Below are 72,089 nucleotides of genomic sequence, written 5' to 3' on the forward strand. Positions count from 1 at the left end.
GCTCACTATTCTGCTGGTGCAGTCACTGTGTACATACATTACATTACTTATCCTGTATTATACTCCAGAGCTGCGCTCACTATTCTGCTGGTACAGTCACTGTGTACATACATTACATTACTTATCCTGTATTATACTCCAGAGCTGCGCTCACTATTCTGCTGTGCAGTCACTGTGTACATACATTACATTACTTATCCTGTATTATACTCCAGAGCTGCGCTCACTATTCTGCTGGTGCAGTCACTGTGTACATACATTACATTACTTATCCTGTATTATACCGTATTTTACGGACTATAAGGAGCAATGGACTATAAGCCGCATTGCCCATGAGCGCCTTATAGTCCGTCTCGGTTCATATATAAGGCGCACCGGACTATAAGCCGCAGTCCGGTGCGCATTATATCTTATTGAAAGCGGCGGCAGGCAGACTTTGCCAGCGGCCGCTTAACCCCCCGCGTGCCAGCCGCTTCTATTGGAAGCGCTCGGCAGGCGAGGAGGGGCTCTATCAGCAAAATCATGCTGATAGAGCCCAACCGTAAACGTTAGATTAAACTACCCCCCCCCCCGTTTTAAAATAAAAGCCTGAAACAGAATGTGAAACTTACCGAGCGGTGCAGGGTGGGCGGGCATTCAGGCCTACCCTGCCTCCGATGTTCCGTCCTCCTCCGGCGCTCGCAAGCTGATAATGGCCTGGGCCATTATCAGCGAGCGCCGGAGGTGAAGGACGGAACATCGGAGGCAGAGGAGGCCTGAATGCCCGCCCACCCTGCACCGCTCGGTAAGTTTCACGTTCTGTTTCAGTGTGACAGCAGGGCTGCCGGACACTTCCTATTCATTTCTATGGGAGCAGGCATGCGAGCGCTCCCCATAGAAATGAATGGACTGCTTTTTTCCATTCATTTCTATAGGGAGCGCTCGCATGCCGGCTCCCATAGAAATGAATAGGAAGTGTCCGGCAGCCCTGCTGTAACGCCGGCGTGTACGGCTGTGATACACGCCGGCGTTCGGTAGTGTGAATGCACCCTTACGGTGCCTTTTATGTATGTATGGAAGCGGCACGCAGTCTTTGCCGCCGCTTCCATCCATATATAAGCCGCACCGGACTATAAGCCGCACTTACGATTTCTGAGGAAATCGTAGGTTTTTATGTGCGGCTTATAGTCCGGAAAATACGGTACTCCAGAACTGCGCTCACTATTCTGCTGGTGCGGTCACTGTGTACATACATTACATTACTTATCCTGTATTATACTCCAGAGCTGCGCTCACTATTCTGCTGGCGCAGTCACTGTGTACATACATTACATTACTTATCCTGTATTATACTCCAGAGCTGCGCTCACTATTCTGCTGGTACAGTCACTGTGTACATACATTACATTACTTATCCTGTATTATACTCCAGAGCTGCGCTCACTATTCTGCTGGTACAGTCACTGTGTACATACATTACATTACTTATCCTGTATTATACTCCAGAGCTGCGCTCACTATTCTGCTGGTACAGTCACTGTGTACATACATTACATTACTTATCCTGTATTATACTCCAGAGCTGCGCTCACTATTCTGCTGGTACAGTCACTGTGCACATACATTACATTACTTATCCTGTATTATACTCCAGAGCTGCGCTCCCTATTCTGCTGGTACAGTCACTGTGTACATACATTACATTACTTATCCTGTATTATACTCCAGAGCTGCGCTCACTATTCTGCTGGTGCAGTCACTGTGTACATACATTACATTACTTATCCTGTGTTATACTCCAGAGTTGCGCTCACTATTCTGCTGGTGCAGTCACTGTGTACATACATTACATTACTTATCCTGTATTATACTCCAGAGCTGCTCTCACTATTCTGCTGGTACAGTCACTGTGTATATACATTACATTACTTATCCTGTATTATACTCCAGAGCTGCGCTCACTATTCTGCTGGTACAGTCACTGTATACATACATTACATTACTTATCCTGTATTATACTCCAGAGCTGCGCTCACTATTCTGCTGGTACAGTCACTGTGTACATACATTACATTACTTATCCTGTATTATACTCCAGAGCTGCGCTCACTATTCTGCTGGTACAGTCACTGTGTACATACATTACTTATCCTGTATTATACTCCAGAGCTGCGCTCACTATTCTGCTGGTACAGTCACTGTGTACATACATTACATTACTTATCCTGTATTATACCCCAGAGCTGCACTCACTATTCTGCTGGTACAGTCACTGTGTACATACATTACATTACTTATCCTGTATTATACTCCAGAGCTGCACTCACTATTCTGCTGGTGCAGTCACTGTGTACATACATTACATTACTTATCCTGTACTGATTCTGAGTTACATCCTGTATTATACTCCAGAGCTGCGCTCACTATTCTGCTGGCGCAAACCCTCTGTGGGAATCCACTGGGGGGCAATAAGGATTACAGAAATGGCTATAGTGGTGACCTCTTCAACAGCTTGATCATGCGGCGCCTCCAGCGGAATCTTCACTGTGTACATACATTACATTACTTATCCTGTATTATACCCCAGAGCTGCACTCACTATTCCTCTGGTACAGTCACTGTGTACATACATTACATTACTTATCCTGTATTATACTCCAGAGCTGCGCTCACTATTCTGCTGGTACAGTCACTGTGTACATACATTACATTACTTATCCTGTATTATACTCCAGAGCTGCGCTCACTATTCTGCTGGTACAGTCACTGTGTACATACATTACATTACTTATCCTGTATTATACTCCAGAGCTGCGCTCCCTATTCTGCTGGTACAGTCACTGTGTACATACATTACATTACTTATCCTGTATTATACTCCAGAGCTGCACTCACTATTCTGCTGGTACAGTCACTGTGTACATACATTACATTACTTATCCTGTATTATACTCCAGAGCTGCGCTCCCTATTCTGCTGGTACAGTCACTGTGTACATACATTACATTACTTATCCTGTATTATACTCCAGAGCTGCGCTCACTATTCTGCTGGTACAGTCACTGTGCACATACATTACATTACTTATCCTGTATTATACTCCAGAGCTGCGCTCCCTATTCTGCTGGTACAGTCACTGTGTACATACATCACATTACTTATCCTGTGTTATACTCCAGAGTTGCGCTCACTATTCTGCTGGTACAGTCACTGTGTATATACATTACATTACTTATCCTGTATTATACTCCAGAGCTGCGCTCACTATTCTGCTGGTACAGTCACTGTATACATACATTACATTACTTATCCTGTATTATACTCCAGAGCTGCGCTCACTATTCTGCTGGTACAGTCACTGTATACATACATTACATTACTTATCCTGTATTATACTCCAGAGCTGCGCTCACTATTCTGCTGGTACAGTCACTGTGTACATACATTACATTACTTATCCTGTATTGTACTCCAGAGCTGCGCTCACTATTCTGCTGGTACAGTCACTGTGTACATACATTACATTACTTATCCTGTATTATACTCCAGAGCTGCGCTCACTATTCTGCTGGTACAGTCACTGTGTACATACATTACATTACTTATCCTGTATTATACTCCAGAGCTGCGCTCACTATTCTGCTGGTACAGTCACTGTGTACATACATTACATTACTTATCCTGTATTATACTCCAGAGCTGCGCTCACTATTCTGCTGGTACAGTCACTGTGTACATACATTACATTACTTATCCTGTATTATACTCCAGAGCTGCACTCACTATTCTGCTGGTACAGTCGCTGTGTACATACATTACATTACTTATCCTGTATTATACCCCAGAGCTGCGCTCACTATTCTGCTGGTGCAGTCACTATGTACATACATTACATCACGTATCCTGTATTATACTCCAGAGCTGCGCTCACTATTCTGCTGGTACAGTCACTGTGCACATACATTACATTACTTATCCTGTATTATACTCCAGAGCTGCACTCACTATTCTGCTGGTACAGTCACTGTGTACATACATTACATTACTTATCCTGTATTATACTCCAGAGCTGCGCTCACTATTCTGCTGGTACAGTCACTGTGTACATACATTACATTACTTATCCTGTATTATACTCCAGAGCTGCGCTCACTATTCTGCTGGTACAGTCACTGTGTACATACATTACATTACTTATCCTGTATTATACTCCAGAACTGCGCTCACTATTCTGCTGGTGCAGTCACTGTGTACATACATTACATTACTTATCCTGTACTGATTCTGAGTTACATCCTGTATTATACTCCAGAGCTGCGCTCACTATTCTGCTGGCGCAAACCCTCTGTGGGAATCCACTGGGGGGCAATAAGGATTACAGAAATGGTTATAGTGGTGACCTCTTCAACAGCTTGATCATGCGGCGCCTCCAGCGGAATCTTCACTGTGTACATACATTACATTACTTATCCTGTATTATACTCCAGAGCTGCGCTCACTATTTTGCTGGTACAGTCACTGTGTACATACATTACATTACTTATCCTGTATTATACCCCAGAGCTGCACTCACTATTCTGCTGGTACAGTCACTGTGTACATACATTACATTACTTATCCTGTATTATACTCCAGAGCTGCACTCACTATTCTGCTGGTACAGTCACTGTGTACATACATTACATTACTTATCCTGTATTATACTCCAGAGCTGCGCTCACTATTCTGCTGGTACAGTCACTGTGTACATACATTACATTACTTATCCTGTATTATACTCCAGAGCTGCGCTCCCTATTCTGCTGGTACAGTCACTGTGTACATACATTACATTACTTATCCTGTATTATACTCCAGAGCTGCACTCACTATTCTGCTGGTACAGTCACTGTGTACATACATTACATTACTTATCCTGTATTATACTCCAGAGCTGTGCTCCCTATTCTGCTGGTACAGTCACTGTGTACATACATTACATTACTTATCCTGTATTATACTCCAGAGCTGCGCTCACTATTCTGCTGGTACAGTCACTGTGCACATACATTACATTACTTATCCTGTATTATACTCCAGAGCTGCGCTCCCTATTCTGCTGGTACAGTCACTGTGTACATACATCACATTACTTATCCTGTGTTATACTCCAGAGTTGCGCTCACTATTCTGCTGGTACAGTCACTGTGTATATACATTACATTACTTATCCTGTATTATACTCCAGAGCTGCGCTCACTATTCTGCTGGTACAGTCACTGTATACATACATTACATTACTTATCCTGTATTATACTCCAGAGCTGCGCTCACTATTCTGCTGGTACAGTCACTGTATACATACATTACATTACTTATCCTGTATTATACTCCAGAGCTGCGCTCACTATTCTGCTGGTACAGTCACTGTGTACATACATTACATTACTTATCCTGTATTGTACTCCAGAGCTGCGCTCACTATTCTGCTGGTACAGTCACTGTGTACATACATTACATTACTTATCCTGTATTATACTCCAGAGCTGCGCTCACTATTCTGCTGGTACAGTCACTGTGTACATACATTACATTACTTATCCTGTATTATACTCCAGAGCTGCGCTCACTATTCTGCTGGTACAGTCACTGTGTACATACATTACATTACTTATCCTGTATTATACTCCAGAGCTGCGCTCACTATTCTGCTGGTACAGTCACTGTGTACATACATTACATTACTTATCCTGTATTATACTCCAGAGCTGCACTCACTATTCTGCTGGTACAGTCGCTGTGTACATACATTACATTACTTATCCTGTATTATACCCCAGAGCTGCGCTCACTATTCTGCTGGTGCAGTCACTATGTACATACATTACATCACGTATCCTGTATTATACTCCAGAGCTGCGCTCACTATTCTGCTGGTACAGTCACTGTGCACATACATTACATTACTTATCCTGTATTATACTCCAGAGCTGCACTCACTATTCTGCTGGTACAGTCACTGTGTACATACATTACATTACTTATCCTGTATTATACTCCAGAGCTGCGCTCACTATTCTGCTGGTACAGTCACTGTGTACATACATTACATTACTTATCCTGTATTATACTCCAGAGCTGCGCTCACTATTCTGCTGGTACAGTCACTGTGTACATACATTACATTACTTATCCTGTATTATACTCCAGAACTGCGCTCACTATTCTGCTGGTGCAGTCACTGTGTACATACATTACATTACTTATCCTGTACTGATTCTGAGTTACATCCTGTATTATACTCCAGAGCTGCGCTCACTATTCTGCTGGCGCAAACCCTCTGTGGGAATCCACTGGGGGGCAATAAGGATTACAGAAATGGTTATAGTGGTGACCTCTTCAACAGCTTGATCATGCGGCGCCTCCAGCGGAATCTTCACTGTGTACATATATTACATTACTTATCCTGTATTATACTCCAGAGCTGCGCTCACTATTCTGCTGGTACAGTCACTGTGTACATACATTACATTACTTATCCTGTATTATACCCCAGAGCTGCGCTCACTATTCTGCTGGTACAGTCACTGTGTACATACATTACATTACTTATCCTGTATTATACTCCAGAGCTGCGCTCACTATTCTGCTGGTACAGTCACTGTGTACATACATTACATTACTTATCCTGTATTATACTCCAGAGCTGCGCTCACTATTCTGCTGGTACAGTCACTGTGTACATACATTACATTACTTATCCTGTATTATACTCCAGAGCTGCGCTCACTATTCTGCTGGTACAGTCACTGTGTACATACATTACATTACTTATCCTGTATTATACTCCAGAGCTGCGCTCACTATTCTGCTGGTACAGTCACTGTGTACATACATTACATTACTTATCCTGTATTATACTCCAGAGCTGCGCTCACTATTCTGCTGGTACAGTCACTGTGTACATACATTACATTACTTATCCTGTATTATACTCCAGAGCTGCGCTCACTATTCTGCTGGTACAGTCACTGTGTACATACATTACATTACTTATCCTGTATTATACTCCAGAGCTGCGCTCACTATTCTGCTGGTACAGTCACTGTGTACATACATTACATTACTTATCCTGTATTATACTCCAGAGCTGCGCTCACTATTCTGCTGGTACAGTCACTGTGTACATACATTACATTACTTATCCTGTATTATACTCCAGAGCTGCGCTCACTATTCTGCTGGTACAGTCACTGTGTACATACATTACATTACTTATCCTGTACTGATCTTATGTTACATTCTGTATTATACTTCAGAGCTGCACTCACTATAAACTTACCAGTTGTTGTAGAGATGTGTCTGCTGCTAGACCTCTGTGTGGCATTGACCTGCTCTCTAATCTGAGCTGCTGATAACCTGCGATTTCTGAGGCTGGTGACTCGAATGAACTTATCCTCCGCAGCAGAGGTGACTCTTGGTCTTCCTTTCCTGGGGCGGTCCTCATGTGAGACAGTTTCTTTATAATGCTTGATGGTTTTTGCAACTGCATTTGGGGACACTTTCGGACTGACTGACCTTCATTTCTTAAAGTAATGATGGCCACTTGCTTTTCTTTCTTGCCATAATACAAATTCTAAGAGTCTATTCAGTAGGACTATCAGCTGTGTATCCACCTGACCTCTGCACAACACAACTGATGGTCCCAACCCTATTTATAAGGCAAGAAATCCCACTTATTAAACCTGACAGCATGGCACACCTGTGAAGTGAGAACCATTCCCGGTGACTACCTCATGAAGCTCATCAAGAGAATGCCAAGAGTGTGCAAAGCAGGAATCAAAGCAAAAGGAACCAAGAATATAAGACAGATTGTCAGTTGTGGTCACACTTTTTTGGTAAGTTTTTAATTCCACATGTGTTACTTCTGAGTTTTGATGCCTTCAGTGTGAATCTACAATTGTCATAGTCATGGAAATACAGAAAACTCTCTGAATGAGAAGGTGTGTACAAACTTTCGGTCTGTACTGTATATTACATTACTTATCCTGAGTTTTTATTTCACCTGCAGGAATACTATGTTTAAATTTTGTATTTTGCTATTAACAGGTACAGTTGTGCTCATAGTTACACCATTATCCGTGGTGCCGACCACATGTCCTACGTTCCAGCCACTGATACTCCCAGAGTGTAAGGGTTGGTGTCCTTTGCAGCCTATGGACTTTTACTGGTGCTGCCGTCCTTATGAGCAACTCTGGCTGTATTTACATTTCAGGTGATAGAATTGCACTTTAAATCCACCTATCACTGCCCTCTGCATGTCATATTTAACACATAGTGCCGAAAAACTGTCAATCAGTCACTTAGCACAAGCACAAAGGTCTACATCTCCTAACTCACTGCTGGAGGAACACACAGAGTGTAAGTACATAGGATTCATTGTATTCTTGTACACAGAGGGCAGTATTATAGTAGTTATATTCTTGTACATAGGAGAAGTATTATAGTAGTTATATTCTTGTACATAGGAGGTAGTATTATAGTAGTTATATTCTTGTACATAGGAGGTAGTATTATAGTAGTTATATTCTTGTACATAGGAGCAGTATTATAGTAATTATATTCTTGTAGATAGGAGTAGTATTATAGTAGTTATATTCTTGTACATAGGAGGTAGTATTATAGTAGTTATATTCTTGTACATAGGAGTAGTATTATAGTAATTATATTCTTGTAGATAGGAGTAGTATTATAGTAGTTATATTCTTGTACATAGGAGGTAGTATTATAGTAGTTATATTCTTGTACATAGGAGCAGTATTATAGTAATTATATTCTTGTAGATAGGAGTAGTATTATAGTAGTTATATTCTTGTACATAGGGGGCAGTATTATAGTAGTTATATTCTTGTACATAGGGGGCAGTATTATAGTAGTTATATTCTTGTACATAGGAGCAGTATTATAGTAGTTATATTCTTTAACATAGGGGGCAGTATTATAGTAGTTATATTCTTGTACATAGGGGGCAGTATTATAGTAGTTATATTCTTGTACATAGAAGCAGTATTATAGTAGTTATATTCTTGTACATAGAAGCAGTATTATAGTAGTTATATTCTTGTACATAGGAGGCAGTATTATAGTAGTTATATTCTTGTACATAGAAGCAGTATTATAGTAGTTATATTCTTGTACATAGGAGCAGTATTATAGTAATTATATTCTTGTAGATAGGAGTAGTATTATAGTAGTTATATTCTTGTACATAGGGGGCAGTATTATAGTAGTTATATTCTTGTACATAGGGGGCAGTATTATAGTAGTTATATTCTTGTACATAGGAGCAGTATTATAGTAGTTATATTCTTTAACATAGGGGGCAGTATTATAGTAGTTATATTCTTGTACATAGGGGGCAGTATTATAGTAGTTATATTCTTGTACATAGAAGCAGTATTATAGTAGTTATATTCTTGTACATAGAAGCAGTATTATAGTAGTTATATTCTTGTACATAGGAGGCAGTATTATAGTAGTTATATTCTTGTACATAGGAGTAGTATTATAGTAGTTATATTCTTGTACATAGGAGCAGTATTATAGTAGTTATATTCTTGTACATAGGAGCAGTATTATAGTAGTTATATTCTTGTACATAGGAGCAGTATTATAGTAATTATATTCTTGTAGATAGGAGTAGTATTATAGTAGTTATATTCTTGTACATAGGGGCAGTATTATAGTAGTTATATTCTTGTAGATAGGAGCAGTATTATAGTAGTTATATTCTTGTACATAGGGGCAGTATTATAGTAGTTATATTCTTGTACATAGGGGGCAATATTATAGTAGTTATATTCTTGTACATAGAAGCAGTATTATAGTAGTTATATTCTTGTACATAGGAGCAGTATTATAGTAGTTATATTCTTGTACATAGGAGCAGTATTATAGTAGTTATATTCTTGTACATAGGAGTAGTATTATAGTAGTTATATTCTTGTACATAGGAGCAGTATTATAGTAGTTATATTCTTGTACATATTAGCAGTATTATAGTAATTATATTCTTGTAGATAGGAGTAGTATTATAGTAATTATATTCTTGTACATAGGAGCAGTATTATAGTAGTTATATTCTTGTACATAGGGGGCAGTATTATAGTAGTTATATTCTTGTACATAGGGGGCAGTATTATAGTAGTTATATTCTTGTACATAGGAGCAGTATTATAGTAGTTATATTCTTTAACATAGGGGGCAGTATTATAGTAGTTATATTCTTTAACATAGGGGGCAGTATTATAGTAGTTATATTCTTGTACATAGGAGGCAGTATTATAGTAGTTATATTCTTGTACATAGGAGCAGTATTATAGTAGTTATATTCTTTAACATAGGGGGCAGTATTATAGTAGTTATATTCTTTAACATAGGGGGCAGTATTATAGTAGTTATATTCTTGTACATAGGAGGCAGTATTATAGTAGTTATATTCTTGTACATAGGAGCAGTATTATAGTAGTTATATTCTTTAACATAGGGGGCAGTATTATAGTAGTTATATTCTTTAACATAGGGGGCAGTATTATAGTAGTTATATTCTTGTACATAGGAGGCAGTATTATAGTAGTTATATTCTTGTACATAGGAGTAGTATTATAGTAGTTATATTCTTGTACATAGGAGGTAGTATTATAGTAGTTATATTCTTGTACATAGGAGCAGTATTATAGTAGTTATATTCTTGTACATAGGAGCAGTATTATAGTAGTTATATTCTTGTACATAGGAGCAGTATTATAGTAGTTATATTCTTGTACATAGGAGCAGTATTATAGTAGTTATATTCTTGTACATAGGAGCAGTATTATAGTAGTTATATTCTTGTACATAGGAGCAGTATTATAGTAGTTATATTCTTGTACATAGGAGCAGTATTATAGTAGTTATATTCTTGTACATAGGAGCAGTATTATAGTAGTTATATTCTTGTACATAGGAGCAGTATTATAGTAGTTATATTCTTGTACATAGGAGCAGTATTATAGTAGTTATATTCTTGTACATAGGAGCAGTATTATAGTAGTTATATTCTTGTACATAGGAGTAGTATTATAGTAGTTATATTCTTGTACATAGGAGCAGTATTATAGTAGTTATATTCTTGTACATAGGAGTAGTATTATAGTAGTTATATTCTTGTACATAGGAGGCAGTATTATAGTAGTTATATTCTTGTACATAGGAGTAGTATTATAGTAGTTATATTCTTGTACATAGGAGGTAGTATTATAGTAGTTATATTCTTGTACATAGGAGCAGTATTATAGTAGTTATATTCTTGTACATAGGGGGCAGTATTATAGTAGTTATATTCTTGTACATAGGAGTAGTATTATAGTAGTTATATTCTTGTACATAGGAGGTAGTATTATAGTAGTTATATTCTTGTACATAGGAGTAGTATTATAGTAGTTATATTCTTGTACATAGGAGTAGTATTATAGTAGTTATATTCTTGTACATAGGAGGTAGTATTATAGTAGTTATATTCTTGTACATAGGAGTAGTATTATAGTAGTTATATTCTTGTACATAGGAGCAGTATTATAGTAGTTATATTCTTGTACATAGGAGCAGTATTATAGTAGTTATATTCTTGTACATAGGAGCAGTATTATAGTAGTTATATTCTTGTACATAGGAGCAGTATTATAGTAGTTATATTCTTGTACATAGGAGCAGTATTATAGTAGTTATATTCTTGTACATAGGAGCAGTATTATAGTAGTTATATTCTTGTACATAGGAGCAGTATTATAGTAGTTATATTCTTGTACATAGGAGCAGTATTATAGTAGTTATATTCTTGTACATAGGAGTAGTATTATAGTAGTTATATTCTTGTACATAGGAGCAGTATTATAGTAGTTATATTCTTGTACATAGGAGCAGTATTATAGTAATTATATTCTTGTAGATAGGAGTAGTATTATAGTAGTTATATTCTTGTACATAGGGGCAGTATTATAGTAGTTATATTCTTGTAGATAGGAGCAGTATTATAGTAGTTATATTCTTGTACATAGGGGCAGTATTATAGTAGTTATATTCTTGTACATATTCTTGTACATAGGAGCAGTATTATAGTAGTTATATTCTTTAACATAGGGGGCAGTATTATAGTAGTTATATTCTTGTACATAGGGGGCAATATTATAGTAGTTATATTCTTGTACATAGAAGCAGTATTATAGTAGTTATATTCTTGTACATAGGAGCAGTATTATAGTAGTTATATTCTTGTACATAGGAGTAGTATTATAGTAGTTATATTCTTGTACATAGGAGCAGTATTATAGTAGTTATATTCTTGTACATAGGAGCAGTATTATAGTAATTATATTCTTGTAGATAGGAGTAGTATTATAGTAATTATATTCTTGTAGATAGGAGCAGTATTATAGTAGTTATATTCTTGTACATAGGGGGCAGTATTATAGTAGTTATATTCTTGTACATAGGGGGCAGTATTATAGTAGTTATATTCTTGTACATAGGAGCAGTATTATAGTAGTTATATTCTTTAACATAGGGGGCAGTATTATAGTAGTTATATTCTTTAACATAGGGGGCAGTATTATAGTAGTTATATTCTTGTACATAGGAGGCAGTATTATAGTAGTTATATTCTTGTACATAGGAGTAGTATTATAGTAGTTATATTCTTGTACATAGGAGGTAGTATTATAGTAGTTATATTCTTGTACATAGGAGCAGTATTATAGTAGTTATATTCTTGTACATAGGAGCAGTATTATAGTAGTTATATTCTTGTACATAGGAGCAGTATTATAGTAGTTATATTCTTGTACATAGGAGCAGTATTATAGTAGTTATATTCTTGTACATAGGAGCAGTATTATAGTAGTTATATTCTTGTACATAGGAGCAGTATTATAGTAGTTATATTCTTGTACATAGGAGCAGTATTATAGTAGTTATATTCTTGTACATAGGAGCAGTATTATAGTAGTTATATTCTTGTACATAGGAGCAGTATTATAGTAGTTATATTCTTGTACATAGGAGTAGTATTATAGTAGTTATATTCTTGTACATAGGAGCAGTATTATAGTAGTTATATTCTTGTACATAGGAGTAGTATTATAGTAGTTATATTCTTGTACATAGGAGGCAGTATTATAGTAGTTATATTCTTGTACATAGGAGTAGTATTATAGTAGTTATATTCTTGTACATAGGAGCAGTATTATAGTAGTTATATTCTTGTACATAGGGGGCAGTATTATAGTAGTTATATTCTTGTACATAGGAGTAGTATTATAGTAGTTATATTCTTGTACATAGGAGGTAGTATTATAGTAGTTATATTCTTGTACATAGGAGTAGTATTATAGTAGTTATATTCTTGTACATAGGAGGTAGTATTATAGTAGTTATATTCTTGTACATAGGAGTAGTATTATAGTAGTTATATTCTTGTACATAGGAGTAGTATTATAGTAGTTATATTCTTGTACATAGGAGTAGTATTATAGTAGTTATATTCTTGTACATAGGAGTAGTATTATAGTAGTTATATTCTTGTACATAGGAGCAGTATTATAGTAGTTATATTCTTGTATATAGGAGCAGTATTATAGTAGTTATATTCTTGTATTTAGGAGGGAGTATTATAGCAGTTATATTTTTGTACATAGAGAGCAGTATTATGACCAATAATTGAGTTAAACTATGTTTTTGCTCTTCAGCAGTATTATAAGCCACTATGGCATCCCGCCGGCTACGTGTGGCAGTGATTGGAGCTGGATCTGCTGGACTTTGCAGTGCACGTCATATCCTTTCAAGACCTTTAACCTTTGAACCTCCAGTGGTGTATGAGATGACTGGTCAAGTTGGGGGAACTTGGGTTTACGTAGAGGAACCGGGAAACACAGAGAATACACATTCCAGTATGTACAGAGATTTGAAGTAAGTCACAGTAATATGCCGCCTCACTATGACCTATTGTAATGACCCAATCATGTGGCATCAGCTTTGGTTGACTTGTGAGAAGTTCCACATATTCTGGTATATGTTCTTAGTTGAGGCCATGTGTAATGGGTCTGAAGAGATCTCAGATTATGTTGTTCCAGTCCAATCTTGCCTGAAGGCCACAGGGTGTAGATTTATTGTTATTAATTAATATGTCTTGGATTCATCATTGTTTTAGGACAAACCTTCCTAAAGAAACCATGGAATTTCCAGATTTTCCCTTCGATCCCTCAATGCCGTCCTTCATGCATCATTCAGATGTGCTAAAATACTTGGAGGAATACACAGATACATTTTCTATCCGACCACACATAAAGGTGAGACAATAAGTGGACTGTAAGACAACCAACGTCATGGATCTGGACTTCAACGTTTGGGGTCTTCTGCAAGTCATTAGTACAGAAGTGTAGACATATTAGGTCTTACCAGCTTGGATACATGTTATAGCCATCATTTGGTTGAAAGAGAGAGAAATCAGATACAAATTTGTGGCACCAACATTGGTTTTGTTTAGGCCATGTCTATTGGGTCTAAAGAAGATCCATGTATGGGCACCAATTGGTTGAAATATGTATCTACAGTATATGGTCTATAGCGCTCCATGATGAGAAATGTTAAAATATCTCTATCCCCGTACACTATAATGGAAAGTGACCTCCCCTTTGTGGCTATGGGCAATGTAACCAACCACTTGGATGGGTCACCACTAGGGTACCACTGGATAAAGTAATTCCCGAAATTCCTTTAGGGTACAGTCCATGTTGATGTAAATTTCACGTTATCCTCTAAACATTGCAGTTTAACACTCAAGTGGTGTCCGTCTATCCAGTGCACGGAGATGAAGAGCGGGTCTCTTGGACGGTGGTGTCAAGCGCTCGAGGGGAAGAAGTCTTGGAAAAATTTGATGCTGTCATGGTGTGCGTGGGGTGAGTGTCCCCAACTGATATTTTATATGGACCAGATCTATCTCTGGTCTTAAAAATACTCCACTACTTCTAAGACGCCCTTGTTGGAGTAGTGGAGGATAAACGTTGGGCTATGTCTGGTACAATACGACCTGGTTCAAGTTGTGGGAGGTACTGATACTTGATACCTTGTACATCAGTCCAATGAGATAAGTTTTTGCTTTCTTGTACTTGACATAGTCCACCTAATGGAGTTGATGTCCAGGGTGGACATTTGAGTTCCTCCTCTTTCCCCATTGACCTCTCTCCAGTCTCTTTCTTCTCATTGCCTTCAATATATTCCTTCCGTCTGAAATCTTCTTGTCCATCTGACTTGGCGCCTGAGTGATGTTGTGCCTCATTCTCCGCAGACATTACTCTCATCCCTACATCCCTGACATCCCGGGTATGAAGGATTTTCAAGGTGAGAGAAGAGTTTTTATTGGATTGGTTATTTTTCTACCCCCAAAAAGATACGTTTAGGAACAAGTGGGTTGAAAGACTGGCAACAAACATCGTATAAGGCCAGAGGTATCGAAAAAGTTGGAAAAAAATTAATGAAGTAATCAAGGACCTCAATAAGGATAGCCATTGAGATTTGATCATGGGGGTCCAACAGCCAGGTGTACAGTAGGTGGCTCCTCCATTTAGCTGGGCTTCAGACGTTGGTTATAATAGTTGTCATTCCTTTTGTAGGACAAGTGTTACACAGCCATTTTTACCGCTATCCGGAGGCCTTCTCGTCACGTTCCGTAGTTGTTTTGGGCTCAGGACCTTCAGGTATAGATATAGCCATGGAACTTTCTGCACACGCCAAACGTGTCATTTTGAGCCACCGTGGTCTTCCCCAAACGTGGATCCAAGCAGAAAAAGTCTCAGTGGCACCTCCGGTGGTTGGTGCTACTCATGATGCTCTCATATTTGAGGATGGAACAAAGATTGAAGCAGATACTTTGATTTTCTGTACTGGATACAAATACCACTACCCGTTCCTGTTGCCTGGGGCCCGAAGAGCAATTGGTGATGGTACCATTAATGGTGAAGGGGTGGAACATGAGGATTTATTGGACTGGGGACTTTTAGAAGCTAGATATCTGGAAAGTCCTGACCTAGGGCAAGGTCACCTGCCACCACTCTATAAACACATTATCCATGCCCGATACCCTACCCTGGGCTTTATTGGGGCCTGTAAAATTGTATTGCCTTTCCCATTTGCTGATTGCCAGGCCCAATTTTTCTTGCAAGTGCTGGAGGGCAAATGCCCATTACCAGCTCCGGAGGAAATGCTTTCTGAGTCCCGAAAAGAGCTGTTGGAGCACCGAAATTCAGGTTTACCACTAAAGCACCTTCATCTCATAGGAGACCACCAATGGGAGTATAACCAGTGGTTGGCAGACACAGCAGGGATCGAACCACTGGCCCCTGTCATTGCCAAGGTATTTGAAGCGTGTCGGGAGTTCAGAAACTTAAACCCTTTAACATATAGAAATTGTAACTACAGGATCCTGAACAGAGAGGAGTTCGAAATGCAGATGTGACAGAGGAGGCCGATGTGTTGCCGGCGTACTCTAGTAAGAATGTCACCAGATTATAGACACGCGATAAAGTTAATGGGTTTATGCATCCAACATAGGGGCAGTCAATATATTAGTTATGGGACCCTCAGGGAGTTGTCCTCGCTCAGATTCGTGTCATGACCCATCTCAGGGATCAACTTTCCCTTTCTGCAGGAAGCACAATAATAGTAATTAGGGCAGATCTGTATTTGGGGCACACCATGTTGTATAATGATAATGGGCACAGTATGGTCACTATTATGTAATTTTATCTTTATAGATTCTATATTGATTCTTTTTTACAATAAATCTTTCTAATCTTTGTCAATTTCTTTCTTTATTTATTTCTATTTTCTATTATTTATTGCTAAACCATTATTAATCCGCAGTAAACTTTGTGCGTCTTACGGCAGCTGCAATGATTGGGAGTCAACTGTTGCCATAAGTCAGCTTTCAGCAATCCAACAGAGCTGAAGACGCCCACTCTCTAAGAATAGCGAGATGACTCTGTATATATGTGCCCATCTACACGGCAAAGCTCTCAAGATGTATATACTTTTCACATAGAGTGACAAAAAAGTTCAAAAGCAGCGGCACCATTCTGTGGGTGTGAACATACACCAATTAACTGGATCTCAGACTAGATGATCTGGCATTTCGGTGGTGCTCACTGTTGATAAATAGTCCAATATAATACAAGAAAATAGAAAAATCAGGGCACTCACCAGCCAGCAGTAAAATTCACCAAGCTTTAATAGTAATCCATAAAAATGGAATGTAGATGGAATGTAGAAAACTTTCATTTAAGGTCATTGATCGAATGTAACCGAAAACACTTTACTCTAAGAATTGATTATTAAAGATCCTACTAATATTATAAAGGTGAAAGTATGTGTTTTTGGATGTTTGTGTGTTTGGATGTTTGTTCCTCAATCACACCTACACGGGCGAATGGTTTTGTCTGAAAATGCGCACATACATACCTTGGGTCTCGGATTGAACGATAGGCTACATGGAATTCCCGTACACCACCGCAATTCACTCCCATGCTCGGTGCTTCTCACGGTTCAATTCGCTGCAGGACCTGGCACGCTGTAGGACCTGGGATGATGTCATCCCAGCCCCTTCAGCAGCTCACCTGATTGGGTGCCGCTTCTCTATATGGGCGGAGTTATCGTTCGGCCGCCGTCCACACCAACATGGCGTCTCTGAGAGGTCCAGACCGTCCTGCACAAGGGCCTCTACTCTGGGCCAGCGACAAGTCCATACGCTTCCCCACCTGTGTGGCCTCACCACGGGACCGCAGTACTTTGCCATGGCCGGACAGGGGGTCACCTGCACCACGCTCTGGAACGCTGGTTCGGTCAGCTGTCCCGCAGCATCTGCCGTCTCTGGACACTACAAGTCGGAACATCAGTACACGGGAAGCCCAGGCTGTGGTGAGACCGGGGCCACAGATTGGTAGGGGGAAAGGGGACACATGGTCGGCAGGGTCTGGTGGGGGGAAAAGGGGGCACGGGGTAGGTAAGACGGGGGAAGGAGGCATGGGGTGTGAGGAAGGAGTAACCACATGGGGAAGCGGGTAGGGACAAAGGGGTTTGACGGGCGCCAGGAGGGAGAGGAGGTAAAGAGTTCCAGCGGCCCGCAGGGTGGGGGGGCACGGGGTAGGTAAGACGGGGGAAGGGGGCATGGGGTAGGGGGAAAAAGGGGGCATGGAGTAGGTAACACGGGAGTAGGGGGCATGGGGTTAGAGGGGGAAGGGGGCACGGGGTAGGAGGAAGCAGTGACCACATGGGGAAGCAGGTAGGGAGAAAGGGGGGTGGCGGGTGCCAGGAGGGAGAGGAGGTAAACAGTTCCAGCGGGCCGCAGGGTGGGCCTCGAGGGTCCATGGACCCACAGGTGTAGGAAGGGCCCACTGCGGACACATGGTAAAGGAACAAGCCTGCGCACCGCTTCAGGTGGGTCCCGCAGGGGGTCGGGGTTCTGCGGCTGAAGTAAAAGCTAGTTATTAACCCCTTCCCACCGATGGCATTTTTTGATTTTCGTTTTTCGTTTTTGACTCCCCTCCTTCAAAACCCCATAACTTTTTTATTTCTCCGCTCCCAGAGCCATATGAGGTCTTCATTTTTGCGGGACAATTTTTTCTTCATGATGCCACCATTAATTATTCTATATAATGTACTGGGAAGCAGGAAAAAAATTCAGAATGGGGTGGATTTGAAGAAAAAATGCATTTCTGCGACTTTCTTACGGGCTTTGGTTTTACGACGTTCACTGTGCAGCCAAAATGACATGTCCCCTATATTCTGTGTTTCGGTACGGTTCCAGGGATACCAAATTTATATGGTTTTATTTACATTTTGACCCGTAAACTGTGTTAAAAAATTTTTTTTTCTAAAAGTCGCCATATTCTGACGGCCGTAACTTTTTTATACATAAGTGTACGGGGATGCATAGGGCGTCTTTTTTTTGCGGGGCTGGGTGTACTTTTTAGTTCTACCATTTTCGGGAAATGTTATTGATTTCATCACTTTTTATTCAAATTTTTATCAGAATCAAAACAGTGAAAAAAACGGTGGTTTGGCACTTTCGACTATTTTTCCCGCTACGGCGTTTACCGAACAGGAAAAATATTTTTATAGATTTGTAGAGCGGGCGATTTCGGATGCGGGGATACCTAACATGTATATGTTTCACAGTTTTTAACTACTTTTATATGTGTTCTAGGGAAAGGGGGGTGATTTGAACTTTTAATTCTTTTTATATTTTTTTATATTTTTTTAAACTTTTTTTTAAATTTTTTTTTGCATTTATTAGACCCCCTAGGGGTGTTGAACCCCAGGGGGTCTGATCACTAATGCAATGCATTACAATGCTAATGCATTGCAATGCATTGCAAAAAATCATCCTTTCTTTTGCAGGCTGCATAGACCAGCCTGCAAAAGAGAGGATTTGCAGACAAGTCTGGGAGTCTGTACAAGGCTCCCGGCTGTCATGGCAACGGGACGTCAGCCCTGGAGCATGCTCCAGGAGCCGGCGATCCCGGCCAAAATGGCGGTGCCCATGCGCCGCCGGGAAAATGGCGCCTCCGGCGCCTTTGATCGCAGCACCGGAGGGGGTTAATGTCTCCGATCAGTCCGGGGACCGATCGGAGGCATTAAAGCCGGTTGTCTACTGCTTAAAGCAGTAGACACCCAGCGGCTATCCTCGCTACTAATAGAAATGGAAAAAAAAAATTCCGCCGACTCCGATAGACAATAAATAATATTTTTTTTTTATTGTAACATAAAACAGATATTATACGTCAGGATAGAAAACATATCAAATTTTTTTACTTGTAATAAAAATTTGAGACCTTCAATAAAAAACGTAAAAAAACCCAAATGCTATAAACATGTTAAGGACAAGATGACACTACGTTATATTACTTTGTGGCGCTGTAAAGTGCTGACCAGGTTGGATCGGTGATGATTCTTTTGTTCGTTGCTTTTGCTTCTCTGGTTCGGGCCCCTCTTTAGTTGGTGGTGGAGATATTATTGCAGACTTGGGGGCCTCATATGATCTGCCCACACTTATGGCGGTTGCTCCTTGGAGGCTTTCCTCAGGTGTCTGGCCCTTCTGTTCTGAAACCACACCTGCGATGTAAGAATAATTCACATGTTACTATGCGGAGAATTTATTACAGGTTGTTCAATTTATTTAGGATTAACATTAATCAACTATCAGACAAGGTGTCTACCAGCGCCACTCCTGTCCATGGGTTGTGTCTGGTATTGCAGCTCAACTCCAATAAAGTGAATAGGACCGAACTGCAATACCACTAACAACCTGTACAGAGTTGTGGCGCTCTAGAAAAAAAGCAATTGAAAGATGTAGAAATCAAAAAATTCTTACCTGAATCCTGGGCTCTGGGATGGCGGTGTCCTCAGTGAAGCAATATCTACTCTTATAATCGGGGTAAGAATTAAGAACAAAGTCTTTTTGCAGGAATAGAGCCTGGTCCTTGCTATAGAAGGTCCTCCTTCTTGACTTCTGGTATTAGGTTGATGGAACCACCTGGTGTACAAAACATTGTCTTTCAATTTATTAGATGTTGAGAGAATTAAGTTGCGAGGAAGGTCGATGTCTGGGGTGATCAAGGAAGGAGCCTGGCGATATTACATAGACGCTCCTCCACCCATACACGTCCTCAAGATTCTGCCGGCCATTATAATGAATGGTCTGGATAATAATGGCCCATCCTCAATATATAAGTGGGTGATATTAAAGGGATGGGGCAGTCTGGGCAGAAATGTCTACTGTGACCATGTCTATGACATCAAAGGGAATCCAGTTGACGCATGGTGGCTTCACACCAACACCTCAGATCCCATCGTTTCAGCAGGTTCTTGACCTGGAAGTCACTTGTTTGTGCTATGGCTTGTTTCGCTCATCTATCTCAGTCTTTCAAGTCGGCCTTACCCACGGGACACAAACCCCACAAAGGTTGGAATCACAGTAGACCATTCCCAGCCTAGAGAGGTCCAAGAACATCTCACAGTACAACGTGAGTGTTATGCCAAAGAAGTAGACCACCTCAACAAAAGCCAAGCCAATCCTAAAGACAGGGCTTTGAAGAAGCTCCATCCAATCATTGACCATGTTGGGCTGCTGAGAAGAGGAGGCCGTCTTCAGGAAGCCAAAGTGGAATTCATGGAAAAAAATCCTCTAATGATTCCTGGACATCATCATGTCACGACTGTTCTTGTGCAACACCACCACATTCAAGTGAAGCACCAGAGAGGAATCCACGAGCTGCTGGAATTTGGATAGTTGGAGCGATGTGATGTGTGATCAAACTCGTCTTCATCTATGTTACCTGTCTCAAATTCCATTGCCAGTTTCAAAACCCGAAGATGGCCAATCTCCCATCTGACAGATTCCCTTCACCAACGTAGGTCTGGATGTATTCGGGCCTTGGTCTGCACGGCATACTAGAGGAACCCATGCCAGTGCAATACGTTGGGCGGTCATATGTACTTGTATGTCTAGCAGAGCTCTCCATATAGAAGTGATATCCATGGACACGTCACGTTTCATAAACGCACTTTGACGTTTTAGGGCCTGTGTTACATTACCAGTATATACGGCTGGAATCTGGTGGTCACATGGAGTAAGCCAGGAGCAGATAGGTATTGAGGAGTAGTAGTAGTCCAGGGTGCAGCTTGGAGTGAAGATCGCAATGGTAATACAGCAAAGAATCTGGGAAAGACAGTTCTGAGGAGCAGGAGACTGCAACGTTAGGACTGGGCCACAGCCTGTTCCACTGTTTCGGCTCAGTCCAGCATGTATGAGGTTAATCCCCTTGCAGCCGATAGGCGTGGTCGATCTGCTGATGGATACTGGTGTCAGCCTATCGGCATCTGGCTTGAGCACCTGGGCTGGCTGATCGGTCCTGCCTTCCCTCTATTTAAGGAGGCTGGTGTGGACCCCAGGTGCTCTAGCCTGAAATCTCAGATACCAGATGCGGCACGTCAGTGCGTACATTAGTTTGGCAGAGTACTGCCTTAGCTAGGTAGGGCTTAGTTAGAATTGTCCTTAGAATTGCCCAGGGAATCCCCCCTAGCTAGCCTCTAACCTCCATGGTTTCATGTGCTGCGGCGGTGTGTTTGGCCCAGCACTGCTATATGTTCACCGTCTGTCAGTTGCCTTAGGCAGGCTGTGACCTGTGGTTCTCCACAGCCGGTGGCATGGTGTGGGTGCGGCCCAGTAAGCTGCTGAGAGCACTCGCTCATTGTTAGTTGTTGTCTAACTAACAAGACTTAGTATTCATTTAGCGGCTGCTTTGTCCTGCCCTGTGACATAACAGTGAGCACCTAGTTTGCGGTGTAGCCTGACAGAGAGCTTAACTGTCGGCCTTGTTCACACCAGTGCGCCCTGCAGTTCTGAGCCCAGTGGGCTCCGCAGGATTATTATTATTTAGTTTTTTTTAATATATCCTGCTGACCGTAACACAACAAGTCACAATACAGAAGCAAAGGCTGTACTGCCTCATGGGTATAAATAGGCCCAAATAGAAAACAAGATGGCTTCACATTGGTACACATCGGTCATCTATGTTAAAGGGGTATTCCCATAACTCTTGTTCTTGTGTGCTCTCTTCACTTCCTGGTTTTCTCGGCACATTGGTGGGTGGGGTTTCACTTGCTCTGCTATGTTTGCAGTCAGTAATGAGTGATTGGTTGTCAATGAATCACCACAGTATGAAGCTGATGTAGCAGAGCTGGATTTGAGTCAGTTTGTAATACATACAAAGGTAACGGACTCCCTATCTCAGTCCTGATCAGCCAAATTCAATTAAACCGACTGATATGATGAAGAGCAGGAGATAAGAGCTCAGAAATCCCGGAGCTCTCACCTCCCCCCTCCCCTATCTGAGGAGCTCCGTTGCTTGTCTGTGGCAGAGACATGCACAGCTCAGAGCTGCTCCCAGCACTCAGCCCCTCCCTCCCCCCTGAGAGCAGGCAGCTACGTCACTTGGGGACTGAGCAGATAAGCCCATGGTCCGGGCCCATGGTCATAGAATCGCATGTAAACAATGAAGTGAATAAATTAAGATAGTGTTAGGACTGTGCGGCAACTGCGGCCGAGGGGTCGGGTCGCAGCCCGTCTCTCTGCGGTAGCGTATTGCCGCCTGTCACTTCACCCTTGTGCCGGCAGTCAGGTTTATCAAGGGTTAAACCCTCTTGCAGCTGGAGGGTGTGGTCAGGCTGTGACTGACAGTTGTATCAACCAATCACCTCCGCCTTGGGCAGCTGGCTTGGCCGAAAGTGGACCGCCCTTTCCCTTTATAAGGAGGGAGGTTCCTCAGCCCGCTGCCCTAATGTCAATTCACAAATGCACTGCGTGTGCTCAGGATAGCTAGTTAGAAACTTTGTTAGGCAGTATTGCAGTTCAGGTAGAACGCTATTTCCTAAAAAAAGGGAAAAATACTTTAGTTGTTAGCTGCTTGGTGTGCATCAGGAAGCCACTGTGTGCACACTAGCTAATTGTGGACAGTCCAGCACCAAAGTGCTGTCTAGACTGAGTCCTTGTGCGGCTGCTCGGACCTGCACAGGCCGCTGTGATTGTACAGAGCGAACTAGGGTATGTAGAGGGCTGGCAGTGACGTCTAACTGTCAGACCCAGTTCACACCAGGGCGCTTCTGTGGTCCAGAGCCCAGCGGGCTCCTTTGGGTTTCTTTTGTTAGTTTTTTTTAATAAACCCAGCAAACCATAACAGTACATTAGGGCCAGAGCCCCGCCGCATAATGGATTCCCATGCTCATTTGGCTAATCTGGTGAGCAGCCTGAATACTCGCCTGGCCACAGTCGAGCGTCTGCTGCAGCAGCCTCCACTGACATTTCCACACTGTCACAAACTTTAGTTCAGGCTATGGCTCAACTGGTGTGTAATCTGCCGACTCCTGCGGCGTTACCGTGTCCTCTCTTACCGCCGGAACGATATGCAGGTGATCCGAGCGGTTGTAGGGGATTTATTCACCAGTGCACCACATATATTGAGGCATGTCCCAGCCTCTTCCCTGAAGAGAAAGCTAAGGTGGCCTTTGTAGTGTCGCTGCTTACCGGAAGAGCTTTGGCCTGGGTCACCCCCTTGAAGGAACGGGGCGCGGCAGAGTTAGCTACACTAACCTCTCTGCTTGAAGCACTTCGTTTGGTGTTTCATGGCCCTGTGCCCCAGTCCACCTATGCATCTCAGCTCTTGCGGTTGCGACAAGGCCAAAACTCGGTCGCTAATTTTGCCATCGAGTTTCGAACCGTGTCCCACCATCAGGGGCACGGGAATTGCAGTTTTAACTGCAGAGACATCGTTTCCCATATCAATATCCTCCTGATGAGCTAGTTACCCTAGCGAAACGCTGCGTAGAGGGGAAACCAGGGACCTCTAAAGCAAATGGGGAGGACCTGGTAACTTAGTATAGCAGAGTAATTGGAGACTAAATACCTCTGGGGCTGTGTTGCATCTGGGCTCCTATGAGGCTGTAAGGTAGACAGTTTGACTAACACTACACAGGGAGAGATGAAACTACGGCTTGTGGCTAGGCTGCAGTGCTAGGAAGTGCTCCAGACCTTATTATTGGTATACTGTGGATGCAATGCTAAATACAGGCTCCACAATATAGAAATACCTAGCAGCATATGTGAACATCACTGCAAAACGTTGTGATGAATGGAGCTATTTAAGGTCTGGCTGGGACCTGTTGTGCCACAGCCAGCCTTGCATATGTAGTATATAGACCACAGAGCTTTCATTCACCTGGTGGGAGATGTTGATTGCTACCTGATCAACTTGGTCTCTGGTCTCTGCATTTGTTAGTACCCAGATATCAAGGGGTAAACTGTGTGGTTCTCAACAAACTATCTGAGAGCTACATATGGGAAAAAGTTATTTTGTAGATGACTGTATAGGGAAGGCAATAAAAATACTAATTGTTGCCTGATAATAGTGAAGTCATACTGCAATTGTGTTATCATTTTATTTAGGCCAATTTTAAACAAATATTAGTAAAAGTTATGTTTTAGTATTTACTCCTGCAGTGATCTAGAACCTTAGCTTCTGAACTGGATTGGCCAGACAAAGTTTTATTGGCTATTTTTCGGGAAGGTTTGTCCTCACACATAAAGGACGAATTAGCAGGCAGGGAACCGTCTGCCTCTCTCGCCTCCCTTATCAACACGGCAACACGTGTTGATATACAATTATCTGATAGAAGAGTGGAACGGGAGGTTGAATATAACCTAGTGCCACAAGGGGGGGGGGTCTCTAAGCCCTTTGTTGCCCTGCCAGTTGAGGGGTCCACGGAACCCATGGACACCTCTCAAGTTTCCCCTTCTGGTGGCAGCAGAAGAAGGAAAGCTAAGGGGGTGGTCTGTTTCCGTTGTAACCAACCAGGGCACACTGCTCCTCAATGCTCTAAACCACCGGGAAACGAGTCTGTCCAGTACCCATCAAGGGGGGGGGGGTTACTGGGCACGCTAAAACCCCTTACTCGTATCCGGTTCCCAGTAGCCCTTAGACTTGAGAATGGGTGGGTCAATACTAGGGCATTTGTTGATTCTGGGGCCATGGGGAACTTTATTTCAGAAAAATTCGCCCAGGAACATGCCATTCCTATGAGGGTGCTTGAGACCCCCATTGACATAACGGTGGTCGACGGGTCACAAATCCACTCACGGATCCGTTTTGAGACTCCGCCTATTTTTCTACAAAGCGGAGCACTACATACCGAGCAGCTCTCCTTTCACGTTATAGAGGGTTTAGCTGATGCGGTATTATTAGGTCTCCCCTGGCTTCGCTGGCATTCCCCAGTTATAGACTGGAGGCAGGGGGAGATCATTAGTTGGAGTCCGGAGTGCCAGGAGAGATGTATGATACCAGTACAGCCAGCCGTCTCTCCAGTGTTGCCTCCGGAACTGGAAGGCTTGCCCCCCCAATATGCAGGGTTTGCAGACGTTTTTTCTAAAAAAGCAGCTGAAACTCTGCCAGAACACAGATCTTACGACTGTGCCATAGATCTGTTGCCAGGGGCTACGCCACCTCGGGGCAGGGTTTATCCTCTCTCCCTTCCTGAGACTCAGGCGATGTCTGATTATATTAAGGAGAATCTTGAAAGGGGATTCATACGAAAATCCTCATCTCCCGCAGGCGCGGGCTTCTTCTTTGTAGAGAAGAAAGATGGCTCCCTTCGCCCGTGCATAGATTACCGTGGTCTAAATGCCATCACAGTAAAGAATAGGTACCCCCTGCCTCTCATTGCTGAACTATTTGATCAGTTCAAGGGGGCCACCATTTTTACCAAATTAGACCTACGGGGGGCGTATAATCTGATACGTATACGCAAGGGAGATGAATGGAAGACTGCGTTCAACACCAGGGACGGTCATTACGAATACCTAGTCATGCCTTTCGGCCTGGCCAATGCCCCAGCAGTTTTCCAGTCATTTGTAAATGGCATCTTCCGTGACCTCCTGCAGACCTCAGTGGTGGTATACTTGGATGATATTTTTATTTTTTCATCTAATATGACTGACCACCGGCGAACAGTGCGCATGGTCCTCTCGCGCCTGCGTGACAATCGGCTTTATGCAAAATTAGAAAAATGTTTGTTTGAGCAGGAGAGACTGCCATTTCTGGGGTACATTGTGTCAGGCGAAGGCCTCCAAATGGATTCTCAGAAGCATGAGGCAATCCTCAAATGGCCGAAGCCTCAAACTCTAAAGGCAGTTCAGAGGTTCTTGGGCTTCGCCAACTATTACAGACAGTTCATTCCACACTTCTCCACACTAGTAGCCCCTCTTTCGGCTCTCACCAAAAAGGGAGCTAACCCTAATAATTGGACTCCCGCAGTAGAACAGGCGTTCTCCATGCTAAAGCAGCGATTTGTAGAAGCGCCCGTTTTACACCGACCAGACGTGTCTAGACCTTTCTGTCTGGAGGTGGATGCGTCTTCCGTGGGAGCGGGGGCTATGCTGTTCCAGAGGAACAGCGTTGGGAAAAAGGTCACATGTGCCTTCTTTTCCAGACTCTTTTCCTCAGCAGAGAGGAATTATTCAATTGGTGACCGTGAACTCCTAGCAATAAAATTGGCGTTAGAGGAGTGGCGCCATCTTCTGGAGGGGGCTGCACATCCTCTGCACATTTTCACGGATCACAAAAACCTTACCTATATTCAGTCTGTACAGAGACTGAATGCTCGCCAAGCGCGATGGGCACTTTTCTTTTCTCGCTTTAATTTTGTGTTACATTATGTACCTGGGGAGAAAAATTTGCGGGCAGATGCTCTGTCCCGCTCCTTTGTCAAACCTGATGAGGAGGATCAAGGGTTAAACCCTCTTGCAGCCGGAGGGTGTGGTCAGGCTGTGACTGACAGTTGTATCAACCAATCACCTCCGCCTTGGGCAGCTGGCTTGGCCAAAAGTGGACCGCCCTTTCCCTTTATAAGGAGGGAGGTTCCTCAGCCCGCTGCCCTAATGTCAATTCACAAATGCACTGCGTGTGCTCAGGATAGCTAGCTAGCCAGAAACTTTGTTAGGCAGTATTGTAGTTCAGGTAGAATGCTATTTCCTAAAAAAAGGGAAAAATACTTTTGTTGTTAGCTGCTTGGTGTGCATCAGGAAGCCACTGTGTGCACACTAGCTAATTGTGGACAGTCTAGCACCAAAGTGCTGTCTAGACTGAGTCCTTGTGCGGCTGCTCGGACCTGCACAGGCCGCTGTGATTGTACAGAGCGAACTAGGGTATGTAGAGGGCTGGCAGTGACGTCGAACTGTCAGACCCAGTTCACACCAGGGCGCTTCTGTGGTCCAGAGCCCAGTGGGCTCCTTTGGGTCTCTTTTGTTAGTTTTTTTTAATAAACCCAGCAAACCATAACAGATAGCGACCAAACAAAGCAGTTTTGATAACGCAATGTATTTACAAAAAGTCTTATAGCCACATAAACTAGCAGTATAGATAGGATCCTTGTGATGGGACAACCCCTTTAAAAGCAATTCCTAAGATGAACACAGCAGCCTCCAGTGGTGAGGAGTGGAAGTGCAACATGACCGTTCAGAGAGAGAAACAGCGGCCACTGGTGGTAGAATAGCAAACTACACCAGCCTGTAAAGCATATTCATTCTGACAGAGGTAGGCAGCATATTAATAAACAGAGGTTTCGAACATGAATATATCTATTTAACTCTTCAATATCCTTTAGAAACTAAAACTACTAGTGCGAACTACAGGTAAAAAGATTTACATTGAATTGCAAGCCGAGCCAAAGAGAAAAACGGAAATTACGTAAGAAGTAAAAGGCTTAACAACAGCTCGCTATGAGGAAGGAACAGAATCGTGCCGAAACGCGTCAGCCACATTCTTCTTACATGGGACGTCCCAGGGAGAGAAGGATAGGGATAGCACACAGGATCTTAGGCTATCTTCTTGCAAGTGGGGAGTACAAGACTCACTTCTGAGAGTTTGACCACATTCTTGGCAGAAGTTTCAGCCATCGTGAATGCCAGACCATTGACTACGCTATCCAGCGACTCTGAGACTATTCTCACTCCGGCCATGTTGTTGACCCGGAAGACCAGCGATTTCACAAGAGGAGCCTAATAGTGGCATCCGATGATACCAGACATGGAGTGTTCTGCCCAATGGATCAGAATCTGATGCCGAGAGTGCGGTCATCTCATTGCTTGTGTTACTGATGTATTCTAATAAGAGAGGTTATAGCGCCATGTAGTGCTCTTTATTTACATTACTGGTTGAATTCCCCATATGACGCTATTGCATTAATCACATTATGGGAGCCACAATGCACCCTGGGTTATGCAAAGCATTCTGGGATTCAGAACCCTTCCCACCAGTCATTGTGCCGCCATCTCTTGTACTACTCGCACTGAAGCTTCATTATCCCTGTGCAAGCAGATCTTATAGGAATAATGTATGTACTGTCCAGAACTATCAGTGAGCGAGGTGCAGCTTATTCATCAGAATGTTACTGTTAGTAAGTTATGTGTTATATGTATAGGCGGCCATCTTACCATGTGCTCTTCACTGTCATGGCTGTGTGACTTACACTCACTTATACCTGCACTATCTGTATTCACTTATCGCTTCTCGGCCTTTTGGCAAAGATCAAGTGACCTTGTCTTGTTGTAGCCTGGTTACTTGGGATTTGCTGGAGTATAGGACCTCCGGGTACCCTTCCCCTCGGCCTGGTGGGATCGTCCGGGTTTATTGCCCGGACTTCACCCACCTGCTGCTATAGGGGGGGAGGCTTAGTCCCGGAGGAACGAGAAGGGATCCCCCCAGAAGAGTTCTCAATATACCCATAGTGGTTATTAGAGAGACAGCTTTGGCTACCGTTGCCACAATTGCAACCCGTTGTTGCAAATATGGTTGCGCCTTTTGAGCAAGTACCACCTTATGTGCGCATACCCAACTCCTTGAGGATCCACCTCAATGGAGGAACTGCGGGTCTTACCCCCGTTAGATTCATGGTTGAGAAGGTACTGGAGGGCGTCCTCCAGGTCCAGAAAAGGGACATCCTGGCCATGCAGGACTACCAAAAACGTGGGGACTACGATATTACCTTTCGAAAGCCCGGTAACTGGAGAGCCGCTCTAGACGCAGCCAGGGTGAAGCGGCGAGAACTGGGCCAGTTGGGCGTAACAATACTGCTACATCATGAGGAAAAAACTTTATTGACCATCAAGATGTACTCACCTTTGGTTTCTGATGAGTTAGTGATACGTTTTGTTAAATTCTTTTTTTCAGATGTCGAGTTCAAAGGCCGTATCGAGAATGAGTGTGGTATCTGGAGTGTTAAATGGACTTTTATGGTGACCTTAAGGATAGGCGAGGATGGAAGACCTCTTCTGCCGCCTGCCCGTTTCCGGCTCGGTACCGTGAATGGTGACCTCTTTTATCGAGGGATGCAGGACTTCTGCAAAGGCTGTGGCAAGTACGGACACACTAAAGATAAATGTGATGTAACTTGCAGGAACTGTGGAAGCACAGAACACTACATGCGGGAGTGTAAAGGCGACAGGCGCTGTAACTTCTGTCAACAGCTGGGACACATATACAGAGAGTGCCCGCACAACAGAAGGGAAGGTGATGACATGCCCGCTAATGAGCCTGCCAATGAGCCTGCCAATGAATCTGCCAGTGAGCCAAAGGAGAAGGCGACCACGGGAGGAAAGAAGAAGGAGGAAGCCCCAATGGAAACTGCTGACCCTCCAGCAGAGGCCCCACCGACCCGCCAGGAGGGGGATCAGATGGATGCATCTGGGAAAAACACCGGAGGTAAGAGGGCCCCAAGGGAGAGGACCGCAGAGTCCGGGGATGTTGGCGGGGCTCCAGGCCAGGCACCCAAAAAGCTTAAAAAGCAGTATGCGCAAGCCGGGACGGGTGCTGGGAAGACCCAGAAAGGCAAAGGGGCGAGCGCAAGGTCCGGGAGCCAGCCGGTGCCCCTATCTAAGCCCAAAATAGCTTCCGGGTCCGAGACGGGGGAAACACGGGTTTTTTCAATGGAGCCTAACCTAAATTTTGTGCCTAGGAATGAAGGGACGGCGCTGCCCGGTGGAGAAGACGCGGCGGGGAAACCCGCGGTGGTCGGCTCGGGTGGTAGTTCGGTCTCTGACCTAATGTGTTTCGGGGATACCCCCCCATGTGCACAGCCCCCTCCCCCTATAGACCAGCCCACCGGGGGCTTGAGGGGGGAGGTGGGATCCCCTGGTAGGCCTCCTGACGACGCAGTAAGTGGCGAGGATATAAATGCCCAGCCCCCTGAGACCCAGGTGGAAGGTTGGGCAACCCCGGATGACGCGGGAACCTTTTGCGAGGCTCTCTGCGGTGTGGATACAGATGTTAGTTTCCCCTCCTTCTCCCCCATGTCGGACTTGGGCGGAGAGGAATTCCCGATCTTTAGGCGGGTTGGTGGGCCAGAAGACTGACATGTTGTATTTAAAGTCCAGAAGAAAGACCTTCTTGGATTACGTGGTACTTTGAAATCTTGTGTTCTTTTTCCCAAAAACATTACTCATGGCAGAGCTTAAAGGAGTTACCCTGAATATCCGCAGTGCAAGCAGCAGAAGACGATGAGTGGTTTTAATGAACTATTTATCGCTTTTATCTGCTTCAGTTTTTTTTCTTCAGGAGTGCTGCATCCCTCATCGTTCCAGCTACGAATGTTACCAAAAGGACTGGACATACGGTACATCTGCGTGGTCCGGGTCTAACGAGCCCGGATCCGCCGGGGTCGCCATTCTTTTTAGGGGAAACATTTTAATTGATTTTATTCAAGAGATTTTACCGGGAAGGATTTTACTGGTTAAGGCTTTTATTAACGGCACTAGATGGCAGTTTTTAAATTTTTATGCTTCCCCAAATAAGGAACAGAGGGCCGAGATGATGGAGGTTTTAAATTTATATATAAGCTCCGCTGAACCCCTCATCTTGGCTGGGGATTTTAATACCGTCCTCAAAGGTGAGCGCCGGCTGACAAGTAGCGTAAGTCGTAATTATGACAAAACCTCCGGCATGCTTAAAAACATGATTTTAGACCACAAATTAACCGACGTATACAAATGTTGTAACCGGGGCATGCCGGAGGAAGCCGGCGCCACCTGGAGCAACGCGACTTGTAGTTCACGAATTGATTATGTTTTATGCTCTGAGGACGTACTGCCATCTAGATGCGAAGTTTTAACTAATGCCTTCTCGGACCACAAGATTTTAAACTTTACTGTTGTTCTTAGAAATACTTATTTTAATGGTTTAAAGTCTTGGAGATTAAATGTTTCCCTACTAGACGATCCACGGGTGGCAGAAAGTTTTAAAAGGTTTTATTCTTTTCACAGACAGCAGAAAGACCCCCAACTCCCTATAGTGACCTGGTGGGAGGAGATGAAAGGAAAGTTTCGTAAGTTTTTTAATAAATGGGGGATAAGGCTGGCCAGAGAAAAGAGGGCTTTTTATGACGATCTTAACACTCGTTTACAGACCTTTTATTATTTTAAAAATCATGGCATGGAGGTGGATCAGGAGATTTTAGCTTTAAAAAATGAAATTAAAAGGTGCCTGGAAAAGAAAGGTAATGAGCTTATTTTTAATTCCAAGGCAAAACATGTTGAGCAGGACGAAAAGTGCTCAAGATATTTTTTTAAAAAAATTAATGCAAAAAAAGAGCACATAGCTGAAATTGATAGTGAAACTGATATTCGAAATATTTTAAACAAAGTCCATGGTTTTTATTCAAATCTTTTTAGTGCCAAACCCGTGGATCAGTCTTTTTTAGCTGACTCGCTGAAAGAGATTACAACTGTTTTAAATCCCGCCTCACAGAGTCTTTTATCTCGTGAACCCAATGAGAGGGAGATTTTAGACACTATTAAAAGTTTTAAGGCAGGGAAAGTGCCCGGACTGGATGGTTTGCCCATTGAGTTTTATGCGAAATTTTATGAGATTTTAAAGAATGACCTTTTTAATTTGTTTTTAGAAGTTTTTAGGTCCAAAAAAATCCCTAATTCTTGGAAAAAAGGAGTAGTGACCTTGATCTATAAAAAGGGAGATAAGAGTGATCTCAAGAACTGGAGGCCGATTACGCTCCTGAATGCAGACTACAAGATAATGGCAAAGCTATGCGCTACCCGTTTAAAAAACGTCGCAGGAGAAATTATTCACAGCAACCAAGTCTGCGCCATACCAGGTAGAAGCATTTGGGACAGTTTAAATTTGGTAAGGGATATTATTGAGGACATTAAAAGCCGAAAAGACAAATTAGCAATTCTCTCTATTGACTTTGAAAAGGCATTCGACAGAGTTTCGCATTTTTATCTTTTTAAGGTTTTAAGGAAAATGGGCATACCTGAAGGTTTTTTATCCTCATTACGGGCTTTTTATGATGGTTGTACAAGCCAAGTTTTAATTAATGGTTTTAAGACAGAGGAGTTTTTATTGGAATCAGGGGTCAAACAGGGGTGTCCCTTGTCCCCACTGCTTTTTATCTGTGCACTAGAGCCTCTTTTAATTGTTTTAAGACGCGATAAGCAGATTCGTGGTATCCCCCTCCCCGGGGGGGCGGGCGTCGAGGCTAAAGCAGTGGGGTACATGGATGATGTCACCGTATTCTGCAGGGACACCCCCTCGCTTTTAAAAACTCTTAGACAAATCGAGTTTTATTGTTGCGCCTCTGGTTTTAAAGTTAATTTTAATAAAAGTTCCGTTTTAAAAGTCGGGAAGGAGATGGATTTTAGAGACGTGCCTGTCCCGGTTTTAGAGTCTGTAACCATTTTAGGTGTCTCTTTCAGCGAGTCAAATGATGGAGTGGCAAGTTGGAACATGGTGGCAGACAAGGTAAATGCTAAACTATGTATGTGGAACTTGAGGAAGCTTTCCATGGAAGGTAAAATCCTGATTTTAAAAATGGTGGTTTTACCGATTTTACTTTATTTAAGCATGGTTTTCCCTCCCCCTACAAATATGCTAAGAAAAATTACTAAAAGATGTTACACATTCTTCTGGAGTTCTCCAATGGAGAAATTAAGAAGAGAGGAAGTCGTAAAACACAAGAAAAATGGGGGGAGGGACTTCCCGGATTTTAATAGGTTCCTTTTAATCAAGTATTTTAGCTTCACTTTTAATGCTCTTTTTAAAAACCATCATTGGTCATATTTTACAAGGTATCATTTGGGGTTTTATATGAGAAAATTAAAATGGTTTGAAATATCTTTTATATCACCATACTCTTTTAACCTCAATTCACATTACAGTATAATTGATAAAATAGTGACCTTATATAAATTAAAAGAAAAGAGCACGGAAATTCTGAGAAATAGTAAAAAGTTAATAGTGGAGCTTAGGAGTACGGAGGCAATGTGTAGAATTTTAAATTTAAATGAACAAAATAGCAAGACCGCATGGACCCTAATTAACGCACCGTATCTTTTTAATTCTCAAAGGGATCTCGCCTGGAGCTGCGCCCACAGATGTCTTCCATGCCGGGCATTCCAACACCGGAGGGGCTACGTGAGGTCCGCCATCTGCCCAAGGACTGGATGCAATCACGATGAAACCATTCAACATTTATTTTGGGACTGCAAGTTCGCTCAAGACGTCTGGACTTTGCTTTTACCACTTTTAAAAAAGATGGCGGGCCTCCAGGTTTTAACTCCCGAAGCTATCTTTTATGGACTTTTTAAGTGCCCCTCCCAGAGACATCAGATGACGGCATGGAAGACCATAAATTCAGCAAAGGGCGCGCTCTGGGCGGCGAGAAATATTTTAATTTTTAAACGGGATGTTTTAACTGCACATGATGTCTTATACCTCTGTTTTAGCGAAATGTATTTATACTATGTTTTAGATAAAAGAAAGGCTCCCTCCCTAATAAAGTACTGGTTTTACGAGGAGTGGAGAACCTTGTCTAGTGCCGCCATGTTTCCAACTTGAGTACCGAGCCGGATTCTTTTATGTTTTATGAATGTAAATATGTATGAGTGTGTTTCTTTGTGTAATTTTCTAATTTTTATCCTTGTATGTAAACCTAAACTTGATGGTTAATAAAATTAGCCCTTGTGGCTTTGAACTCAAAAAAAAAAATCTGTATTCACTTATCGCTTCTCGGCCTTTTGGCTAGATCTTGTGTCGGCTTGAGTCTTCACTTGAGTCTTCCCTGGTCTTGTCTGTTAGGTGCTGGGGTACCCCCCTCTCGGCCTCCCCGTGGGTCCAGAGTCCAAATTTCTTCTGGATATCTGGCCCCGGGGTGCTGCTATTGGGAGGGGGCTTAGCCCCCAGCAACGAGCTGCGATCCCCCCCGGCCCTGCTGTGGAGCAATCTGCAGTGGGGTGCAGTCTCGCTGAGCGAATAAGCGGTTGCGACAATGGCTTCTGAAGCCAATACGATTCCGGAATATGCCCGGATTAAGAACTCCGTCCGGGTCCTCCTGGATGGAGTGTTTGAGCGGAGGGTCCCCTACGTGGTGACCCAAATCATTGAGCTGGCGATGGAGACCCCCAGAACGGACGTGCTTGCCATGCAGGACTTTCCCAAGAAAGGTATTTACGACATCACGTTCCGGAGCAGCGCCATCTTGGAGAAGGCTTGGTCCCACTATAAAACCAAGAAGACGGCTCTTCTAAATCAGGGGGTGAGAGTGGTGCGTCATAACGCTGAAGAGCGTAAGATGATCATTGTCAGAGCATACTCTCCCTTCATGGATGAAAAGGTCTTGATGAGTTTCATGTGTCATTTCTTCGACAAAGTGGAGGCGAAAGGGTATGTAAACAACGAATGTAAAGTTTGGACATGCAAATTTAAATTTCTTGCAGACATTCGGATGGACGCAAACGGGAAAATGAAGCTCCCCCCTGCTCGGTTTCGTTTAGGAACAGTGAATGGCGACCTCTATTTTAACGGGATGCCGCACTTCTGTAGAGCGTGTGGACAATATGGGCACCCCAACGGCTCTTGTAGCGCGCAATGCCGTAACTGTGGCAGTGAGGAGCACACCATGAGGGAATGCATGAAGCCAAGGAAGTGCAATTTCTGCCAGCAGGTAGGACACGTCTACCGACAATGCCCCTTTGCCCGGACCACCGCGGATGAGGAGGAAAGACAGGAAGGTCCCTTTCCGGAGGAGGAGATGCCCGCCCCGGGAGAGGAGCCCGAAACCCACAGGGAGGAAGAGGAGGATATTTCTGACCCGCAAGAAGGCGGTAGCAAACCGGAGAAGGCGACAGCGGAGCAGCCAGCTTCTAAGCCAACCGGAGCAGGTAATGTAAAGCTTGATGTTTTGTCAGGTCCAGGAGTGTCGGGGACCCCGGGGTCGAGTACATATGCGGATGCGGCAAAAAAACGGAAGGCCAAGGACCAAATTGGCACGCCCCTGTCGGGCCTGCCACAGAAGGTGGGCAGGGGTACAAAGGCCAAACCAGCTCCAAGGTCTGGGACTCAGGAGGCAGCAAGCTGTATGAGTGCGGACAAGGTTGTCATGGCAGAGAAGGAGGAGTCGGGCTTGAAGGAGGCGGGGGAAGGGGAAAAAATGGACACGTCGGTGAAAGCCGACGTGGCCACCCCGAAAACCCTGGACCCACCCCCAGTGGTGGAGATGGGAAGCACCCCCCCTCTGGAGAGCTCCGGCTCCATCCCTTGTGCCCAGTTACCCCGCCCCGAGGACAAGCCCCCGGACGAGAGCGAACGGAGCGGGCCAAGGCAGTTGTTGCGGCCAGCAAATTTCTCTCCAAATAGCTCCTCCTCCGATGAAGACCTATACGGTCAGAGGATGGAGTCCCAGATGGGAACAGATGGCCTTCCTGTGTACGTTGCAGGCTCCCTCGGGGTCGCCGGCAGGGACCTGAGTGGCGAAAGCTCCTCCGGTGAATCTATGGAGACGGTGAAGTCGGACGCTAGCATCGTCGGTGATTACAGAGTGGCTTAGCTCCGCTGGTCGGTAAGAAAAATTGAAGTTCCTTCAACTAATGAATATATTTATTGTTATTTATTTGAAAACGGAATTACCACATCCCAATACTTGCAATGGCAGAAATTAAAGGCATTTCCCTCAATGTAAGAGGGCTAAAAAGTAAAAAGCGAAGGGGTGCCCTTTTTAATTACCTTTCCTGCCTGGCAGCCTCGGTTTTATTTCTGCAGGAGTGCGGTATTCCCCATAGTTTGAACTATTCAAGATACGAGAATGAATGGACCCACGGCCCGTCAGTGTGGTCAGGAAATAACGAAAGCCGTGCAGCAGGGGTCGCCATTCTTTTTAAGGGTAACGTTTTAGTCGATTTTACTGAGGAAATTTTACCAGGACGTGTTTTACTCGTAAAGGCTTTTATCAACGGCGTCAGATGGCAATTTTTAAATGTTTATGCTTCACCGGAAAAGACTGAAAGGGCGAGGATGCTGGAGATGCTTCCACTTTTTATAAACCCCACAGAGCCCCTCATCCTCGCCGGTGATTTTAATTGTGTTTTAAGAGGAGAAAGACGTTTTACCCGCAGTTCAAGCAGAAATTACGATGTGACCTCCGGCATGCTCAAAAACCTGGTGCTGGATTGCAGATTGACTGACGTTTATAAGGAATGCAACAAGGGCATGCCGGAGGAAGCGGGAACAACCTGGAGCAATACCAAGTGCAGCTCCAGGATTGATTTTATTTTCTGCTCTTTTAACGTGTTGCCATCTGATTGTAGCCTTTTAACAAATGTTTTTTCTGACCATGTGCTTTTATCTTTTAAGGTAAAGCTGGATGCAAGCTATTTTAAAAGTCAGAAGTCCTGGAAATTTAACGTTACCCTTTTAGAGGATCCGCAGGTTCTTAAAGATTTTAAAGAATTTTATGAAAAATGTAAACAGGCAAGACACGCTGAGACTCCCATCACTATTTGGTGGGAGAAAATGAAAAAGAGAATCAAACAATATTTCATTAAACTCAGCAAGGAGAGGGCGCAGGAGGAGCGCCAGCAATATGAAATTTTAAATGCCCGTTTACAAGCCCTGCACAGAATGAGTAAAAGTGGTCTTAATTAGAGATGAGCGAACAGTGTTCTATCGAACACATGTTCGATCGGATATCAGGGTGTTCGCCATGTTCGAATCGAATCGAACACCGCGTGGTAAAGTGCGCCAAAATTCGATTCCCCTCCCACCTTCCCTGGCGCCTTTTTTGCACCAATAACAGCGCAGGGGAGGTGGGACAGGAACTACGACACCGGGGGCATTGAAAAAAATTGGAAAAAGTCATTGGCTGCCGAAATCAGGTGACCTCCATTTTAGACGAATAGTGGATTTCAAATCCGGGTCATATGAGAATGTGAACTTTGTGACTATGAGACAGGGATAGCTGTACAGGCAGGGATAGCTAGGGATAACCTTTATTTAGGGGGGAATGTTATTAAAAATAACTTTTTGGGGCTCTATCGGGTGTGTAATTGTGATTTTTGTGAGATAAACTTTTTCCCATAGGGATGCATTGGCCAGCGCTGATTGGCCGAATTCCGTACTCTGGCCAATCAGTGCTGGCCAATGCATTCTATTAGCTTGATGAAGCAGAGTGTGCACAAGGGTTCAAGCGCACCCTCGGCTCTGCTACATCAGAGCCGAGGGTGCGCTTGAACCCTTGTGCACACTCTGCTTCATCAAGTTAATAGAATGCATTGGCCAGCGCTGATTGCCCAATGCATTCTATTAGCCCAATGAAGTAGAGCTGAATGTGTGTGCTAAGCACACACATTCAGCACTGCTTCATCACGCCAATACAATGCATTAGCCAGTGCTGATTGGCCAGAGTACGGAACTCGACCAATCAGCGCTGGCTCTGCTGGAGGAGGCGGAGTCTAAGATCGCTCCACACCAGTCTCCATTCACGTCCGACCTTAGACTCCGCCTCCTCCAGCAGAGCCAGCGCTGATTGGCCGAATTCCGTACTCTGGCCAATCAGCACTGGCTAATGCATTGTATTGGCGTGATGAAGCAGTGCTGAATGTGTGTGCTTAGCACACACATTCAGCTCTACTTCATCGGGCTAATAGAATGCATTGGCCAATCAGCGCTGGCCAATGCATTCTATTAGCGTGAACTGAGTTTGCACAGGGGTTCTAGTGCACCCTCGGCTCTGCTACATCAGATTGCTACATCTGATGTAGCAGTGCCGAGTGTGCATCAGATGTGTAGTTGAGCAGAAATGGCTCAGCACTGCTAAGTCTCTGCATTCGTATAGGAATGCATTGGCCAGCCTTCGGCCAATCAGCGCTGGCTCTGCCGGAGGAGGCGGAGTCTAAGGTCGGACCTGAATAGAGACTGGTGTGGAGCGATCTTAGACTCCGCCTCCTCCAGCAGAGCCAGCGCTGATTGGTCGAGTTCCGTACTCTGGCCAATCAGCACTGGCCAATGCATTTCTATGGGGAAAAGTTAGCTTGCGAAAATCGCAAACTGACAGGGATTTCCATGAAATAAAGTGACTTTTATGCCCCCAGACATGCTTCCCCTGCTGTCCCAGTGTCATTCCAGGGTGTTGGTATCATTTCCTGGGGTGTCATAGTGGACTTGGTGACCCTCCAGACACGAATTTGGGTTTCCCCCTTAACGAGTTTATGTTCCCCATAGACTATAATGGGGTTCGAAACCCATTCGAACACACGAACAGTGAGCGGCTGTTCGAATCGAATTTCGAACCTCGAACATTTTAGTGTTCGCTCATCTCTAGTCTTAATGTCAAAAAAGAGATAAGTGATTTAAGAACTGAAATCACCAAGTACCTGGAGCAGAAGGGTAAGCAAGTCCAACATGTAGAAAAAGACGAGACCTGCTCCAGGTACTTTTTTAAAAAAGTACATCAGAAAAAAGATATCATAGAAAATATTGATGGTGATTTTACTGTGCAGGGCATTTTAAATAAAGTTCACGGTTTTTACTCTTCCCTTTTTAGTGAGAAGCCTGCGGATCCTTCACTTTTAGAAGACTCGCTAAAGGAGATCCGGATGGTTTTAGAACCTGCTTCGCAGCAGCTTTTAAACCGGGAGCTGACGGAGGAAGAGGTTTTTAGTACAATCAAAAGTTTTAAGAGAGGAAAAGTCCCGGGCCCTGACGGTATACCCTGCGATTTTTATGTGGTGTTTTATGATATTTTAAAAGATGACTTATTTTGTCTTTTTAAAGAGGTTTTTAGTTCCAAGGTGCTGCCCCAGTCCTGGAGGAGGGGGGAGGTCTCCCTACTCTATAAAAAAGGGGATAAGTCCGATATTAAAAACTGGAGACCTATTACCCTCCTCAATGGAGACTACAAAATAATGGCTAAGTTGTGTGCGAACAGACTGAAAGAGGTAGTCTCCCAGATAATCCACGAAAATCAAGTCTGCGGGGTACCAGGGCGCAGTATCTGGGACGTTTTAAATCTTATCAAGGACATAATAAATAACACCACAGATCGAAAAGGTAAATTAGCGGTTTTAACGATAGACTTCGAAAAAGCCTTTGATCGCGTATCGCACTTTTATCTTTTTAAAGTTTTAGAACGCATGGGTATACCTGAGGGGTTTTTAGCTTCTCTTAAGGCGTTTTATCAAGATTGTACAAGCAAAATTTTAGTGAACGGGTGTAAGACACGGGACGTGGTTTTAAACTCTGGGGTGAAGCAGGGGTGCCCCTTGTCTCCACTTTTATTTATTTGTGCGCTAGAGCCACTGATGAGCGCCATTAGGCAAGATCAAAATATACGTGGGGTGCCCCTGCCTGGAGGGGGGAGAGAGCAAACTAAAACTGTGGGTTACATGGATGACGTGACAATTCTGTGTAGTGACCCCCCCTCTGTCCATAGAGCCCTTTTTAAAATAGATATGTACTGTAAAGCTTCAAGTTTTAAAGTTAATTTTAACAAATGTGATCTTTTAAACTTAGGCAAAATGGTTTTAACAGACGTTCCCGTGCCCGTGTCTGAATCCGTCACTATTTTAGGGGTCTCCTTTAGCGAGCAAAACAACGGTGTTTTAATCTGGGACATGGTGGCTGATAAAGTAAATAAGAAGTTATGCATGTGGCGTTTGAGAAAACTGAGTATGGAGGGTAAAGTATTGGTTTTAAAGATGGTCATTTTACCCATCCTGCTTTATTTAAGTTTGGTTTCCCCCTCCCTACAATGCTTTTAAAAAAAATCACAAGAGCTTGTTTTACTTTTTTCTGGGATTCGAAGGCCGAAAAACTAAAGAGAGAGACTGTCACCAAAAGTAAGGCAAAAGGGGGAAAAGACGTACCAGAATTTAATCGTTTTCTCTTAATAAAATATTTTAGCTACTGTTTTAACGCACTTTTTAAAGATCACCACTGGTCCTTTTATGCTAAATATAATCTGGGGTATTTTATGCGGGGGAAGGGGTGGTATCAAACAGTTTTATCCCGACCCTATGCTTTTAATCTACCCCCACAATACGGTATTTTAGAAAGGATCACAGGTCTTTTTAAGTTGACGGAAAGAACACCCGACGAACTCAAAAATAGTAAGTTATTAATAAAAAATTTAAGAGACGAGGAGGTTTTAACACGTGTCGGTAATTTTAATGATGAACAGAGTCGATATATCTATAAGATGGTAAATCTTCCCTCTCTTTTTAATCAGCAGATGGACCTGGCCTGGAGTAGTGTGCACGGATGTCTTCCATGTCGAGCCTTCCAGCATAGAAGAGGAATCGCGAGGTCCGCCGTCTGTCCGAGGGAGGGCTGCCAGGCAGATGAGACTATTGAACATCTTTTTTGGGACTGTGAATTTGCTAAACAAGTGTGGATAAAGATACTCCCTCTGGTCACCAAGATGGCGGGCCTCAGGACTTTAACGCGAAACATGATTCTCTACGGACTTTTCAACTGTATGCTGGTGGGCCAAAAAACAATGGCATGGAAGACCATGAACTGCGTTAAAGTGGCACTATGGAAGGCCAGGAACATCGTGCTTTTTAAGAAGGATGTTTTAGCCGTTGATGACGTTTTAGGGATTGCTTTTAGCGAAATGTACATATATTTTTTACTTGACCAGAAAGCGAAATCCCCACTTTTAAGGAAATGGTTTGTGCGTGAATGGAACTCTAACATATGAAGCCACCATGTCCCTGATTTATAAGTATTGTTTTATTATGTCTCATTCGAACCCCGCCCCTTTTTGTATATAAGTTGAATTTTATGTGTTTTATTGATGTAAAGTGAAAATTGTTCAATAAAGCAACACCCTTGTGGTGTTTTCAACTTAAAAAAATCTGTATTCACTTATCGCTTCTCGGCCTTTTGGCTAAGATCAAGTGTAGCATACATTCTGTTCAGTGTCTGTGTGCTGCCAAGGATCTTAGCCGGAGGTGCCCCGGGTACCCTCTACTCTGCCTGGTAGGGAGGGTCAGGTTTATAGCCTGGCCGGAACTACCTGCTGCTATCGGGTTCGAGGCTTAGTCCCGGGGCAACGAGGAGTGATCACCGGGAGAATCTATTGAGACTCCTCGGTTTGGTTGATACATCCGGCAAAAACTATGGAGCTGAGGAAGAAAAAATTCTGCTTGAGATTCTTCCAGAAAAAGGAGGTCGCCACGGATGTCTGGAATGAGATGTGCGTGGTCCGGATTCTGGAAGACGAGTTGATGATGAAGAAAGAGGATGTTTGGGCCATGCAGTGGAACAGCGCCAGACGGTCTTGTGATGTTACCTGGGTGTCGGAAGAACTGTGCTCGGAGGCCTTCCAGAGATGGATCGAAGGAGGGACGGCTGGGTCCAGAGACCGGGTGATGTGCTTGACCTCATTGCACGGCAGCTGGAGAACACTGGTGGTATCGATGGATAATCCGTTCATAAGTGTTGGTGAGATCCGGGACTTTCTGAGACAGTACGTGTCGGTAAGCCGTTTTAAGAAAGATTTATGCAATAAAGCAGGATATTGGACTGGCAGGAGAAGGTTTTCCGTCTGGATTAAAGACAAAGACCTTGGCCAATTGGAAGGGGATATTGAGTTTGGTGGTAATACCGGATATTGTTACTGGGAGGGTCAGAGGAAAAGATCCTTTAAAGAGGACTCAGAGACTGTCATTAATTCGGTTTGTTTTTCAGGGACCAAAAAGGACACTATAGTGGCTGGGATGACTGAAGATAAGTCGATCAGTAGCGTTTCTTTTTCAGACTCATCTTCTAGGGAAGAAATAGGAGATGGACTGTTGTATGGTGTACTGCATGAGTCGGATCCAGGAGTGAATCTTGAAGAAACTGTGCCGTTGGAAGGTGTGAGTATGGTGAATGTAAATATGACTGAGAGTAAGGCCCTTAAGGTAAAAAAGAAGGAGGTGCTAGTCAAAGTTAAAGGATTTGAAATGTTTGTACGTAAAAAGATTCTTGAAATAAAAAAATCAATAGGAAATTATGAGGGATTTGTAAGGGAATTAAAAAAAGGTGTTTCTCAAAGATAGGGAAGCGTTTATCCAAAAATATGTTTTCAGTCATAACCTGAGACAGTTTTTTCTGGAAAAAGATGTGCAAACATGGGCAGATGAAGCAGAAGACGTTTTGGTTGTGCTTGCAGTGGAGAATGGCTATTTGATAGATAAAGGTTAAAAAACTAGAAGTAAGGGAAATAAGGATATGTCGGGTTAATTAATAGTATTGCTTATGTGTTTTCCTTATGTGTTGTTAGTCTTGTACGTATGATTAATGTTTAAATAAATTGTAACTTTGTTGTAACTTTATAATAAAATTTTCCGGATGATGAAGAGACTGGTAAAAGTTGTCAGAAGGCTTGGCCCCTTGGGGTTATTAGTCTCTACTGACGGGAACTCAAAAAAATCTGTATTCACTTATCGCTCCTCGGCCTTTTGGCTAAGATCAGGTGACCTTGTCTTGCAGTAGCTGGGTTATTTGTGATTAGCTAATACATAGGACCTCTGGGTACCCTTCCCCTCGGCCTTGTGGGATCGCCCGGGTTTATAGCCTGGGCTTCACCCACTTGCTGCTATAGGGGGGGAGGATTAGTCCCAGAGGAACGAGGAGGGATCCCCCCAAAACCTCTCTATATTGTGTCCATAGTGACTCATAGAGAAACACTTGGCTGCGTTTCGTTTGGTTGCGTTTCGTTGCTGCGGTGTGTTGCGATTACTCCTGCCAGACAATGGAGGGTACGTTTACCCCGTTGAGGCAGGTGGATGCGTATACTCGCATCCCTCATTCCTTGAGAGTTCATCTCAATGGAAGGAACCCCCATAGAGGGTCCATAAAATATGTGGTAGAAACCGTATTAGAGGGGATTTTAGATACCCCTAGACAACATCTCCTTGCTATGCAGGATTATGTCAAAAGAGGAGATTATGATCTTACATTTTTAAATGATAGGATCTTTAAAGATGTCTTAAAGTTAGACAAAAGCGAGTACAGCTTGATGAGATGGATGTAGAAATCCTGTTACATCATGAGGAAAAAACCCTCATCACCATCAAGATGTACTCCCCCCTTACACCGGAAGCTGAGGTTTATCGATTTGTTAAATTCTTTTTTACAGATGTGGAGCCGAAGGGTAAAGTCGTCAACGAATGCGGGGTATGGAGCAGCAAATGGAGATTCTTGGTCAACTTCAAATTGAATGAAAGCGGGAGACCTTTGTTGCCACCCGCTCGGTTTAGGCTCGGTAGTGCGAATGGAGACTTCTTTTATCGGGGGATGCTGCCGTTCTGCAAGAGTTGCGGTAAATATGGTCATAAAAAAGAAAGTTGCAATGTTTTGTGCAGGAACTGTGGAAGTACGGAGCACTACATGAAGGAGTGCCGAGCAGAGAGACGCTGTAATTTCTGCCAGCAACATGGCCACCTTTATTCTGACTGCCCCCATAATAAGTGTGCAAGTGACGAGCCCACAAGGCCTGATGAGGAAGAGGAGAAAACGGAGGAGGAGATGGAAGCTGGAACTTCTGGAGAAGCCCCGCAGGGTACCTCTGATGAACCAGAAGCCCCGCCGACTCGCCAGGAGGGGGGTAAGACACAAAGTGTTGGAGTCGTGCCTCCAAAAAAACCAGGTAAAGACCCAGTGGTAAGTCCTGCTAGCGTTTCTGATAAACCCCGTAAACAAGGTGCAAAAAGGTTGAAACGAGACAGGACCTACTCCCAAGCGCTGATAGGCGAGGAGGAGGAACCTGAGGGAGTGACAAGGTTATCCAAAAGTCAGCCTTCCGTACCAAATTCAGGACCAATGATGGGGGAAAGAGCGAATTATATAAGAGAACCAACTCTTAACTACCCGTCTGGGAAGGAAGGGGCGGGGCAGCCTGTGGAGATGGATGCTTCGGGGAAAACTGAGGCATCCTGCCAAAGAGGCGACCCCAATCCTGACCCAGTTTCTTCTGAGGGTACTCCTCCATGTGCGCAGCCCCTTCCCCCTGTAGACCAACCCCTTGTGGGTTCGAGGGGGGAGGTGGACGATTTCGGTAGACCGCCTGATATTATGGAGGAGGAGATAAATGCTCAGCCCCCGGAGGACTGGGGGAGACTCAGTAACGCGCAGGCTCTTAGTGGGGTCTGCTGCGATTCAGATATTAGTGTCAGTACCCCCTCCTACTCTCCTGCAGGAGAGCTTAGTGGGACGGAGCTTGATTTCTATCTACGAGCTTCAGGGGAACGGGATGATGTGGAAGAGCTTTTTCCTGAAGATTTTTAAACAAAGTATTGTTGAACTATCTTTGTCTTCTCTTGTGACTTTTCCCTCCTTACAACATCCTTATGGCTGAACTAAAGGGAGTCTCGCTGAATATCCGGAGTGCCAGCAGCAGGAGAAGGAGGGTAGTACTAATGAATTATTTGTCTCTGCTTACAGCGTCCGTCTTCTTCTTGCAAGAATGCAGCATCCCCCACAGCCTTAATTACGATGAGTACAAAAAAGATTGGATATACGGTACATCTGTATGGTCCGGGTCAAATGAACCCGGATCGGCTGGAGTCGCCATTCTTTTTAAGGGAAACATTCTGATTGATTTTATACAGGAAATTTTACCAGGGAGAATTTTATTGGTTAAAGCTTTTATTAATGGCACCAGATGGCAATTTTTAAATTTTTATGCTTCCCCGAATAAAAATGAGAGAGCGAGGATGTTGGAGGTTTTACAGTTGTATATAAATTCATCAGAACCCCTCATCCTCGCTGGGGATTTTAATACAGTACTTAAAGGTGAGCGCCGGCTTACAAGCAGCACCAGCCGAAATTATGATAAAACCTCCGGCATGCTCAGTAACATAATATTAGATAATAATTTAGCAGACGTATATAAAGAATGCAATAGGGGCATGCCGGAGGATGCTGGCGCCACCTGGAGTAATGCCAATTGCAGCTCCAGAATTGATTTTATTTTTTGTTCTAAAGATGTGTTGCCATCTGGTTGCGAGGTTTTAGCTAATATTTTCTCTGACCACAGGATTTTAAGTTTTAAAGTATCTCTTAATAACAATCATTTTAGAGGTCTTAAATCCTGGAAGATGAATGTTTCCCTATTGGATGATCCACGGGTTTTTGATGATTTTAAAAGGTTTTATCTAAAATGCAGAGAGGAGAGGGATCCCCAGGTGCCGATTGTTGTTTGGTGGGAGGGTATGAAAAAAAGGATACGGCAGTTTTTTATTTCCCAGGGGATCCGAATAGTAAGAGAAAGTAGAGCATTTTATGATCAGCTGAATACACGTTTACAAACCTTTTATAAACTTAAGAATAATGATATAGAAGTTGATAAAGAAATCTTTGCTATTAAGGAGGAAATTAAAAAATGCCTAGAAGAAAAAGGTAAGGCCATTATTTTTCATTCAAAAGTAAAACACGTAGAACAGAATGAAAAGTGTTCAAGGTATTTTTTTAAAAAGGCAAATAAAAAAAAAAGAGTGCATCACAGAAATAGACGGGGTATCTGATGTACAAGGCATTTTAAAGAGAGTTTATAAGTTTTATTCCGACCTTTTTAGCGCTAAGCCCGTGGATCAGTCCTTTTTAAATGACTCACTGAAAGACATTACAACCATTTTAGACCCTGTTTCCCAAAACTTTTTATCTAGAAATCTTACTGAGGGGGAGATTTTAGATACTATTAAGAGTTTTAAGACAGGGAAAGTGCCTGGGCTGGACGGTATACCCATAGAGTTTTATGTGAAATTTTATGACATTTTAAAAGATGACCTTTTTAATTTGTTTTTAGAGGTTTTTAACTCCAAGCACATTCCAAATTCCTGGAAGCGTGGGGTCGTTACCCTTATTTATAAAAAAGGTGAGAAGAATGAGTTAAAAAATTGGAGGCCGATAACGCTATTAAACACAGACTACAAAATTATGGCCAAACTCTGCGCCACGCGTCTGAAAAATATCGCAGAGAAAATAATACATAGTAACTAGAGATGAGCGAACAGTGTTCTATCGAACTCATGTTCGATCGGATATTAGGCTGTTCGGCATGTTCGAATCGAATCGAACACCGCGTGGTAAAGTGCGCCATTACTCGATTCCCCTCCCACCTTCCCTGGCGCCTTTTTTGCTCCAATAACAGCGCAGGGTAGGTGGGACAGGAACTACGACACCGGTGACGTTGAGAAAAGTAGGCAAAACCCATTGGCTGCCGAAAACATGTGACCTCTAATTTAAAAGAACAGCGCCGCCCAGGTTCGCGTCATTCTGAGCTTGCAATTCACCGAGGACGGAGGTTTCCGTCCAGCTAGCTAGGGCTTAGATTCTGGGTAGGCAGGGACAGGCTAGGATAGGAAGGAGAAGACAACCAACAGCTCTTATAAGAGCTAAATTCCAGGGAGAAGCTTGTCAGTGTAACGTGGCACTGACGGGCTCAATCGCCGCAACCCAGCTTTCCCAGGATCCTGAATGGAATACACTGTCAGTGTATTCCCGTATACCCGATATATACCCCCGATACCCGTTCCAACGGTGTGCCCCCCCACCTTCACCCCAGAAATACCCTGCAAGTCCCCTAGCAATAGAATTGGGGCTATATACACCCACTATTTTTGCTACTGCCATATAGTGCCATTGTCTGACTGGGAATTCAAAGAATATATTGGGCTTACATATAACTTCAATTCCAGGGAGAAGCTTGTCAGTGTAACGTGGCACTGACGGGCTCAATCGCCGCAACCCAGCTTTCCCAGGATCCTGAATGGAACACACTGACAGTGTATTCCCGTATACCCCATATATACACCCCAAATCACCGTTCCAATGGTGTGCCCCCCCACCTTCACCTCAGAAATACCCTGCAAGTCCCCTAGCAATAGAATTGGGGCTATATACACCCACAATTTTTGCTACTGGTATATAGTGCCATTGTCTGACTGGTAATTCAAAGAATATATTGGGGTTACGTGCACCCACAATTTTTACTACTGGTATATAGTGCCATTGTCTGACTGGGAATTCAAAGAATATATTGGGGTTATAAATACCCTCATTTCTTGCTACTGGTATATAGTGCCATTGTCTGACTGGGAATTCAAAGAATATATTGGGGTTACGTGCACCCACAATTTTTACTACTGGTATACAGTGCCATTGTCTGACTGGGAATTCAAAGAATATATTGGGGTTACGTGCACCCACAATTTTTACTACTGGTATATAGTGCCATTGTCTGACTGGGAATTCAAAGAATATATTGGGGTTACGTGCACCCACAATTTTTGCTACTGGTATATAGTGCCAATTTCTAACTGGGAATTCAAAATGCGCAAGGCTCCCGGAAAGGGACGTGGACGAGGCCGTGGGCGAGGTCGGGGGAATGGTTCTGGGGAGCAAGGTAGCAGTGAAGCCACAGGGCGTCCCGTGCCTACTCCTGTGGGGCAGCAAGCATTGCGCCACTCCACAGTGCCAGGGTTGCTTGCCACATTAACTAAACTGCAGGGTACAAACCTTAGTAGGCCCGAGAACCAGGAACAGGTCTTGCAATGGCTGTCAGAGAACGCTTACAGCACATTGTCCAGCAGCCAGTCAGACTCTGCCTCCTCTCCTCCTATTACCCAACAGTCTTGTCCTCCTTCCTCCCAAAATTCCCAAGCTTCACAGAACAATAACCCCAACTGTCCCTGCTCCCCAGAGCTGTTCTCCGCTCCTTTCATTGTCCCTCAACCTGCCTCTCCACGTCACGATTCCACGAACCTAACAGAGGAGCATCTGTGTCCAGATGCTCAAACACTAGAGTCTCCTCCATCTCCGTTCGATTTGGTGGTGGATGACCAGCAACCCACCCTCATCGACGATGATGTGACGCAGTTGCCGTCAGGGCATCCAGTTGACCGGCGCATTGTGCGGGAGGAGGAGATGAGACAGGAGTTGGAAGAGGAAGTGGTGGATGATGAGGACACTGACCCGACCTGGACAGGGGGAATGTCAAGCGGGGAAAGTAGTGTGGATGTTGAGGCAAGTGCAGCACCAAAAAGGGTAGCTAGAGGCAGAGGCAGAGGTCAGCAGCTTAGGCAAAGCCAGGCCACACCCGGAATCTCCCAAGATGTTCCAGTTCGTACCCAGCCCCGAAAAACTCCCACCTCGAGGGCACGTTTCTCGAAGGTGTGGAGTTTTTTCAAGGAATGCGCCGAGGACAGATATAGTGTTGTCTGCACAATTTGCCTCTCGAAATTGATTAGGGGCTCTGAGAAGAGCAACCTGTCCACCACTTCAATGCGCCGTCATTTGGAATCCAAGCACTGGAATCAGTGGCAGGCAGCAACGGCAGGACAAAGGCCGCCTGCCGTTCACGCCACTGCCACTGCCTCTGCCACTGCCTCTGCCTCTGCCACTGCCACTGCTGACTGTGCTGGCGATGCACTCCAGAGGACGAGCCAGGACACCACTTCATCTGCCTCCGCCACTTTGTTGACTTCTCCCTCATCCTCCCCTGTTCCTGTCTTATCTCCTTCTCCTGCACCATCAAAGGCACCATCAGGCGCTTCTTTACAACAACCCACCATCTCTCAGACATTGGAGCGGCGGCAGAAATACACTGCTAACCACCCACACGCGCAAGCCTTGAACGCCAACATCGCTAAACTGCTGGCCCAGGAGATGTTGGCGTTCCGGCTTGTTGAAACTCCCGCCTTCCTGGACCTGATGGCAACTGCGGCACCTCGCTATGCCGTCCCTAGCCGTCACTACTTCTCCCGGTGTGCCGTCCCCGCCTTGCACCAGCACGTGTCACTCAACATCAGGCGGGCCCTTAGTTCCGCGCTTTGCACAAAGGTCCACTTGACCACCGACGCGTGGACAAGTGCATGCGGACAGGGACGCTACATTTCACTGACGGCACACTGGGTGAATGTAGTTGAGGCTGGGACTGCTTCCCAAACTGGCCCGGTGTACCTCGTCTCCCCGCCTAACATTCCTGGCAGGGACACGAGAAGAACACCCCCCTCCTCCTCCTCTACCGCCTCCTCCTCCGCCACCGCCTCCTCCTCCGCCACTGCCTCCTCCTCCGCTGTTAGATTGACCCCAGCTACGAGTTGGAAACGTTGCAGCACTGGCGTTGGTAGACGTCAGCAGGCTGTGCTGAAGCTGATCAGCTTGGGGGACAGACAGCACACTGCCTCCGAGGTGAGGGATGCCCTCCTCGATGAGACGGCAATATGGTTTGAGCCGCTGCACCTGGGCCCAGGCATGGTCGTTTGTGATAACGGCCGGAACCTGGTAGCAGCTCTGGAGCTTGCCGGACTCCAACATGTTCCATGCCTGGCCCACGTCTTCAACCTAGTGGTGCAACGTTTCCTAAAGAGCTACCCCAATGTTCCAGAGCTACTGGTGAAAGTGCGGCGCATGTGCGCCCACTTTCGCAAGTCGACAGTAGCCGCTGCTAGCTTAAAATCTCTCCAGCAACGCCTGCATGTGCCACAACACCGGCTTTTGTGCGACGTCCCCACACGCTGGAACTCAACGTTTCAGATGTTGAATAGAGTGGTTGAGCAGCAGAGACCTTTGATGGAATACCAGCTACAAAACCCTAGGGTGCCACAAAGTCAGCTGCCTCAGTTTCTCATCCATGAGTGGCCATGGATGAGAGACCTTTGTGACATCCTACGGGTGTTTGAGGAGTCCACAAGGAGGGTGAGCTCTGAGGATGCGATGGTGAGCCTTACAATCCCGCTCTTGTGTGTTCTGAGAGAATCCCTGATTGACATCAGGGATAACTCAGATCACACAGAGGAGTTAGGGATAGCATCCGATCCATCACAGCTGGAGAGTAGGTCCACACATCTGTCCGCTTCACTGCGTTTAATGGAGGAGGAGGAGGAGGAGGAGGAGGAAGAAGAGTTGTCCGATGATGTGATGGTGATACAGGAGGCTTCCGGGCAACTTCGAATCGTCCCATTGTTGCAGCGCGGATGGGTAGACATGGAGGATGAGGAGGAAATGGAGATTGAACTTTCCGGTGGGGCCAGAGGAGTCATGCCAACTAACACTGTGGCAGACATGGCTGAGTTCATGTTGGGGTGCTTTACAACCGACAAGCGTATTGTCAAAATCATGGAGGACAACCAGTACTGGATCTTTGCTATCCTTGACCCCCGGTATAAAAACAACATCTCGTCTTTTATTCCGGTAGAGGGGAGGGCCAATCGCATCAATGCTTGCCACAGGCAATTGGTGCAGAATATGATGGAGATGTTTCCAGCATGTGACGTTGGCGGCAGGGAGGGCAGTTCCTCCAGTAGGCAACCAAGTTCTCACCGGTCCACACAAACGAGGGGCACACTGTCTAAGGTCTGGGACACCTTGATGGCACCCCCTCGCCAAAGTGCCGCCACGGAGGGTCCTAGTGTCACCAGGCGTGAGAAGTATAGGCGCATGTTGCGGGAATACCTTTCCGACCACAGCCCTGTCCTCTCCGACCCCTCTGCGCCCTACACGTATTGGGTGTCGAAGTTGGACCTGTGGCTTGAACTTGCCCTATATGCCTTGGAGGTGCTGTCCTGTCCTGCCGCCAGCGTCCTATCTGAGAGGGTGTTCAGTGCAGCCGGTGGCATCATCACTGACAAGCGCACCCGTCTGTCAGCTGAGAGTGCCGACCGGCTCACTTTGATAAAAATGAACCACCACTGGATATAGCCTTCATTTTTGGGCCCACCTGTGTAAAGCACCCCAACATGAAACTCCATGTCTGTACTCAACCTCTCCAATTCCTCCGCATCCTCATACTCATCCACCATAAGCGTTGCACAATTCTGCTAATACTAGGCTCCCTCCAACATGATTTCCCCCAACTCTGCTGGTTAGAGGCTCCCTCCACCCTGATTTCCACCAACTCTGCTGGTTAGAGGCTCCCTCCACCCTGCTTTCCCACAACTCTGCTGGTTAGAGGCTCCCTCCACCCTGATTTCCACCAACTCTGCTGGTTAGAGGCTCCCTCCACCATGAATTTGCCCAAACTGGCCTGTTTAGAGGCTCCCTCCACCATGAATTTGCCCAAACTGGCCTGTTTAGAGGCTCCCTCCACCATGAATTGGTCCAAACTGGGGTTTTTAGAGGCTCCCTCCACCATGAATTGGTCCAAACTGGGTTTTTTAGAGGCTCCCTCCACCATGAATTTGCCCACACTGGGCTGGTTAGAGGCTCCCTCCACCATGAATTGGTCCAAACTGGGGTTTTTAGAGGCTCCCTCCACCATGAATTGGTCCAAACTGGGGTTTTTAGAGGCTCCCTCCACCATGAATTTGCCCAAACTCTGCTGGTTAGAGGCTCAATCCACCCTGATTTTCAAAACAAATGTTGGTGCCAACCTCAACTTACTACAAGGGCCAAATTCACTGCTGGTGACAAGCTCTCCTCACTGCAAGTGCCAAATACACATGTTTCAAGGTGTTTTCCTACTGTCAGAGAGGTGGTATTGAGTGTGTAAAGTGTGTAGTTGTTAGGCTGTGATGTTGGGGTAATAGAGGGTCTTTGGTGTGTTAGATGCCCCCAGACATGCTTCCCCTGCTGTCCCAGTGTCATTCCAGAGGTGTTGGCATCATTTCCTGTGGTGTCATAGTGGACTTGGTGACCCTCCAGACACGGATTTGGGTTTCCCCCTTAACGAGTATCTGTTCCCCATAGACTATAATGGGGTTCGAAACCCGTTCGAACACACGAACATTGAGCGGCTGTTCGAATCGAATTTCGAACCTCGAACATTTTAGTGTTCGCTCATCTCTAATAGTAACCAAGTCTGCGGTATACCAGGGAGGAGTGTGTGGGAGAACTTGAATTTAATAAAAGACCTCATAGAAAACACCAAGTCCAGAAAAGATCGTCTCGCAATATTATCAATAGACTTTGAAAAGGCATTCGATAGAGTCTCACATTTTTACCTTTTTAAAGTTTTAGAAAAGATGGGTATACCGGAAGGTTTTTTATTATCTCTTAAGGCATTTTATGATGGTTGCACCAGCCAAGTTTTAATAAATGGTTTTATGACAGATGAAGTTTTTTTTAGAATCGGGGGTAAAACAGGGGTGTCCCTTGTCCCCACTGCTTTTTATTTGCGCACTAGATCCATGGAGTCCCCCTGCCAGGGGGGGCTGGAGTCGAGGCCAAAGCAGTGGGGTACATGGACGATGTGGCTGTATTCTGCAGGGACACCCCTTCCCTTTTTAAAACTCTCAGACAGATTGAGTTTTATTGCCAAGCCTCCGGTTTTAAAGTTAATTTTAATAAGAGTTCAATTTTAAAAATTGGTGAGATGGATTTTAAAGATGTCCCCGTCCCAATTTTAGACTCTGTGACCATTTTAGGTGTGTCTTTCAGTGAGTCTAATGATGGTTTTAAAAGTTGGAACATGATGGCGGATAAAATAAATGGTAAGCTGTGCATTTGGAACCTGCGGAAACTTTCTATGGAGGGTAAGATTTTAATCATCAAAATGATAATTTTACCCCTTTTATTATATTTAAGTATGGTTTTCTCTCCCCCTACAGTACTTTTAAGGAAAATAACTAAAAAATGCTTCACATTCTTTTGGAATTCCCCTATGGAGAAATTGAAGAGGGAGGATGTAATGAAACAGAAAAAGAATGGGGGGAGGGATTTCCCAGATTTTAGCAGGTTTCTTTTACTAAAATATTTTAGCTACGGTTTTAATACTCTTTTTAAAAACAACTATTGGTCTTACTTTGTGCGATATCACCTTGGGTTTTTAATGCATAAATATAAATGGTTTGAGATAAAGTTAACATCACCTTATGCTTTTAAACTAACCCCTCACTACAGTTTTTATGACAAAGTAATTTCATTATATAAATTAAAAGATAAGAGTATTGACCTGTTAAAGAATAGCAAAAAACTGATCATGGTTTTAAGAGAAAATGAGACGATGTGCAGAATAAGGAATTTTAATGAACAAAAATGTAAAACAGCCTGGAGATTAATTTTAGCCCCATATCTTTTTAATCCACAGAAAGATGTCGCCTGGAGCTGCGCCCAGATGTGTCTTCCGTGCCGGGCGTTCCAGTACAGGAGGGGCTATGTGAGGTCCGCCGTCTGCCCCAGAACCGGATGTGGACAGGAAGAAACAATACAGCATATTTTCTGGGAATGCGAATTTGCGAAAGAACTATGGACGCTACTTTTACCTCTTTTAAGTAAGATGGCGGACCTCCAGGTTTTATCTGCGGAAGCAATCTTATATGGAGTATTTAGATGCCCCTCCCAAAGACATCAGGCGACGGCATGGAAGACCATCAGTTCGGCAAAGGGCGCGCTCTGGGCGGCCAGAAATATTTTAGTCTTCAAGCACGACCTTTTATCTGCGCAAGACGTTTTAAAACTATGTTTTAGTGAAATGTACATGTATTATGTTTTAGATAAAAATGCAAATGCCCCACTATTAAAGTTATGGTTTTACAAAGAATGGGGATCAGCTACCTAAACGCCATCATGTGTCCAACTGCACTACCGAGCCTATTTTAATGTTTTAAAATGAATGTTGATGACTTCTGTAATGTATGTTAAATTATTGTAATTTTGGACTTTGAAATATTATGCTGTTTAATGTGATGAATCCTTTTACTTGTAAATGATCCTTTTTGTCTAAATAAAATTTGCCCTTAGTGGCATGGAAATCAAAAAAAATCTGTATTTACTTATCGCTCCTCGGCCTTTTGGCTAAGATCAGGTGACCTTGTCTTGCAGAAGCTGGGTTATTTGTGATTAGCCAATACATAGGACCTCTGGGTACCCTTCCCCTCGGCCTTGTGGGATCGCCTGGGTTTATAGCCCGGGCTTCACCCACTTGCTGCTATAGGGGGGGAGGCTTAGTCCCAGAGGAACGAGGAGGGATCCCCCCAATACTTCTCTATTCTGTGTCCACTGAGACCTGTAGAGAGACAATTTGCTGCGTTTTGTTGCAATCTCCCCTGTTGTAGGATGGAGGCGACGTTCGCCCCATTGAAGCAGGTGGAGGGGTATCTCCGGATACCCCATTCCCTGAGATTCGTACTCAGGGATAGGCATCCCCAGAGAGGTTCTGTGAAGTACGTGGTCGAACAGATCCTAGAGGGGTTGCTGGGCTCGCCCAGAAACCAACTTCTTGCCATGCAGGATTACCCTAAAAGGGGTGTCTACGATGTCACATTTTTAGGTGATGGTCCGTTCAGAGAGACGCTGAGGAGCGTCAGACAAAAACGAGTTGAACTTGATGCGATAGATGTAGATGTTTGGTTACACCACGAGGAAAAACACCTCATTACAATCAAAATGTACTCCCCACTAACACCAGAGGCTGAAGTTAAACACTTTGTTAATTTCTTTTTTACAGATGTGGAGGCCAAGGGGAAAATTGTGAATGAATGCGGAGTATGGTGTAGCAAGTGGAAATTTTTGGTTAATTTTAAATTGGATGAAAATGGAAGGCCGCTGCTGCCGCCAGCTCGCTTTAGGCTCGGTAGTGCGAATGGCGACCTCTTTTATCAGGGGATGCTGCCCTTCTGTAAGGGATGCGGGAAATATGGTCATAAGAAAGATAAATGCAATGTTACATGCAGAAACTGTGGTAGCACTACTCACTACATGAAGGAATGTAGGGAAGATAGAAAGTGCAATTTTTGCCAACAATATGGTCATATTTATTACAATTGTCCCCACAATAAGAGCGCAAGTGACGAGCCTGACGAGCCTGAGGAGCCGGAAGTACCTGATGAGCCAGACGGTGAGGCAGAAAGAATGGAGGAAGAGGTAAAGGAGGAGGAAACTAAGGAGGAAGTAATGGAGGAAGAAGTAAAAGACGGGTTTCCAGATGGGTCCCCACAGAAGACCTCAGATGTAAATTCAGAGGCCCCAAGTAACAAAAGGTGCAGGGAAAGGATCCGAGAAAGAGTCAAAACTGACTAAGAGCCAGCCTACTTCTATACCTAAGCCTGGGTCAATGAAGGGGGAAAAAGTGAGTTTCATTAAGAATCCTCTACTTAAATACCCGGTCGGGAATGAGGGGGCGGGGCGGCCCGTGGTGATGGGTGCTTTGGAAAAATCTGAAGTGCCCTGCCTAAGTGGCAACCCTAACCCTGACCTGACATTAACGGAAAGTACCCCCCCTTGCGCACAGCCCCCTCCCCCTGTAGACCAATCCCTAGTGGGTTCGAGGGGGGAGGTGGGTGTTCCGGGTAGACCGCCAGATACGGTGGAAGAGGAGGACATAAATGCTCAACCCCCCGAGACTCGGGATATTTTCTGGGGGGGATATGGAGACGCACGGGCTCTCAGTGGTGTCCGTTGCGGGTCAGACGACAGTGCCAGCACCCCCTCTTATTCTCCTGCATCAGAATACAGTGGAGATGAGTTGTTTAATGAAGGGCGAGCTGGTGGGCTGGAAGATTGATGTGGAGGTTTCTTTTCCTGAAGACCAAATCACGACTTGAACTGTTTTTGCTTTTCTTAATGCCTTTTCCTCCCTACAAAAATCCTCATGGCTGAGCTCAAGGGACTCTCTCTGAATATAAGAAGTGCCAGCAGTCGTCGGAGGAGGATTGTCCTAATGAACTATTTATCCTTGCTTACTGCTTCAGTATTTTTCCTGCAGGAGTGCAGCATCCCCCATTGCTTAAATTATGACGAATACAAAAAGGACTGGCTTTATGGTACGTCTGTGTGGTCCGGGTCAAACGAGCCCGGATCCGCCGGGGTCGCCATTCTTTTTAGGGGAAACGTTCTGATTGATTTTATACAAGAAGTTTTACCGGGGAGAATTTTATTAGTTAAAGCTTTTATAAATGGCACCAGATGGCAATTTTTAAGTTTTTACGCTTCCCCAAATAAAGAGGAGAGAGCGAGGATGTTGGAGGTTTTACAGCTACATATTAATTCATCTGAACCCCTCATCCTTGCTGGGGATTTTAATACTGTTCTTAAAGGTGAGCGCCGGCAAACAGCTAGTACGAGCAGAAATTATGACAAAACCTCCGGCATGCTCAATAACATGATAATAGACCATAACTTAACTGACGTTTATAAAGAATGTAATAGGGGCATGCCGGCGCCACTTGGAGTAACGCAAGTTGTAGCTCCAGAATTGATTTTATATTTTGTTCTAAAAATGTATTGCCCTCTGGTTGCGAAGTTTTAACTAATATTTTTTCTGATCACAGGATTTTAACCTTTTCAGTATCTCTTAATGACAATTATTTTAAAGGTTTTAAGTCCTGGAAAATGAACGTTTCCCTATTGGATGATCCACGTGTTTTTGAAGATTTTAAAAGGTTTTATTTAGCTTGCAGGAAGAAAAGGGATCCCCAGATGTCTATTTGTGCCTGGTGGGAGATTACAAAAAAAGCAATCCGCCAGTTTTTTATAAATCAGGGGATCCGGGTGGCTAAGGAAAACAGAGCTTTTTACGAAAATTTGAATACACGCCTGCAAACTTTTTATAAACTCAAAAATCATAATATAGATGTTGAGCAGGAAATACTCAACATTAAGGAGGAGATTAAGAAATGTCTGGAGGAGAAGGGAAAACCATCATTTTTCATACTAGAGTCAAGCATGTAGAACAGAACGAAAAATGTTCAAGATATTTTTTTAAGAAAGCAAGCAAAAAGAAAGAATGTATTACGGAGGTGGAAGGGGTATCAGACATTCAAGGGATTTTAAAAAAAGTTTATGATTTTTATTCAAACCTTTTTAGCGTCAAGCCCGTGGATCAGTCCTTTTTAGAGGACTCACTGGAAGACATTACAACCATTTTAGACCCTGTTTCACAAAATATTTTATCTAGAAATCCTACTGAGGGGGAAATTTTAGATATTATTAAAAGTTTTAAAACAGGGAAAGTGCCTGGGCTGGACGGTATACCCATAGAGTTTTATGTGAAATTTTATGATATTTTAAAAGATGATCTTTTACCATATTCCAGATACCATATTCTTGGAAGCGTGGAGTAGTCACCCTTATCTATAAAAAGGGGGAGAAAAATGACCTTAAGAACTGGAGGCCCATAACATTATTAACCCCTTCCCGACATGCGCCGTAATAGTACGGCGCATGTCGGGTCTGTAACTATGGCGACCGCCCGGGAGCCGGGCGGCCGCCATAGCCGCCGGGTGTCTACTGCTTTAAGCAGTAGACAACCGGCTCTAATGCCTCCTATCGGTCCCCGGACTGATCGGAGGCATTAACCCCTCCGGCGCCGCGGTCAAAGGCGCCGGAGGCGCCATTTTCCCGGCGGCGCATGGGCGCCGCCATGTTGGCCGGGATCGCCGGCTCCTGGAGCATGCTCCAGGGCTGACGTCCCGTTGCCATGACAACCGGGAGCCTTGTACAGGCTCCCAGGCTTGTCTGCAAATCCTCTCTTTTGCAGGTTGGTCTATGCAGCCTGCAAAAGAAAGGATGATTTTTTGCAATGCATTGCAATGCATTAGCATTGTAATGCATTGCATTAGTGATCAGACCCCCTGGGGTTCAACACCCCTAGGGGGTCTAATAAATGCAAAAAAAAAAAATAAAAAAAAAGTTAAAAAAAATATAAAAAAAATATAAAAAGAATTAAAAAGTTCAAATCACCCCCCTTTCCCTAGAACACATATAAAAGTAGTTAAAAATGCCCGCTCTACAAATCTATAAAAATATTTTTCCTGTTCGGTAAACGCTGTAGCGGGAATAATAGTCGAAAGTGCCAAACCGCCATTTTTTCACTGTTTTGATTCTGATAAAAATTTGAATAAAAAGTGATCAAAGCAATAACATTTCCCGAAAATCGCAGAACTAAAAAGTACACCCAGCCCTGCAAAAAAAGACGCCCTATGCATCCCCGTACACTTACGTATAAAAAAGTTACGGCCGTCGGAATATGGCGACTTTTAGAAAAAAAATTTTTTAACACAATTTTAGAATTTTTTTTAGGGGTCAAAATGTAAATAAAATCATATAAATTTGGTATCCCTAGAACCGTACCGAAACACAGAATATAGGGGACATGTCATTTTGGCTGCACAGTGAACGCCGTAAAACCAAAGCCCGTAAGAAAGTCGCAGAAATGCATTTTTTCTTCAAATCCACCCCATTCTGAATTATTTTCCTGCTTCCCAGTACATTATATAGAATAATTAATGGTAGCATCATGAAGAAAAAATTTTCCCGCAAAAATTAATACCTTATATGGCTCTGGGAGCGGAGAAATAAAAAAGTTATGGGGTTTAGAAGGAGGGGAGTCAAAAACGAAAAACGAAAATCAAAAAATGCCATCGGCGGGAAAGGGTTAATTACTGATTACAAAATCATGGCCAAACTTTGCGCAACACGCTTGAAAAATATTGCCGCAAAAATAATCCATAGCAACCAGGTATGTGGCATTCCAGGAAGAAGTATTTGGGAAAATCTTAACTTAATTAAGGACCTCATAGAAGACACTAAATCGAGAAAGGATCACCTTGCCATACTGTCACTAGATTTTGAGAAAGCATTCGACAGAGTTTCACATTTTTATCTCTTTAAAGTTTTAGAAAAGATGGGTATACCGGAAGGTTTTTTATTATCTCTTAAGGCATTTTATGATGGTTGCACCAGTCAAATTTTAATAAATGGTTTTATGACAGACGAAGTCTTTTTAGAATCGGGGGTAAAACAGGGGTGTCCCTTGTCCCCACTGCTTTTTATCTGTGCATTAGAACCTCTATTATGTGCCCTTAGAAAAGACATACAAATCCGTGGTGTCCCCCTTCCTGGGGGGGCTGGAGTCGAGGCCAAAGCAGTGGGGTACATGGATGATGTCGCAGTATTTTGTAGGGACACCCCTTCCCTTTTTAAAACTCTTAGACAAATTGAGTTTTATTGTTGCGCCTCCGGTTTTAAGATTAATTTTAACAAGAGTTCTATTTTAAAAATTGGAGAAATGAATTTTAGAGACGTCCCCGTTCCAATTTTAGACTCTGTGACCATTTTAGGTGTTTCTTTCAGTGAGTCCAATGATGGTTTTAAAAGTTGGAACATGGTGGCTGATAAAATTAACGGTAAGCTATGTATGTGGAACCTGAGAAAGCTGTCGATGGAGGGTAAGATTTTAGTAATAAAAATGATAATTTTACCTCTTTTATTATATTTAAGTATGGTCTTCCCTCCCCCTACGGGGCTCCTTAGGAAAATTACAAAAAAATGTTTTACGTTCTTCTGGAGTTCCCCTATGGAAAAATTAAAAAGAGAAGACGTAATGAAATATAAAAAGAATGGGGGGAGGGATTTCCCCGATTTTAATAGGTTCCTTTTAATAAAATATTTTAGTTATGGTTTTAATACTCTTTTTAAAGATAATTATTGGTCTTACTTTGTTCGTTATCACCTTGGGTTTTTAATGCATAAATATAAATGGTTTAAAATCACCCTAACCTCACCTTATGCTTTTAAATTAACCCCACATTATTGTTTTTACGAAAAAAGTAATATCCCTTTACAAGCTAAAAGATAAGAGTATTGAACTATTAAAAAATAGCAAGAAACTAATCATGGTTTTAAGAGAGAATGAGATTATGTGCAGGATTGGGAATTTTAATGAGGAGAAATGCAAAAGTGCCTGGAGACTAATTTTAGCCCCATATCTTTTTAATCCTCAGAAAGATGTCGCCTGGAGCTGCGCCCAGATGTGTCTTCCGTGCCGGGCGTTCCAGTACAGGAGGGGCTATGTGAGGTCCGCCGTCTGCCCCAGAGAAGGATGTCGACAAGACAAAACCATTCGTCACATCTTTTGGGAATGCGATTTTGCTAAAGAGCTTTGGACTCGACTTTTACCTCTTTTAAGAAAGATGGCGGACCTCCAGGTTTTAACGGCAGATGCAATTCTATATGGACTTTTTAGATGCCCCTCCCAAAGACACCAGGCGACGGCATGGAAGACCATCAATTCAGCAAAGGGCGCGCTCTGGGCGGCCAGAAACATTTTAATTTTTAAACATGATCTCTTATCTGTAAATGATGTTTTAAAACTATGTTTTAGTGAAATGCACATGTACTATATTTTAGATAAAAAAGCAAATGCTCCTTTAATAAAGTTGTGGTTTTATAAGGAGTGGAGTTCAGCTACCTAGCCACCATGTGTCCAACTGCACTACCGAGCCTATCTTAATGTGTGTATGATATGGATGTTTGCTGACCTTTTACTGGAAATTTATTTAAATATGTCTGTTATATGGAAAATGTAAATTATTGAAACGTTTAATTCACTTTCTGTAAAATGACTTTTATGTTTAAATAAAATTTGCCCTTTGTGGCATGTGAATTAAAAAAAAATCTGTATTCACTTATCGCTTCTCGGCCTTTTGGCTCGCGATCAAGTGTAGTATCTGTTCTCACAGACTTTTGCTGCCAGATCTGAGCCGAAAGGTGTCCCGGGTACCCTCTGCTCGGCCTTGTCAGTCGGTTGGGTTTATAGCCTGGCCGGCTGGCATGCTGCTATAGGGCAAGAGGCTTAGTCCCGGGGCAACGGGAGGTGATCGCACCTGGCGCTGCTAACACAGTGACAGGGTGTTTTTTGGGCGTTGCAACAAATCTAATGATTTGGTGTCGGATCCCCAGAGCTCCCAAAACCAAGCAGTCCCTGCGTCGGAGTGGGCAGGAGGCGCCTCTGGTGAAGGAAGGGAGTGAAGGGAGAGCTTATCAAAGCTGCTGACCACGACAGTGGTACCAAAGCTGTGGTGCATGCCGAATCAGTTGCGTGGCAAGGCCAAGAAAGTTTGAGGTCCGGAGCTCCAAACCAAGCAGCGAGTGAGCCAAGTCGGTCACTCAGCAAGAGGCTTTGGTGAAGGAAGGGGCAGGACAGCGGAAGAGAGATTTTGGATTCAGGCTGGTAAAGAAATCCAAATAGTGGTGGGTAGACTGAGGTGTAAGTCCCCCCCACTAAAAGTTGCGTGGCAAGTTACAGAGGGAGTTGGGTCCCAAAATTCCTCAAAACCAAGGGAGCTCCGTGCTGGTTGGCGGGGCCCCAAAAAAAGGGTATAAAGAGGAAATAGGGAGGAGCACCCAACAGAATCACACGATGCCTTTCAAGATCAGACGGTTAAAAGATAGGAAAGAGTTCCTCAAACAGACAATAAGAGTCGAGGAACTTGATGCGCCGGGTGGCATCAGACAGAATTTGACCCTCAAACACCTCGCACGGGAGGTTTTTCCGCGGTTGGAAATAAATAGAAATGATGTACTCTGCATCAAGGAGACCAAGAAATATTTTATGGTCTCGTTTGTCAACAAAGCGGCATATGACAATGTATGGCAAGTGCTGAGCGAAGCAGACCAGACTGAGCCAGTTCTGGATGGACTGGAATTCATATTTATGGGCGACGACAGTCACGCAACTCTGACTGTGGTCATGTACAGCCCTTTTGTGTTGGAAGAGGAGATCTGCACCTTCCTACAGAGATACTGTCGTGTGTTAGAAGTGGGCAAAAAGGTGCAAGACAGCGAAAATTACTGGTGTGGGAAATACACCTATAAAGGTCCAGTTTATGAGCGCAGGTGTTGGGGAAGTGGGGGCAGGAGGCTACCGCTACCCCCCTCAATCGTTCTCCCTTGGGAGGAGTGGCGGATATATGTACTGGTCTCAGATGCCGCGTTTTTGCCGCAATTGTGGATGATATGGGCACCTAGCGAGTGACTGTACCACCCCTAGGTGCAGAAAGTGTGATGGCCTAAGGCACAAGGCCAATACGTGCACTGCCCCACAAAAGTGCGATGCATGTGGCAAAGAAGGGCACAAGTTTATGGAGTGCCCGGACTTAGCTGGAACTCGCCAAAACAGAGCTAAAAACTGGAGAGGCAGGAGGGCAAGTCAAACTGCTCCACCACCACAAGAGCAGGGCCCTGGCTCGAGCCAGCGTACCGGGCCAGGGGAGTGGACGAGCAGATCCGCCCCAGACAAGCCAACCGGCTTCATGGCGCCTACAGCGCCAGTGGCTACGCCTAAAAAGAAGAAAACCGCAGACCTTGATAGTAAGGAGCGGTGTAGTGTGACTGACGCAAGAGTGCACTGGTGTGTCTGTTACACGGGAGGAGAATGGGGAGGACCCGCCGAGACAGGGTGGACCCCCGGACCCCATAATGGAGCCAGTTGTTGCAGAGCAGGGGGAGGACCCGACAAGACAGGGTGGACCCCCCAATCTCACAGCTGAGGCAGTTATTGTGCAGTGCGACCCAGACGAACTCGGTGGGGAGGCTGCTAAGGAAGTTGAATCAGAAGAACAGACGGAGTTCGGAGAAATGGAGGATCTCAGCCGAGGCGACGCGGAACCAGGCCCCTCTACAGAGTGTCCGAGAGAAGCAGCCGAGGTTGTGGTGGAGGAACCGCTGATGGACGTAAGCCAGTCAGCTAAGAGAGCCAGGTAGGAGGAGGAGGACCCGCAGGAGGAGGAGGAAGGCCTCGTGGTGAGGCGTCCAGCAAGAGCCCCCTCTGTATCTGGCTCGGATATTGAGAATATTCAAGAGTTCACATCACTGGAATCCAGATTGGGAAGCTCACAGGTGATATCGGAGCTTTCCAGTGACAATGACTCTTTGTAATGACAGCGTCTTTGAAGATAGCCTCGCTTAATGTGAGGTCATTGAAAGGTCAAGTACGAAGAACTGTGCTATTTGATTTTCTTGCAGCAGGTCAATTTGACATATGTTTACTGCAGGAATGCGGTTTGGACAGCGAAGTGGACTATAAGGACTACAAGAACAGCTGGACTTATGGACACTCAGCGTGGTCCGGCAGTAACGACTGCCGTGCAACGGGGGTTGGGATAGTGTGCAAAGGTAATGCAGTATCTATCAAGGGCATTACAGAAATATCCCCGGGCAGGGCCATGCTGGTGACTGTTATTTATCAAGGGTACGAGTTGCAAATTTTAAATGTATATGCATCCCCTAACAAAGTGGAAAGAATGGAATTGTTTGAAATTTTACCTTTGTTCTGTGTAACTTCCACCCCTCTGATAGTAGGTGGGGATTTTAATTGTACCCTTTTAGGTGAAAGTCGCATAGGAGGTGGAGATCGCCGAAGAGACAGGTCCTCCGCATTGTTGCAAAATTTAATAACAGATTTTAAGGTGATTGACTGCTGGAGGAGGCTCTCGCCAGAGGACTCAGGCCCCACCTGGTCCAACGGGAGGGTCTCCTCCAGGATTGATTTTATTTTTGTGTCCCCAGACATATCACCTGTTAACATGACATTAACTGCAAATGTAGTGTCAGACCACAAAATGTTGTGTACAGTTTTAAATCTCCAGGGTGAAAAAAGAACAGGTAGCGGCCCGTGGAGGTTGAATACGTCATTACTTCAGGACGCTACGGTACGTGAAGATTTTAAATTGTTTTACGAAAATTTACAGACTCAGAGGGGTACAGGTGGTACAATGCTAGAATGGTGGGAGGGGGCCAAAGTTAAAATTAAAAATTTCTTTATTAACCCCTTCCCGACATGCGCCGTAATAGTATGGCGCATGTTGGGTCTGTAACTATGGCCGGGAGCCGGGCGGCCGCCATAGCCGCCGGGTGTCTACTGCTTTAAGCAGTAGACAACCGGCTCTAATGCCTCCGATCGGTCCCCGGAGCATCATGAAGAAAAATTTGTCCCGCAAAAATTAAGACCTCATATGGCTCTGGGAGCGGAGAAATAAAAAAGTTATGGGGTTTAGAAGGAGGGGAGTCAAAAACGAAAAACGAAAATCAAAAAATGCCATCGGCGGGAAGGGGTTAAAGAAGGGAAAAGGAAGGCCAGGGAGAAGAGGGCTTTCTTTTATGTCCTAAATAAAAAGCTGCAAGTTCTCTATCAATTCCGTAGGGTGGAGGTGGATGTAGAGGAGGAAATACTGGAATTGAAGGGAGAAATAAGTAAGATACTACAAGATAGAGGGAGGCAGATAATTAATAATGTGAAAGTTCAGCAGTTGGAGGAGGATGAAAAGTGCTCCCGATTCTTTTTTAAAAAGGTTTTAAATAAAAAAAGAGATAATTACTAATCTAGAAGGGAAAGGGGATGTGAAAGGAATGCTAGAGGAAGCTTTTAAATTTTACAGCGACCTTTTTAGCAGAAAACAGATAGACCCCTCCTTTTTAGAGTTTTTTTATTGATAGTTTAGAATTAAAGCTAGACCCTTCTGATCAGGAGATTTTATCCGGGGATTTGACGCAGCAAGAATTGTTAGATACTTTTAGGAGTTTTTCTGCGGGTAAAGCCCCTGGATCTGATGGGTTGGGGGTAGAATTTTACTTAACCTTCTGGGAAATTTTAAAAGATGACATGGTTTTACTTTTTAGAGAGGTTTTTAACCCCTTCCCGACATGCGCCGTAATAGTACGGCGCTGCCGGGAAGGGCTTCCCGCAAACCGCCGTACTATTACTGCGGATGCATGGTGCGCACACAGAACCTGTGTGCGCACCATGCACAGCAGGTGTCAGCCGTAATACACGGCTGACAATGCCCCAGAACACCCGCGGTCGGAACCGGGTCCGATTGCGGGTGTTAACCCCTGATATGCCAGCGGTCAACATGATCGCCGGCACCTCCGGGGTTTCGTTACAAAATGGTGGCGATCGGCACCCCCCGCGCCGGTTTCGGGGGGTGCCGGTGTTCGTAGGGGGCAGCCCGGGGTCTGATCAGTGACCCCGGGGCTGCTCCATCACTTACCCCGTCCTCGCACCTGGCTGATCCTGCTGTAAATGAAGCTGTCAGCCTGTGCGTCCACACAGGCTGACAGCTTCCTATACAATGCATTGCAGTGTATATGTAGTGAAGCGGTGATCAGCCGATCACGGCTTCAATCCCCCATGGGGACAGAAAAAAAAAGTTGGAAAAAAGTAAAAATAAAAAAGTTTAAATAAGTTTAAAATAAAATAGAAATAAAGCCCCAAAAATCCCTTTTTCCCCCTGTCACGGAGCAAAGGTATACGTCTTCCTCCGGAAGGTCTTTTGAATCAACACGGACGCAAGAGGTCGGGAGACAACAGCAATTTATTGTAATCCACAAAGTTAGTAGCCGGCGGCGGTCACATCAACCGTAATAACAATAAGTCCACAGAAGTCACAATCCAATGATAGCTTTGGCTCCTTGGTCCTGTAACTAAGTCCTGGCTCTCTGCAGAGCTGTTCACAGGCCGGCTAACACATACTAACTGCAGCTACAACTATATACTAAAACTGTTACACCTATATCTGTGGGTGGGAAGGGCTGAGTCACAGATCCTTCCCCCCTCACCTATACCAAGGAGAGCAGACTCCCTGTCTACTATGGACAATGCACCATCCAACATTTTCTTGGAGACACTGATCAGATTATCTCCACCCATTGTCCTCACTGGTCCTCACTAGTTAGAGGTATTTGCATACAATGTGCTAACACACTAGACCCGAATCAGCCAACTACACACTGATGTTTACAACAGGTTAGAGAATACATTCCACATGAAATATATATTACACATTGCCTATTGCCGGACTCTAACCATCCCGTGACAACCCCTCCCCCTCTCAAAACATGTGCATGACACAATTGGCCTACACAGGTAAATTGGGGAATGCACAACAGTCTCTATAGCTCATATGTCCTCCTGCCGGGATAACCCATCCGCGTTCTGGTGTTGGCTCCCTCGGCGGTACTGAATGGTAAAGTTGTAGGGTTGAAGGGCCAGACTCCACCTCAACAGTCGTCCATTGTCCCCAGAGACTCTCTGCAGCCAAGTGAGGGGGTTGTGGTCGGTAACTACGGTGAACTCCCGACCATACAGGTACGGCTGTAACTTCTTGAGGGCCCAAACTACTGCCAAGCATTCCTTCTCTATAGTGGCATATGCTACTTCCCGGTCCTGCAGCTTCCGGCTGAGGTAGGCAATGGGGTGCTCCTCCCCCGCGGCATTTACTTGGCTGAGGACGGCTCCCAGTCCATATGTGGAGGCGTCTGTCTGAACAATAAACCTTCGTTTATAATCCGGGGCAGCAAGGACAGGTGAGCAGGCAAGGGCGTCCTTCAGTTGGTTAAAAGCTCTGTCGCAGGCCGGGGTCCAGCTCACCACTCTGGGCAGGTTCTTCTTCGTCAGGTCCGTCAGGGGCTTGGCCACGGAGCTGAAGTTAGAGACAAATTTTCGGTAATAACTAGCAGTACCTAAGAACGCCATGACCTGTTTCTTGGTCTGTGGTATGGGCCAGTCTCTAATAGCCTGTATCTTAGCGGGCTCTGGTCGCAGTTTTCCCCCTCCCACTCTATGTCCCAAGTATTGCACCTCACCCAGACCTATCTGGCATTTGTCTGGTCTAATTGTCAGGCCGGCCTCCTGTATCCGATCTAGAACAGCCTCAACATGATGCAAGTGGTCCTCCCACGTGTGGCTAAAGATTGCGATATCATCCAAGTAAGCACAGGCAAAGTCTCTGCATCCTTGAAGTAGCTGGTCCACCATCCTCTGGAAGGTTGCTGGGGCATTCTTCATTCCAAAAGGCATGCTTAGGAATTCAAACAGTCCGAAAGGGGTTATGAACGCTGACCTTTCCCTCCCTGCAGCGGTCAGGGGAATCTGCCAGTACCCCTTGCTGAGATCCAAGGTGGTGACATACTCAGCTGCAGCGAGTTTGTCCAGAAGCTCATCAATGCGTGGCATAGGGTAGGGGTCACTCATAGTATGGTCATTCAGTCGCCTGTAGTCCACACAAAATCTTGTACTGCCATCCTTTTTGGGTACAAGCACCACTGGAGAAGCCCAGGGACTGTGCGAGGCTTGGATAACCCCTAGGGCTAGCATATCCTCCAGCTCTTTGCACATGGTGTTTTTGACAGATTCAGGGACCCGGTAAGGTGCTTGTTGCATTGGTGGGACACCGGGGGTGTCCACATTGTGTTGGGTCAGCCTGGTTTGCCCTGGTCGGGAGGAGAACGCAGCCCTGTGCTGATGAAGTATATTGGACACTTCCTCTCGCTGTGCTGGGTGCAGGTGGTCCTTTAGAGGGACATCTTCTACAGTGGTGATGCGTTGGGCCGTTTCTAGGAGATCCGGGAGGGAGTCTCCTTCTGAGCGCTCCTCAGAGGCAAGTTGGCACATGGCAATCATAGGTGGAGCCCGATCGTGATACTCCTTAATCATATTAATATGGACAGTCTTTTGTCGGAGCCCCTGCTCATCTAGTGCTAAGAGGTAGTTGGTGTCATTGAGCTTTCGGAGGACTCTAAAAGGCCCTTCCCAGGTGGTCTGTAGCTTATTTTGGGGATGTGGGACAATCATAAGAACTTGTTGCCCCTCAGTAAATTCCCGATAGCGTGCTTTGCGGTCGTACCAAGTCTTTTGTCGAGTCTGCGCCCTCTGGACCTGCTCTTTAGCAAAATGGGCCAACTGGGCCAGCGTGTCTCGAAGCTTCAGAACATAAGGGACAACAGGAATTCCGGTATCCTCCACTGTCCCCTCCCAGTGCTCCTTGACTAAGGTTAACGGACCACGAACTTTCCGGCCATACAGCAGTTCAAAGGGGGAAAATCCAGTAGTTTCCTGGGGCACTTCCCGATATGCAAACAGGAGATGTGGTAGGTACCTTTCCCAGTCTGGATCAGTCTCAGTAAAGGCTTTTAACATGTTCTTTAGAGTACCATTAAAACGCTCACATAGTCCATTGGTCTGGGGGTGGTATGGGGTGGTCCGGATCGCCCGCACCCCGCAGGTACGCCATAGACACTGTACCAGTTCGGACATAAATTGGGTACCCTGGTCTGACAAGATCTCACTTGGGAATCCAACTCTGGTGAAGACAGTCACAAGGGCCTCGGCTACTTTGGTGGCAGAGATACAGGATAGTGCCACAGCTTCCGGGTATCGGGTGGCATAGTCGACTACTGTCAATATATATTGTTTCCCAGATTTACTAGGTCTAGCCAAAGGCCCGATGATATCAACAGCCACTCGTTGGAAGGGTTCATCGATGACGGGCAAAGGCTGTAAGGGGGCTCTTGGGTGGTCCCCTGGTCGGCCTCTACGCTGTCATACATCACAAGTCCGACAGAACTGCGCAACAGCCTGAGAGATCCCAGGCCAATAAAACAAGTGAGTAAGCCTCCGTTCTGTGCGAGTTTTCCCTTGATGGCCAGCCATGGGAATGTCATGGGCAAGGTGCAGTAGGGAGGCCCGGTATCGCTGGGGCACAACAAGCTGTCTACAATAAGTCCAGGGTTTATCTGGAGAGCAAGCCTCTGTAACCCGGTAGAGGAGTCCATCTTCCTTAATAATCTTCTCACCACTTTCTCCTATCTGTCCAATCTCAGCCCGTGCTCGGAAACTATCCAATGTAGGGTCCGTCTCTACCTCCCTCCTAAACTGTGCCTTGTCCCAAATTGCAGGATTATTAGCCCCGAGGAAAGAGTCACTCACCAGTTGGGAAGTTGGGGCCGCTGGGCTGGAATCTGGCAGCAAATCCGGTCGATCCATGTTGGCTTCTCTCTGAGCTTGGCTTCGGGTCACTGCTCCCACAAAATGGCACTGTAGATTTCCAACATCGTTGCCTAACAGAACATCGGCCGGCAGCCCGCTCATCACACCAATTGTGCATCGTTTTGGTCCATAACCATAGTCAAGTTCCACGGTAGCTTTAGGAATACGTCTCCGAGTACCCTCTGCCAACTCGATAGAAATGCCAGGGCCCTCCTCTAGGGCCTCGGGTCGCACAACTCGGGGGTCCGCTACCGTTAGGAAAGCTCCCGAGTCCCGGAATCCAACAACTGTTCGGCCATCCAGGAGGACCTCCTGCAAGTGCTTCCGCTGAAGGTTTGCAGGATGTGTGGCGGAAGGCTGAATCCCATAGACCCCTGGAGGTGGAACAGATGGGTCATTCATGGAGTCATCTGGACATGGGGCCAAACTTTCTGTCCTAGGGGTGGTTCCCAGGTAGTGAATAGGCCGAGATGCCACGGTGGCCCGTGCCCCCATGTTAACAGGGCAACTAGCTTGCAAATGTCCAGGCCGCCCGCAACCAAAACATCTGCGCTCTAGCATTCTTCCAGTAGGTCGTTGTCTAGGGACAGGGTTGTTCATAGCTGGAGGCCGATGGGCTGGGGCAAGGGTAGAGGGGAAATTGTAATCCTGAGGCCGGGCACGAAAGGTGGGTGGCTGGCTGAAGGGTGTCTGGCGGACTGTGGTAGTTTTCCGCTCCTCTGCAAACAACCTCTTCCACTGCGGCTTGATGGTCAGGCCCTCATCTGCAAGAGAAGCAGCTTGCTCAACTGTGGCTGGGTTCCATTCCAGCACCCACTCACGGATCTCAGCGGGGCACTGGGAAAAGAACTGTTCCTTAAGTATGACTTGGAGGATCTTATCGACTGTGACAGCCTCCTCTCCTTCTAGCCAGCGCTTGCATGCTTGCTTCAACTTGTGGGCGAACATGTGGAAGGAGCTTCCCCCATTGTAAGACAAAGAGCGGAACTGAACTCGGTAGGACTCTGGAGTGACTGCATAATACTTCTGCACCGCTCTTTTAATGGCCTCATAGTCCCGCTGATCACTAGGGTCCATGGCTCTGAGAGCTTCCGCAGCCCCATCTCGTAGGTGCCCCACCAGATACCGGACCCAATCCTTCTCTGGGACTTCCATCAGGCGGCACTGGTGTTCGAAGTCCTGAAAATATCCATCAACATCCCCAGCCGCTTCATCAAAGGTCTTGAAGTGTTTATGGGAGACATATGGTGGTTCTCTCACTGTTGGGCTGGGGGTCGGCGTTTGATTATAATTCCGCGTAGTTATCTCAGCCATTCGCCTTTCATGCGCCATTCTTTCCTTTTCATACGCCATTCTCTGTTCCTCCTTCTCCGTTTCCTGAGCCCTCTGTAATGCTCTACTCCTTTGCTCTGCAGTTGCTCCTAGCCCCAGCACTGCCAATTCCTCCTCATACAAAACAACCCATCTGCTCTTTTGGGTCTGTACCTGCCACTCCCGTATCTCTCCTGTCTCCTGGGGGCAGCCCTCCTCATGGTCGCTTTGCAGGGTCATCTCCTCCAGTGCCTCGATCAGTTGCTCTTTCGTTCTTCCCTGGTAACTCAGGTTTAGTTCCTGGGCCCTTACTTGTAGACTTGCCATAGTCCAGTTCCTGTATTCTGAGGTTGTGGCTCCATTAATCGCTGAGCTGTTGTAGTCCATCTCGCTGTCCGCTGTTGATCCCACCGCTGCCAACCAGTTGTCACGGAGCAAAGGTATACGTCTTCCTCCGGAAGGTCTTTTGAATCAACACGGACGCAAGAGGTCGGGAGACAACAGCAATTTATTGTAATCCACAAAGTTAGTAGCCGGCGGCGGTCACATCAACCGTAATAACAATAAGTCCACAGAAGTCACAATCCAATGATAGCTTTGGCTCCTTGGTCCTGTAACTAAGTCCTGGCTCTCTGCAGAGCTGTTCACAGGCCGGCTAACACATACTAACTGCAGCTACAACTATATACTAAAACTGTTACACCTATATCTGTGGGTGGGAAGGGCTGAGTCACAGATCCTTCCCCCCTCACCTATACCAAGGAGAGCAGACTCCCTGTCTACTATGGACAATGCACCATCCAACATTTTCTTGGAGACACTGATCAGATTATCTCCACCCATTGTCCTCACTGGTCCTCACTAGTTAGAGGTATTTGCATACAATGTGCTAACACACTAGACCCGAATCAGCCAACTACACACTGATGTTTACAACAGGTTAGAGAATACATTCCACATGAAATATATATTACACATTGCCTATAGTATGGACTCTAACCATCCCGTGACACCCCCCTATAAAATGTTTTATGTAAAATAAAGAAAAATAGAAAAAAAAATTACATATTTGGTATTGCCGCGTCCGTAATAACCTGAACAATAAAATTAAAACATTATTTAACCCGAACGGCGAACGGCGTAAAAAAAACCGTAGAAAACCGCACAAAATAACGATTATTCACCACCTTTCCCTTACAAAATGTTCAATAAAAAGTAATCAAATGGTCAGATGAAAACCAAAATGGTACCAATAAAAAGCAGAGGTCATCCCGCAAAAAATAAGCCCTCAACCAGCTCTGTCTAGCGAAAAATAAAAACGTTATGCCTTTCAGAAGATGGCGATGCAAAAATAATTGATTTTTTTCCCTGAA

General features: G+C 44.7%; 1 protein-coding gene across 1 annotated transcript; it reads left to right on the forward strand.

Moving 5' to 3' along the window:
* Positions 1-13,745: 13,745 nt before the first annotated feature.
* On the forward strand, positions 13,746-16,504 carry LOC142204421 (uncharacterized). The gene is made up of 5 exons (XM_075275734.1): positions 13,746-13,959; positions 14,201-14,339; positions 14,821-14,948; positions 15,338-15,390; positions 15,663-16,504. The coding sequence occupies exons 1-5, from the start codon at positions 13,757-13,759 to the stop codon at positions 16,502-16,504; spliced, it is 1,365 nt and encodes a 454-aa protein (XP_075131835.1). The 5' UTR covers positions 13,746-13,756.
* The last annotated feature ends 55,585 nt before the right edge of the window (positions 16,505-72,089 follow it).

This window comes from Leptodactylus fuscus, chromosome 5 (assembly GCF_031893055.1).
Source record: "Leptodactylus fuscus isolate aLepFus1 chromosome 5, aLepFus1.hap2, whole genome shotgun sequence".
NCBI classification, from domain to species: Eukaryota; Metazoa; Chordata; class Amphibia; order Anura; family Leptodactylidae; genus Leptodactylus; species Leptodactylus fuscus.

Coding starts and splice junctions, on each gene's coding strand:
- LOC142204421 (XM_075275734.1), top strand. CDS start 13,757: ATGGCATCCCGCCGGCTACGTGTGGCAGTGATTGGAGCTGGATCTGCT. Junction 13,960..14,200: donor AGTATGTACAGAGATTTGAA/GTAAGTCACAGT, acceptor TCATTGTTTTAG/GACAAACCTTCCTAAAGAAA. Junction 14,949..15,337: donor GCTGTCATGGTGTGCGTGGG/GTGAGTGTCCCC, acceptor CATTCTCCGCAG/ACATTACTCTCATCCCTACA.